Source organism: Telopea speciosissima, chromosome 10 (assembly GCF_018873765.1).
Source record: "Telopea speciosissima isolate NSW1024214 ecotype Mountain lineage chromosome 10, Tspe_v1, whole genome shotgun sequence".
NCBI lineage: Eukaryota > Viridiplantae > Streptophyta > Magnoliopsida > Proteales > Proteaceae > Telopea > Telopea speciosissima.
Window position 1 is genome coordinate 41,485,479 of NC_057925.1, and position 67,175 is coordinate 41,552,653.

The 67,175-nt window shown below is 42.0% G+C and overlaps 1 protein-coding gene and 1 non-coding gene across 2 annotated transcripts; one reads left to right on the top strand and one right to left on the bottom strand.

Moving 5' to 3' along the window:
- Window positions 1-2,031: 2,031 nt before the first annotated feature.
- LOC122642758 (calcium-dependent protein kinase 2-like) lies at window positions 2,032-33,332 on the bottom strand. The gene is made up of 9 exons (XM_043836337.1): window positions 33,274-33,332; window positions 32,391-33,199; window positions 29,429-29,572; window positions 29,141-29,293; window positions 28,469-28,584; window positions 27,714-27,881; window positions 27,496-27,623; window positions 2,435-2,534; window positions 2,032-2,354 (listed from the first exon to the last, which is right to left on the bottom strand). Exons 2-9 carry the CDS (start codon window positions 33,163-33,165, stop codon window positions 2,277-2,279), a joined length of 1,662 nt encoding a protein of 553 aa, XP_043692272.1. The 5' UTR covers window positions 33,166-33,199; window positions 33,274-33,332; the 3' UTR covers window positions 2,032-2,276.
- A 12,706-nt stretch (window positions 33,333-46,038) lies between these two features.
- On the top strand, window positions 46,039-46,111 carry TRNAA-AGC. Its single transcript has one exon. It is a non-coding gene; the product is annotated as a tRNA-Ala (tRNA).
- Window positions 46,112-67,175: the final 21,064 nt, after the last annotated feature.

Below are 67,175 nucleotides of genomic sequence, written 5' to 3' on the forward strand. Positions count from 1 at the left end.
CGAGTTTTTTCCTTATATTGAAGATCGAGTCTTCTCTTATTAGTAATCAAGTTTCGCAATTAATGGAGAACATCTATCATCGTTACCTATCTACTGTTTTTGGATTGCAATTGATGTTATCTATCGTCCAGTGCTTGGGCTGATATTTCTATTGGTTTTATTGGAGTTTCCTCTGTGCTCACTGAAGTCTATAACTACTATTCAAGACTGGTGTTGAGTTTGATTTTCTATTCTTTTTAGTCCAAGCTGGAGCCTTTCTTTTGATATCTGTATATGAGGGGGAGTGTTGAGAAGTGTACCACGATAGGGGGAGTGTCCCTATTGTGGTTGAGTCCATTATGGTTTCCTTTATTGTTTTATGTCTTTAATTGTTAGGAGTTAGGAGTCAGTTTTCTAGTCTAAGTTAGTTACCTATTTTAGATTAGGTTTAGTTTCATTTTCCTTTTATGATTGTAATGGTTTTATTATAAATAAGATACTTGAGGGAGGAAGCAATTGAAGACATACAGCTCCTCCCCTTGCAGCTACTCTTCTCCTCTTCTTTCTTCTCTCTCTTCTCTCTCTTCTCTCTCTTCTTTCTTCTCTCTTTTCTCCTCTCTAAGGTTACTCGTTACAGGTCCTAGGTTTTCTACAGATATACTGCAATAGATGATGCTGAACTTGGGATTCTTGTCAAGCTCCCTTTTTCAGCTACCATCCACCATATTTGGTGGGAAATAAATTTGAGATTACATCAAAATGAGTTAGCTTGAAAGATTGGAAGTAAAGCATGTTTGGTGGGAACTTAACCAACCTGCTGATCATATGGCCAGCTTCCAAATTGATGGTAGAGAAGTCACTATTCATCCATTGGACTTCTCGGCTGAGCTATTGGAGTTAATCAAAGGTGATAAGGAGAGTAAGATTTACTTCCGATGTACTTAGTTTGATGTTTGTGTTTTTTGGCTGGCTTTGTTGTATGGGTTTTGTTACCTCTTTTGCTTAGGGGCTGCCTTTCTGTGCATATTCTTTTCTTGGGGCAAGCAGCACTACTCACCTACTAGCATAACAACAACTCAGCCTTATCCCAACTAAATGGGTCAACTAAATTGGCGGAGAACACCTAGCATAACGTTGATAATGTAAGATTCTAGAATCCATGTAAAAAGGGTTTGACTAGAATTTTTCTCAATGTCGGCTGCCAACTTGATACGCCAACCGTCCTTTTTGCGAACTTGGGACTGGCAGCAAACATTGGCAGAGTTTACTCACCTACTAGCATCTGAACCAAAATTCCCATTGCAGGCCTTAACCAATAGGCCAGAAAGTGGGAAACCCAACCCCACCAAAAGCAATCTCACTATTGCCCATTATCAAACTCAAACTCAAAAGTTTATACTAGTTGTCTCCAGCAGTCTCTTCTCTAAGAACACTAAGAAAAATTGATCCCCACCACACCAATATCCAAAGGTCCCCCAATACAAATTTGTTGATATACTTGAACATAAATAAGTCATTCAATGAAGAGAGGTCTGAAACTAAAAATTAGCATATAAACAAAAGCTTTATGGAGACAGACAAGTTCAAACATTTTTTTGTGGAAAGATCAAAGTGTTTATAGCTTGAACCTTGACCAATGAGATGGGCGTGAAACAAGGTTGGAGACATTTGGAAAGACTCTCCTAGCTCTTTATGTTCAGATCCAATCGCAATCTTTGATAAAGCTTCATATACCTATCTTAAACAAGAGTAACCTGCAAAATGTTTCCATTGTGAGACACTAGAAAGCACATCTAAGAGTCGGAGAAAATCCACCTTGATGGCTTCATAGTGTAAAGAGAAGTGTTTTTTTTTTTTTTTTTATCAAGTACCAAACGAATATGTGAAAAAAGCACAAGAACTCTAAAACTGTTGGAACAAATTTTAACGCTCCTATTAAATCAGAACAAGTAAAAGTTAAATTTACATGAACAAAATCAAATCCAGTGCTAAATTGAAAAGAAAAACCGCCGACAACCACATCTAAGAAGAAAATCTTCCCAAAACTACATATTCTTGAAAGACTATACACCTCCAACTACGAACACTGCAAAAGGCCCTTTGTATTGAAGATCACAACAAATCTGAAGATAGTTTACAAAAGGATCCACTGAATATCAGCAACATATGTTAGACCTCTGATGAGACTGTTCTCCAGGAGCCATTGAGTTGGACTCTCATGGTTTGGTCGACCTGGTCATCAAATTAAATGTAATTTGCAAACTAGTTCAAACATGCAGAGCCGGTCATTGGTGAAACTAGTAAAGCTTCACCGGATGTTGCTGCACTCCACTTCTCATCATTGTACAGAACTCGTCATAGTTGATCCTTCCATCCTGTAGGTTCAATAGAATCAGTACCCATTAATGATTTGAATAGCAGAACAATAGAATTCCAAAATGGTGAAAAAACTTACATTATCTGTGTCCACTTCCTGTATTATTTCCTTGATGCTGGTTTCATCACCCATTCCATACTCCTTCATGGCTGTTTCCAATTCATCTCTCGTGATAAACCTTCAAGGACATCAAACAAAAAAAAAGGGGGGGGGGGGGGGGATCAATAGCTGGAGTGGATTATGGTAATGCTACAATCCCCAAAATTTGGTTGCATGGCATTTTCTACATCTAGCCAAATCATTTGTTGCCTTCAATTTAATAGGTCCAGCGACCGACTACGCATCTCCAAATTTCCACTAAATCATCGTAAGACTGCAACTGTGTCAATACTATACAGGAATACTGAGTACTTGACCCACTTCATCAAGAGATAAAGGCCACACAAGAACCCAAGTAAACCCGATGCGCAACACAACATAAGGTAACCAATATTATCAAGGCAATATCATGGTTCCAATTTTCAGACGAGCAGAAGCATAGCCACAATACACCTAAATGGTATAAATAATAATGTCCAAAGCAGGGGGTTATTCAAGATTCTAACTAATAAAATTACGCGAAAGAGATCGCTCCCTGGTCGCGTGGTCCCTGCACCAGTATGGGGGAGAGCACGCAGGGGCATCAACATGGACGGGATTTTATATCTTAGGAGGGCGGTAATTTCGCGCTTGTGTTTGGGCGCAGGCTCTGCACGACTAGGCAGCTTTCTTTTTCCCTAAAATTATTTAGAAATGTCTGATGATTTCTGTTAAAAAATTATTTATCCACCCGTGTCCCCCTTTGGATAGTCCGCCGTGTTAGAGCTCCTGTATGATATACATATTGTTTCCTCCCTTTCCTACAAGGTCGGCCTTTTAGAGGAAGCGGTTTTTACAATTTCAACTGAATGCCTAGCGCAGTTGGTAGAATTGTGGAGCGTAAAAGCCTACCCTACCAGGCCTTGGGTTCAAGCCTCCTGGTTCTCATCTTCTCTCCCTCCCCAAAAGAATAGGTACCAATCTAAAAAAAAATTTATGATTAGAGAACGATGTTGCATCAAGAAGTAGAGCAGGTAGGATGAAGTGGAGTGATGCATCTGGAGTGTTGTGTAATCTAGGGTGTCAACAAGTGGCCTGCTCCAGTAGGCCCACTCGAACACGACCGTTAAAGCCGGAAAATGGACTGACGTTTAATAAACGGTCGGTAAACGGTTAGCTTTTGCATTAGTAGGTCAGTAAAGGGTTAGCTCTCTCTCTCTCTCTCTCTCTATCTATATATATATATATATATATATATATATATATCATCAAGAAGTAGAGCAGGATGGATGAAGTGGAGTGGTGCATCTGGAGTGTTGTGTAATGTAGGGTCTCTCTCTCTCTCTCTCTCTCTCTCTCTCTCTATATATATATATATATATATATATATATATATATATATATTAATTGATTGGAAAGTTGAAGTTCCTACAAATCTGTGTCGAATCTGAGAAGGGATTGATTTCTTTTTCTCTTTCATTTGGGTTAGGAAATGTGCTGTAATTGTAGGCGACTATTGCTACTGTATTGGCGAGCAACAGTAATTCAGTTCTCAGAAGCTCTCCGAAACTCCAGCTGAAATGGTTTCTTTCAAAATGGTAATAAGCCCCTCAGCTTTGGGGTTCAGGGGATCAATCGGCTTCAAAATGCATCCCATCCCTTTGGGGATCAGGGGACCGATTGCTTTCGGGGTTCAGGGTATCAATTGGCTTTGGGGTTCAGCTTTGGTGGTTCAGGGGATCGATCAGTTTTGATGTTCAGGGTCCTGACTTGGAGATGATGATGACCAAGTGTAACAAGTTCTCCCAGTGAGGGTGGAACACTGGCAAGTGGCAACCGTGTAAAGGACTGAGAAAGCCCGGTTATGACTCACTGTTTATCAGTTGGCCATGGTGCTGGCAATTGTAGACCAACAAGTTATTCAGTTTGTCATGGGCTTAGCAATCTGCTGCACAAGGCCAATTACGGTCCGACCGAAACCAGCCAAAACCAAATGGTTGACACCCCTAGTGTAATCGACATATTCTTTTATAACTTATAAGGAAATTTTATAGGACAGTCATACGACCAACAATGATGTATGGAACTGAATGTTGGGTAATGAAGAAACAACATATAAACAAACTTCATAGACCTGAAATGAGGATGTTGAGATGAATAATGGTAAAAATAGAAAAGAAAAACGTAAAGAATGAACAAATTAGAGCTAATTTAGGAGTTAGCTGAAATGAGGTGGGGATATGGACGCACAAGGGAAACCTTTGAATGCACTAATAAGGAGTGATACGGTTCAGATTAGAGGAACTCAAAGAGCCAGAGGTAGGACTAAAATGAATCTAGGAGAAGTGGTGAGGAATGAACATGGTTAGTATAACAGAGTTAAATATGTGAAACCAGAGAACCGAAGGAGAAAAGAGAGAAGATGGGGAGAAAGGGGAGCTGCTAAGAGACAGAATCCATACTCAGCAGTTCCCCCCAATTCCTTTATTTATATTGAAGTAGTATTACAGAGCAAGGATTCCTCATCCTACTAGGAATCAGATCTAGAAAATAGAGGAACAATTAGGACACTAAACTACGACTAATCCTAATTATAGTAGAAAGCTATTTCTAATTACAATAGGACACTATAATGAACATAGACAGATAGAACAAAACCATCCATCGTAAGTATCTTTAACACTCCCCCTCAAGCTGGAGTATACATATATCAAAAGAAGGCTCCAGCTTGGACCAATAAGAATAGAAAAAAGCAGCACCAGTCTTGAATAGCAATTGTAGATGCAGTGAGCACGGAGAGAGAGAGAGAAGCATCATTTAGGTAGAAATATCAACTCAAGCACACAAATCATTAGCAACATCAATATAATAACCGTCATGTCTAACAAATCTGTTGAGATGTGTTACCCAATATTATAAGGGTACTTTTGGTATTTTATTTATGCTTTATTATTTATGTACTTTTGAACAAGGGTAGAGTTGTAATTTGGGCTGTGACACTGTTCACGTGAACAGTGTCGTGAACAGTGTTTCCTTTTTGTAATCTCTTTTATTATTATTTTTATAAATAGAGAGCTTGATTGATCTCATTGATCATTCAAGCATTCTCAGAATTCAGATTTTGATAACATGGTATCAGAGCAGCTTCTCTGATCTAGGGTTTTCAAAACTCTCCCCTCTCCATCGATTCCTTCTCTTCCCTTGTTTTCATTGACTTCCTCTCTCTCTCTCCTTTCTCTTTGCTTGGTTCTCTCAACCCTTCAAGGGCAGCACTAATGAGGTGATCCAATTATGGTTCGAATGCTGCCCTCCAATCCACCTCAATTTTAATGCCCTAAAAGTTGATCGATAGCTGCTGCAATTATCTCTCTGCGATTTGGACTGCTTCAACCTTTTTTTGGAAATCGATCTCACAACTCTTGGAAGATCGATTACTTCTTTTGGAGCATCATTGGCAGGGCTTCAGACAGCATCTATCATACTTCGATTATTATCAATTGAAGACCTCAAAGCTTCAGCCCCTTTTTTTCCCTTCTTATCGATCTCAACTGTCAGGGTTTTGTAAAACCCTGACACATTATCGATTTGGAATTTTTGGGCTGCTGTTTGGGGAGTTTTTTTGTGGGTTAATTCCCTACTCATACTGCTGCAATCGACCACTGTTTCACACCAATTAGTGCAGTTTTTTCCTGCAGATCAGAATTTTAGAATTCATAATCGATTTCAGCCTAGCAAGGTTTTTTTGAAGATCAGTTTTTTTTGTTCACCTCAAGGTTCGACATCTGTCTAGCTGTCCTATGGGTGACTCAGAGATAACCTCGGCTACTTCTGGAGGAGATCAGACTAGGAATGACTTCCTTCCTTATGCTGCAGCCATCAAGCTTGATGGTACCAACTACCTAATTTGGGCCAGATCATTATCCCTGACTGTGGCTGGTAGGGGACTCACTGGCCATCTTACTGGTACCACCAAACAGCCCACTGAAGAAGGTGCTGCCCGTACTAAATGGGCTGCCAATGATGCAATGGTGATGTCCTTTGTTCTGAACTCCATGACAACTGACCTCTCTAGTCAGTATCTTCTCCTTGACACTGCTACTCAGATATGGACTGCTGTCAAGGGTACTTATGGTCGTTCAGGGAGTGGTGCTCAGGTTTATGAGATCAAGAAAACTCTTCAAAACACTACTCAGAAGGAGATGACAGTCACTAAGTATTATGCTGCCCTCAAGTGCTTATGGCAACAGCTGGATCACTATGCTAGGTTTCAGCCTACTACTGCTGCGGATATTACTGCCTACCACACATATGTAGATCAGTTTCGGGTCTATGACTTTCTGGCTGGACTCAATGATGAGTATGATCCTATTCGGGTGCAGGTTCTTGTACGGGTTCCTTTCCCCACTTTGGAGGAAACTTTTTCCTATGTCCACAGTAAAGAGACAAGGAGGGCTGCTATGATGATTACTCCTAAGGTTGAAAGATCAGCCTTACAGACTGTTGGTTCCACTATTGACACTTCTGCTGATACTGTTGCTGCTAATGCTACTGCTAAAGAGCCTATGAAGTGTGACCATTGCCACAAACCCTATCACACTAAGGCTCAGTGTTGGAAGCTTCATGGGAAGCCTGCTGATTTTGAGAGCAAAAGAGGTCGTGCTAAGTCTAAAAACAAAGCCAATCACACTGAAAGTGTAGCTCTAGCTCCTACTACTGACATCGGTTTCTCCCAGGAAGAACTTCAAGCTCTCCGGCGTCTGTTGACTTCATCTGCTGCCTCTACTACATCTGCTTTGCCAATTCGGGTTCATTCTTTGCCCGTGCGGGTATTTCCTTTGCTGGTCAGCTGTGCATCGGTAGTTTCCACTCCTTGGATTATAGACTCGGAGACTACGTCACATGACGAGTTCCTCAGTATTTTTAACACTTACTTTCCTGCTTCTGGTAAGGACAAAGTTAAGATTGCTGATGGGTCCCTCTCCTCCATATCCGGGAAAGGATCCATTAGTTGTTCCCCTTCTTTGACATTATCTTCTGTGTTGCATATTCCCAAGTTTACCACTAACCTTCTCTTCATTAGTAGTATCACCAAATCTTTGAACTGTAAAGTGACCTTCTTTCCTACTCATTGTGTTTTTCAGGAACTGGACTCGGGGAAGACGATTGGATCGGGTAAAGTGCATGGCGGATTGTACCGCTTGATGGAGATCCTACATCTACGCAGCATTACCTTCTAGGCTTTGTTCCCCAAAGATCGTTCTCTTGAATTACACATATGGCACTCTAGACTAGGACATCCCCCTTTAGGTACCCTATCTACTTTATTTCCAGCATTAAGTACTTCATGTAATAAAGAAGATTTTTTTTTGTGAGCCTTGTGTCTTGGCCAAACAGACACGTTCAAATTATCCAACTTCTAATAAAAGATCATCTTCTTTATTTCATGTTGTTCATTCTGATGTGTGGGGTCCTAGTCGAAAAGTTTCACTTTCGGGTCATCGGTGGTATGTCACCTTTATTGATTGCTATTCCAGGTTCACTTGGGTCTATCTTATGCACAATAAAAATGAGGTTTTTTCTTGTTTTCAGCACTTTCACAAGCTGGTTTAAACTCAATTTAATGCCACTGTTCAGACTTTAAGGAGTGATAATGGGAGAGAGTATATGGAAGGTCAATTCCAAAAATACTTGGCTGCCCATGGCATCCTCCATCAGACCAGTTGTGTGGATACTCCGGCCCAAAATGGTGTGGCTGAGAGGAAGAATCGCCACCTCTTGGAGGTAGCTCGTGCTCTTCTGTTTGCCCGTAATGTCCCTTCCGTTTATTGGGGGGATGCTGTTCTTACTGCAACCTATTTAATTAATAGGCTGCCCAGTCGGGTCCTTAACTCTAGACCCCCTGTTGAGCTATTACTTGGCTCTTCCTCCTTTGTTGTTCCCCCTAAGGTTTTTGGCTGCATTTGCTATGCCAGGGATACAAGGTCCCCGGGCAAACTTGACCCACATAGTCTTCGGTGTATTTTCTTAGGGTACTCTGCCACACAGAAGGGGTACAAGTGCTATCACCCTCCATCCCGCCGGACTTTTGTCAGCATGGATGTCGTGTTTCATGAGAGTATCTCCTACTATGTGTCCCCCACATCTTCAAGGGGTGAGTATTAGCGAAGATGTGTTGACTTTAGACTCTCCACCTCCACTCCAGTTGGTTCATGACGAGGCTAAATCTATTCAGCCTACTATTCAGCCTACTTCGCTCGTTCAGCCTCCTTCTAGTCCTCCTCCTCCTCCCCCTGAGTCAGGGGGAGAGGTTCTTGTACAAGGGGAGCAAACCACACCAGCCCAGACTCTTGTCCAGAGGGCCATTAGTGAATTTCAGGGTATGATTGATGCTAGCAAAATGAAGACCTATGCAAGGAAACATAAGCAGGTTCAATCAATTGTTGCTCCCGTACCCATCCAGTTGCCGAACCTAGATCCAAAACCTGCCTCTCCACCAGGTAATATTTCTTCTCCAGAGTTGCCTATTGCCCTTCGCAAAGGTGTCAAAACTTGCACTCAGCATCCCATATCTCATGTTGTGTCTTTTGACTCCCTTTCCCCATCATTTCGTGCTTTTATTTCTTCTCTTTCTTCTGTTCGTGTTCCTAACAATTGGCAGGAAGCTCTATCAAATGGAAATTGGAAGGCAGCCATGATGGAAGAAATGGAAGCTTTGAAAAAAAATAACACATGGGAGCTTGTGGTTCTTCCACCTGGGAAGAAAACCGTTGGATGTAGGTGGGTGTTTGTGGTGAAACAGAAGGTGGATGGCACTGTGGATAGGTATAAGGCACGACTCGTGGCCAAGGGTTTCACTCAGACATACGGCATTGATTACCAGGAGACCTTTGCACCTGTTGCAAAGCTGAATACAGTTCGTGTGTTGTTATCATGTGCTGTCAACCTTGGTTGGGATTTGCAGCAGCTAGATGTTAAAAATGCCTTCCTAAATGGAGCACTGGAGGAGGAGGTATATATGGACATTCCACCAGGGTTCTCTTGTGACAGAAATTAAGGAAAAGTGTGCCGGCTAAAGCGTGCACTGTATGGGCTGAAACAGTCACCCCGAGCTTGGTTTGGTCGATTCCACAAGGCCATGATTTCTGTGGGCTATAAACAGAGTAATGCTGATCACACACTCTTTATTAAGAGGGTTGGTGAAAAACTCACTGTTCTTATAGTCTACGTGGATGACATAGTGGTTACTGGCAATGATGGTGATGAGATCAGACAGTTGAAGACCTTCCTCGGCCAGGAGTTTGAGATCAAGGATCTAGGGAAGTTAAGATACTTTCTTGGGATTGAAGTGGCCAGATCTTCAAAAGGCATATTTCTCTCCCAAAGAAAGTATGTCCTAGACTTGTTGGCTGAAACAGGTTTGCTAGGCTGCCACCCTTTGGATACTTCTATGGATCCCACTGTTCGTCTCAAGGAAAATGAGGGTGAGCCTGTAGATAAAGGCTATTACCAAAGGCTTGTAGGGAAGCTGATTTACCTTTCACACACTCATCCAGACATTGCTGTTGCTGTGAGTGCTGTGAGTCAATTTATGCATAATCCCTACACTTCACATATGGAGGCTGTTCTTCGCATTCTACACTATTTGAAGTCAGCTCCTGGAAAAGGCATTCTTTTGTCTTCACATGGTCACCTACGGATAGAAGCATACACCGATGCTGATTGGGCTGGTTCTGCAGATCGAAAATCTATTTCTGGGTATTGCTCCTTTGTAGGTGGAAATCTTGTCACTTGGCGTAGCAAGAAGCAAAATGTAGTTGCTCGTTCTAGTGCCGAAGCTGAATTTAGAGCTATGGCACAAGGGATTTGTGAGTTACTTTGGCTTAAAGGTCTACTACAAGATCTGAGTATTCCTATTCGCCTTCCTATGATACTATATTGTGATAACAAGGCTGCAATTAGCATAGCACACAACCCGGTACAGCATGACCGTACCAAGCATGTTGAAGTGGATAGGCATTTCATCAAGGAGAAATTAGAAGATGGACAGATTTGTATTCCCTTTGTGACTTCTTCTGATCTGCTTGCTGATGTCTTCACCGAGGGACTGCCTGGAAAGTTGTTTTATCCTAGCCTAGTCAAGTTGGGTATGTGTGATATCTATGCCCCAACTTGAGGGGGAGTGTTGAGATGTGTTACCCAATATTATAAGGGTACTTTTGGTATTTTATTTATGCTTTATTTATGTACTTTTGAACAAGGGTAGAGTTGTAATTTGGGTTGTGACACTGTTCACGTGAACAGTGTTTCTTTTTTGTAATCTCTTTTATTATTATTATTATAAATAGAGAGCTTGACTGATCTCATTGATCATTCAAGCATTCTCAGAATTCAGGTTTTGATAACAAAATCCAATCAACAATGAGCAAAATAGGTGGTAATGAACACTAACCACAATCCACAATATCAAATCAGGAACAGCAATATCAAAAGCACTTCACAAAGAAGGCTAGTAGTAGGTAGCACCTCACAAAGAAGGCTAGTAGTAGGTAGTATTTTGCTCAAACAAAGGCAAACATTGAGCCCCAAACAGAGGTCTCAAATGAAAAATACAATAATAAATAGGCAGTATAGGTTACTGTGAACCAGATAGGCAGTATAGGTTATTGCGCACTAGATAGGTAGTATAGGTTACTGCAGAACAGACAACACCATGTTGATATAGACCAAATAAACATGAATTGTTGTTGAGGATACGAACATATAAATAATAGTAATCTTCAGATAAAAATAGTCTTGAGCTGATGACTGAGCAGATAAGAGAATAATAATCTTCAATAGCAGACAATAATCTTCAATGTCCCACTCATGTGTAGCATTACATGTGGACAAATAATGACCACCAATAATCAGTATCTCAAAAAATGAGCATCACAAAAAAAAAATCCAATACTAATCAAGAATAACGCTACAACAAGATCCCAATAATCTCCAATTCACCCCTTCACGGTAGAAATAATCTCCACACAAGTAAGATCCCAATAAATAATTTCCAATCTCCCCCCCATGGTAAAAAATAATTGTCGTGCAAGTGCCAATCGTCCAAAAATTTTAAATCCCAAACTGACGGGATCGAGGGCCCCCTAAATCAATAATATGGCAAATATATAAGCCCAATGGCAATTCTGTTATTACTTCATGCAATCTCCAAGTGATGCGGAAATCGGGTCAAAATACCCAATTTCAGAAAGGTAAAACCAGTGATACGAGAGGAAGAGTATGTAAAATATGGATGAGGGAGGATTAGTGATAAAGAAATGGGTAACATTGGAAATCATAGAAATCAATCCCACTTTAAATAGCAACCAACAACACCACTAAGACAAAGAATGAGGAGTAAAGCTGGAAATTAAATAAATAAATAAAAGGAAAAGATGTAACGTGAGAAAAGATATATCTCACGCAACCAGCCACTGCCTTCAAACTTAAACAGTCACGCAACAACAGTCCAAGGAACATCGACTACAAGGAGGGGCGGTGATTGCGGGAGTGGGTTCCTCTACCAGGAAATTCTGCAACCTTCATCTGAAATGAAGGCGATAACAGCGGAGCAAGGGAGATGGGAAGTGAGTTTTGCAGACAGGGAGTGAGGGAGAGGTTGGTGATGTCACTGATGTGGGTCTGATGGTACAGGTTTTAATGGCGTAGCTTTACAGAAAATCGAGGTCCTTTCTTATTAATTTTAAAATTCGGTTAACGGTCTGTAATGGAGTTGGATTTTTGGGATCCTTTAGCGTGTGTGGCCGTGTAAAAACGCTCTTTCTATATCAGCACTTTTCTACCTTAAGATTGGTTTCAACATCATTAGGAGGTTCTTTAAGTCCTCATTGGCTTCAAATCCCAAGTATATGTGTGCTGCATATTGATTATGTTAATTATATACCGTGGGGTATATTCTGTAACTCGATAGTAGGGAGATTCTTTTTAATCAAGATTTATATTTAATGACTACTATGCAAGGTATCGAGTTCTGTTCCTAAGCAGTTCCCCTTTCTCTTCCATCTCTTCTCTTCTCTTCTTACATTCTCTGGCTCTACAAGTTCAATTGTGTTACATGATATCAGAGCATTCCATTAATTAGTTATACATTCTCAGTTCTGGTTTGAAAGTCTTACAATGTTCCTGTTAAGGGTCGCAGCACCCTATGCTGCATACTACTTCAGATTAGGCTCTAGTTGATGACACTGATAATAAACTAGGGTTCCTCTGATACGTGCAAGATAATCTAAAAATAAAATAGAGAAATAATAGGGAGAGAGAGAAGAAATAGGGATTTGGCGTTTGCTTTACAGACAAAACAAGGGCATCTGGCTTGGGTGAGGAAGCCTACCTCATCTCTAAGAGAAATTACGGATTCAAAAGCTGCCTCCTTCCATTTGATCCTACTAACAAATAGGGCGGCTAAAGGCAGCCGTTACACAACTTCTACGGTTTAGTTACCACTTCCATTACAACTCCTCCCACATATTACAAGTTTACAACTCACTCCTTAACTAACCCACCAATTACCAAATAACTAACCAAAATATACCAAAGCAATAATCTAACCTTGATCCACGTAACAAATGTTATGTGCCGGTTCTTGCTTGGGTGTGGTTATTTGTAACTGTGGTTAGTTATTATTAATTATATGTATGTACGGGATTGTGGTTAGTTATTATATGTAGTTATCAAAAGTAGGATGAGTTGTAGGGAGAAATTGTAGGAGTGGGGAAGTGGGTAGTTAGGATAATCCGTGTACTTATTGATGAATGAAGTAGTAAGGGAATGGGGAAAATCTTAATTTAATTCTTGAGTTTATCTTGAGAGAGGATTGGCAACCTCCCAATTGCGCTAGGACGCCCGGTTTCGTCTGTAAAGCCAAATCTCTATTTTCTCTCCTTCTTTTCTCTTATTTTTCTATTTGTTTTCTATTTTCTCTCCACCAAGATCCGCACACTTAACATCCTCTTTTCAACTCTACTATTTCCATTGAGTGAAGATCAATTGCAGTCATCAAATTTGCAGATCAAGGTTGCAGTTCATCCTTGAAGATTGTTTTCTGCTTCTATTATTATTGTTAGATATTAGTATGTAGGCCAATAGTGGCTCTCGGGATTAGCACCTGGCGCTAATACCGAGAGCCTTCTTAGCCTCAAGTTATGTAAGGTGGTCTTTTACTGTCTTGTACATCTCATTCCCTATGAAATCAATTAGACTGCTCACGGTTATGTGAGCTCTTCTTCTCATCTCTCTTCTTCTCTTCCTTTCATTCTCTAACTTCCCAGGTTACATGATATCAGAGATGATCCATTAAATCAGGGCACAACTTGCGAGATTCTCCTTCTCTTTTCTTTTCTACGATTTCTGGTTCTCCTAACCAGAGGTTGCGATCTTCAGAACAGGGGAAATGCCACTCCTTTTTGTCTGTTCTTGGCTGGGGATTGAGTTTTGGTGATGATGCTGTAAATCTGCTTTTATTACAATACCAAAGCAGATTTTCAAAGGACTTTATGATAATTTGGTGAAATAATTGATGGCAGTAGGTTACTAGAATGATATTTACTTTATGTTTTCCAAGTTCAGCTGGATGTTTGCTTAATATTTTTGAAGTTCTATGTGTAGTGTTGATTGCGGCAAGGTACTAGTGTGATTTTGGTGGTGATTCGATTGGTGAGAGGTGTTTTATTTGATCAGTTGAGTAGCAGCAGGTTGCCGATTGTGTGTATGAGTAAATATTTGTTAAGTTTTTACAATTTTTTGTGGAAATTTCAAGAAAGGAGAATATGGGAGATGATGATAGGAAGAATGCAGTAGTTACGGAGGTGGTTTCCTCATCCTCCAATCGAATCATAGAGAAGAAACTTGAGGGTATCACAAACTTCCAGCAATGGAGGAATATTGTGAACCTTGTATTGACAGGTCGTAATCAGCAGGCTCACTTGACGGGAACCAGACCTACTGATGATTCAACTTGAGATACTATTGATGCCCGGATTCTTGGGCAGATGTTGAATTCGATGGAGAACCATATAGTAGATTTGGTTACTCACATTGATACTGTGAAAGAATTATGGGTTTGGGTGTTTTGTATTCTGGCCAAAACAACTTGTCTCGCATATATGAGTTGTCTCAGGACTTCTACCGGACTGAGGGAAAGTGACGGTCAATCACCCAATACTCTGCTGATTTCAAGAGAATGTACGAGGAGTTAAACTCACTTCTTCCTATTACTTCAGATGTGAAACAGATGCAGACCCAAAGAGAGCAGTTGGCTGTTATGGGCTTTTTGGGAGGACTGGGACAGGAGTTTGAGTCAGTTCAATCACAAATTCTTGATAGTGAAATTGTTGCTTCACTCACGAATACCTTTTCTCGAGTTCTTCGAGTGTCCCGTGAGAGTTCTCGTGATGCTACACCTACAGCCGAGAGTTCTGCCCTGGTGTCTCAATCAGTGGCTGGTGTAGGTGGCCGTGGAGATGGTGGACATTGTGGAGATGGCCGTGGACGTGGAGGTGGCCGTGGTGGTGGTCGTAGCACAGGAAGGGACCAAACTCAGCAGGGTGTTGGCCAATCTGGTACTACTTTTGATGGTTCGGGTAATGTAAGAACTTGTCATCATTGTGGCCAACCGGATCACATTCAACGGTTTTGTTGGAAGCTCCATGGGAAACCAGCAACTCAGCAGTTTGCTATTCTGCCACGAGTAGTGATTCAGTCCGTCAGTCTCAACCCTCTGAGGGAAAGGTTGTGGTAATGTCAAAGGAGGAATTTGCACGATACAATCAGTTCCAGGTTTCATAGCCTACTTCTTCCATTGCTACTCTAGTGAGGATAGGTAATGCAACTGCATGTCTTTCTGCTACCTCCCGTCCCTGGATCATTGATTCAGGGGCATCTAATCACATGTTTGGGATGTGAGGTATTTTTTCTTCTTTGTCCCCTTCATCTTCCAGTGTTACTTTAGTCGATGGGTCTTTAGCAAAGGTTAAAGGCACTGGCACTGTTTGTCCTAGTTCATCTCTATCGTTATCCTCTGTTCTCTACCTTCCCAATTTTCCCTTTAATCTTATGCCAGTCAGTAAATTAACCGAAGCTTTTAACTGTTCCGTGACTTTTTATCCTGATTCTTGTATCTTTCAGGATCTTGCTACGAGGAATACATTTGGTAGAGGATAGGAGTCAGGGGGCTGTCTTTGCTTGAAGATGCTTAATCGGTTGCGTGCTCCAGTGTCGCTCCCCCCCCACCAAATACATTGTTGGCTTGGTCATCCATCTTTGGAGAGTCTTAAAAGATTAGACCCTAGTTTTGTGTCTCTGTCTAGCCTTGAATGTGAGCCTTGTCAGTTTGGGAAACTTCATCGTGTGAGTTATCCCCCTAGAGTCAATAAACGGTTTGTTAATCCATTTTCTTTAGTACATTCGGATGTTTGAGATCCTTGCCCAGTTTCTTCCAATTTGGGTTTTAAATATTTTGTTACATTTGTTGATGATTATTCAAGAGATTCATGGATATATTCTTATCCATGCCAACGCATGCCATCAATTCAGCCTTATCCTTGTAGTTATTTTTGGAATGTATGAGTGTACAACATTTGAATTTTGAATTGTACAGTTACATTGTATTAACCTAGGGAATCATATCCCTCAGATTAGGGAGGCAATCTTGCCACCAGATCCTTATCATTTTATGTATAAATACCCTACTATCTCTTGATGGAAAGTAAGCTAATTTAGCCCAAAATATTCATGATACCAAATTAACATGGTATCAGTTTAGGTAGATCCTCCTACATTGGAATTTTGAATTTGGGATTTCAAATTTAGAATTTCAAATTTGGAATTTCAAATCCATTAGGCTCTCCCATATTCGTTCAATCTCAATTTGGAATTTCCAATCCATTAGGCTCTCCCATATTCGTTCAATCTCAACTTAGAATTTCCCAATTCCTTCGGTTCTCCAAGTTTACTTTTGTTTCATTCATCTCTTACAATGGGAGACACCTCCAATGCAACACCCTCAGCCACACCTTCGGTGGTGCCATTATCTCCTACTTCTCCATATTTTTTAAACTCTTCTGATCAAACAGGTTCTTCCTTGGTCAATCCACTTCTTGATGGGGATAATTATCCCACCTGGCATCGCTCAATGCTTATGGCCCTCAAGGCAAAGAATAAGTTGATGTTTCTCGATGGCTCTCTTGCCAAACCCGATTCTTCATCCACCGATTATACCCATTGGGTGCGTTGCAATAGCATGGTGCGCTCATGGATTGTGCATTCCACTGCACCTTCTATTGCTCAAGCATTTTGTGGATCGACTCAGCCACAGACATATGGAAAGACCTACATGAATGATTTTCACAGAAGAATGTTCCACGGATCTTTGAGATTCGCAGAGCTATCTCCAATCAAGTTCAAGGCACCGACTCCATAGCTGCATATTTTACCAAAATCAAGGGATTTCGTGATGAGCTCCTTTCATAACGAGTTCTACCATCTTGTACTTCTTGTGCTATCACCTCTTTGCAGACGTTTTACACAGAAGATTATCTCATGGATTTTTCACAAGGGTTGAACGAATCTTATGCAGCCATTCGTAGCCAACTATTGCTCATGGACCCTTTGCCCTCTGTCAATAAGGCATATTCCTTGCTCCTACAGGAAGAACGCCAATGTTCAATCCCTAATGCCATTTTGCCTACTCCTGCTGCCATGGCTACCACACGTTCCACTTCTTCATCCTCCAAGCCCATCTACCACTGTTCACATTGTGGTAAAGATGGTCATTCCGATTCACGCTGCTTCAAGAAACATGGTTACCCCGATTGGTGGAAAGACCGGACTGGTTCTGAACGATTCAGCCAGACCAATGTTGCAAGGCCGGCTCGATCACCATCTTTAGTGGCTGCTGCTACTATAGATTCCACTACTGATTCGGCTCCCACTCTCACAGCTGCACAGCTTCAACAACTTTTGTCCCTCATTCCGTCGGGTAACCATCCTCTAGTAAACATGGCAGGTAACACAAATGATTTACATTCCTCTTACTACTTGAATATTGGATTCTGGGGCTACCCATCATATTACTTTTGATTCCAGCTTATTTACCACATTTCATGCCCATCATTCTTGCTCACCAATTTCTTTACCAAACGGTTCCCAAGTACCTGTATCTCATATAGGAGCTATTTCATTGACATTTGAAATTGTTTCAGATCATGTTCTGCTTGTCCCATCTTTCCGATATAATCTTCTATCAATTAGCAAATTAACAGCTACTCTGAAATTTCTCATCACCTTTACTTCTGATTCTTGTGTGTTTCAGGAACCGAAAACGAAGAGGACTTTAGCGACGGGTAAAGGCATGGTGGACTTTATATCCTTGAATTTACTCGGGCTAGTCCATTTGTTTCTGCAGTTTCTAAAGGGGCACACTTTGACCTATGGCACTAGCGCTTGGGACACCCTGGCTCATTTTCCCAATCCCATTTGAATAACATTGATTCTAAAATTTCTATTTCAAAGAAGTGCATCTGCACAGTTTGTCCATTACCAAACAATCACGGACTCCATTTTCTTTAAGTTCAATTACTAGTACACTTTGTTTTGATTTAATTCATGTTGACATATGGGGCCCCTATAGAACTAAAACCTTATATGGTGCACATTATTTTCTCACAATTGTTGATGATTTTTCCCAGAGTACTTGGTTGTTTTTAATGATTTAAAAAACTGAGGTTAACCAATTATTACCCAATTTCTTTGCAATGATCAAAACTCAGTTCAATATTTCTATCAAATGCATTAAATCTGATAATGCACTGAAATTTTTCAACACCAATACCCATGCGTTTTTCCAACAATTAGGTGTTATATAACAATCAAGTTGTATCCATACCCCTCAACAAAACGGGGTCGTCGAACAAAAGCACCGGCATCTTCTCAATGTTACTCGGGCTTTGCGTTTTCAATCCAATCTACCATTGGAATTTTGGGGGGAATGTGTCCTTACAGCCACCTATTTAATTAACCGACTTCCCACTCGGGTCCTAAATGGGAAAACACCCTTTGAAATCCTTTACAAGAAGGTACCTCATTTTGACCATTTCCGGGTCTTTAGATGCCTTGTTTTTGGGAGAAATCCTACTGTTCATCATAAATTCGATAAGCGTGCATCCCCAGGTGTTTTTATTGGGTACCCCCATGGCCAAAAAGGCTATCGTGTACTAGATCTCATTACTAAAAAGATATATGTGAGCCATGATGTTATTTTCCATGAAACTATTTTCCCTTATACCTTATTGTCAAATCCCATACCCAATGGCACCCCGTTCTACCACTACCCTAACCCGAAACATTTACTGATCCCCTTTCTCAATCTACACTACCAAACGAGCACCTTGCAACACCATCCAACGACCTTGACACTCCCATAGCCACATTACCAACAGAAACCCTTACTACACCATCCACAGAACTTGATACCCAACCATCATCACCACTACCCGATTCCCTTGCCACACCACCATCACTGGTACAACACCCCAACCCTAACATAAAGCCCCAACGCAATCGGCAATGCCCGGGTTATCTCAAGGATTACAAATGTTCTCTTCCCACATCGCTAATGTCTTCTTCAATTTCAGGTTCAGTAACACCCTACCCCATTAGTTCTTTTCTCCAATATAACCGTTTCAAAAATCCTCATTTGGCCTTTCTTTCATCTATTGTTTCTCAAAGTGAACCTTATAATTTCTCTAAGGCTATGAAATTTGCAGAGTAGCATACAACTGTGCAGGCTGAAATAGATGCTTTGAATACCAACAAAACATGGTCTCTTGTTCCCCTTCCACCAGGGAAGAAACCCATTAGATCAAAATGGGTCTACAAAATCAAACGGAAATTAGATGGCACTATTGAGAGCTATAAAGCGTGCCTTGTGGCAAAGGAATACACACAACTTAAAGGAATTGATTATCATGATACCTTTGCCCCTGTAGCAAAGTTGGTCACTGTCCGTGTTTTACTTGCCCATTGCAACTACTAAAGGGTGGCCTCTACTTCAAATGGATGTTAATAACGCCTTCCTCCATGGCGATCTTGATGAAGAGGTATACATGATGCCCCCCCTAGATATCGTAGAAAGGGAGAGACTCTGGTTTGTCGTCTCCACAAGTCCCTATATAGCCTAAACAGGCGTCTCGCCAATGGTTTTATAAATTCTCAGAATCATTATGTGTTTATGGGTTTGTTCACTCAACGGCAGATCATTCTTTATTCATCTTACGAAGGGATGGGCAAACAATATTTGTTTTATTGTATGTTGATGATATTGTGATCACAGGATCAAGCTCCTCGTTGATCAAACAGGTGCAAAACATGCTACCTCAAAATTTCAAAATCAAGGATCTTGGTACATTGAAATACTTTTTGGGCATTGAAGTTGCTTGATCCAAAAAGAGACTTTTCTTATGTCAGCACAAGTATATGCTTGACATACTTCAAGATAGCGGCTATACAGGTATACAACCTACAAACACCCCTATGGAACTCAATCTCAAGCTCACAGCCGACAGTGGTGACTTATTAGATGATCCTTCAACTTATCGCCGCCTAATGGGCCGTTTGATTTATCTCAGAGTGACACGACCCGATATTGTTCAGGCTGTCAATATTCTTAGTCAATTCATGCATCAACCAAGGAAAACTCATCTTGATGCTGCTCACCGCTTGCTTCGATACTTGAAGACTACTCCAGGGCAAGGCATTTATTTCCAAGCTGAGTTGAACCTTCAGCTACGTGCATACTGTGATTCAGACTGGGCAAGTTGTCCAATGACTCGCCGATCCACCACTGAATATTGTATATTTTTTGGATCCAGCTTAGTCTCTTGGAAGACTAAGAAACAACACACGATTTCTCGTTCTTCAGCTGAAGCCGAATATCGTGCAATGGCCAATGTCACTTGTGAATTAACATGGTTGACATCCCTACTTTAGGACATTGGTCTGCAACATTCTCTTCCTATTCCACTTCATTGTGACAATCAAGCAGCCGTCCACGTTTCAGCAAATCCAGTGTTTCACGAACGAACAAAGCATATCAAAATCGATTGTCACCTTGTTCGAGAAAAATTACAAGCTGGTTTAATACAACCAACAAAGATTGCCACAGGATAACAAATAGCAGATATATTCACAAAGGCCCTTGGTCAAGATCAATTCCGGTTTCTAGCATCCAAGTTGGGTGTTGAAAATCTACACGCTCCAACTTGAGGGGGAGTCTTATCTATGCCAACGCATGCCATCAATTCAGCCTTATCCTTGTAGTTATTTTTGGAATGTATGAGTGTACAACATTTGAATTTTGAATTGTACAGTTACATTGTATTAACCTAGGGAATCATATCCCTCAGATTAAGGAGGCAATCATGCCACCAGATCCTTATCATTTTATGTATAAATACCCTACTATCTCTCAATGGAAAGTAAGCTAATTTAGCCCAAAATATTCATGTTACCAAATTAACATATATTTAATGAAAAATCGTTCAGAGTTATTCTCTATTATTTGTGCCTGTGTTTTTTAAGTTCATAATCAATTTGGGGTGTGTGTGAACATTTTGCATAGTGCCAATGCCAAAGAGTATTATTCTGCCCCTTTTTCTGCATTTATGGTTCAGCGTGGTATTATCCATCAGTCTTCTTCATCTGACACACCCCAACAGAATGGTGTGGACTGAACGGAAGAATAGGCATTTAATGGAGGTTACTTGTTCTCTGCTGTTTGAGATGCAAGTTTCTAAGTTTTTCTGGGTTGATGCTATTTTGACAGAATGTTATCTTATTAATCGCATGCCATCTTCCATCTTAAAGGGTGGCATTCCTCATTCGTTGTTGTTTCCTACTAAACCACTATTTCGCTTACCACCTCGCATATTTGGATGTGTTTGTTTTGTTCGTAATCATCGAATAGGTCTGTTCAAGCTAGATCCTAAGGCAATTAAATGCATCTTTCTTGATCACTCTTGTACTCAAAAGGGTTATCGATGTTATTCTCCTGTTGCACAAATATTTTGTCACAGGTGATGTGTCTTTCTTTGAATCCACTCCATATCATGCTGAACCAGTCGATGCAACCGAGTTAGATGATGATTTTCCCATTTAGATTCTTCAGTCTCCATTGTCATAGGGTTTTGCTCCAGCTGCTCCTTGTCAACGCCCTCCTGTTACCCAGGTTTACAGCCGCCAACCGAAGGTCACTGCTGCCCCTACTGTACTTGCGGACTCTATCACATCTTCCACCGCAAGTCCTCATGAAAATCGTCCTCCAGCTAACCCAGTTGTTTTTTACCTTGATCTTCCTATTGCTAGGCGAAAAGGTACTCGTTGCTGTACTCAACATTCTATTTCTAATTATGTTTCATATTCTGGTTTGTCCTCCCGTTTCCATTCTTTTTTGTCTACTGTTGATGTCCATCCCTTACCTAAGTCTGTGACTACAGCATTATCTAGCCCCGCTTGGAGGACAGCTATGGAAGAAGAGTTGTCGACCTTAGATGTGAATCAGACTTGGGAACTTGTTCCGCTGGCCCCAGGGAAGACTGCTATTGGTTGCAGATGGGTATATGTTGTGAAGGTTAACCCCGCTGGCTCTCTTGCTCGTTTGAAAGCACGACTAGTGGCGAAGGGGTATGCACAGGTGTATGGTGTTAATTATTTGGATACCTTTTCTCCGATTTCCAAGCTTGCTTCTGTGCATATTCTGATCTCTCTTGTTGATACTGGTCATTGGCCCTTGTTTCAGTTGGATTTCAAAAATGCCTTCTTGCATGATACTTTGCAAAAAGAGGTGTATATGGAACAACCTCCGAGGTTTGTTGCTCAGGGGGAGTCTGGTCTGGTTTGTAGATTGAAAAAGTCCTTATATGGACTAAAACAGTTTCCTCGAGTGTGGTTTGGGCGTTTTACTGAAGTTGTTCTGGAGTTTGGTTTGTCTAGATGTGGTGGTAATCATTCTTTCTTCTATAGGCAATCAACTGTAGGGAGGATTTTTATGATAATTTATGTTGATGGTATTATCATTAATGGTGATGATTCAGCAAGTACTGTGGATTTGAAGTCATATCTACAGCAAAAATTTCAAACTAAAGATTTGGGCAAGTTGAAGTACTTTCTGGGAATTGAAGCAGTTCAATCAGAAGGGAGTGTTTCTTTCGCAGAGGAATTGTGTTTTGGACTTATTTACTGAAACGGGCATGCTTGGGTCTAAGCCTATTGACTCTCTTATGGATCACAATGTGAAACTTACTGCTAAAGGGGGAGATGTTCTTGATTATCCGGAGAGGTATAGAAGACTGGTGGGTAAGTTGAACTATTTAACAGTTACCTAACCAGATATTGCTTTTCCTGTTAGCGTGATGAGCCAATTTCTTTCTTCTCCTCGGACTTCTCATTGGGATGTAGTTATTCGTATCTATGATATCTTAAAAAGGCTCCAAGTAGAGGAGTGGTTTATCGAGATCATGGTCACAACCGAGTTGAAGGATTTTCGGATGCTGATTGGGCAGGATCTCCAACTGATAGGAGATCGACTACAAGGTACTACACATTTGTTGGAGGAAACCTTGTTTCTTGGAAAAGCAAGAAACAGAGTATAGTAGCCCACTCTAGTGTTGAATCAGAATATAGAGCTATGGCACACTTGACATGTGAGTTGATGTGGATACAACAATTGTTATCTGAGTTGGGTTTTAAAATTTCAGTTCCCATGCAACTATGGTGTGATAATCAGGTAGCAATTCATATTGCTTCCAATCCTGTATTTCATGAGAGGACAAAGCATATTGAGGTGGACTGTCATTTTGTTCATGAGAACTGAGAAGATGCAGAATAGGTTAATTCTTTCAAGTCATGTTAGAACCGGAGAGCAGCTGGCAGATGTGTTTACGAAGCATTTGGGTAGTGGGTGGATTGATTATATTTGTAACAAGCTGGGCATGATAGATATATATGCTCCAGCTTGAGGGGGAGTGTTAGATATTAGTATGTGGGCCGATAGTGGCTCTCAGGATTAGCGTCTGGCTCTAATACTGAGAGCCTTCTTAGTCTCAAGTTATGTACGGGGGTCTTTTACTGTTTTGCCCCTAACTCTATATTTATCTTGTACATCTCATTCTCTATGAAATCAATTAGACTGCTCACGGTTATGTGAGTTCTTCTTCTCTTCCTTTCATTCTCTAATTTCGCAGGTTACAATTATTTCTGATCCAAGCAGTGGATCCCTATTAAACTTTGAAGGTGGATTGTTAATACTTGAAGGCCATCTCGATAAAAGGTTTGAGTCTGGCCAGACTCTTCGATCTCATCCAAGTACAGTTCTTCTCACTCCATGTGATACCCTGTTTAGGGTAAGGTTTCAGACTTTTACAAATTAAATTCCTCACAATCGACTCAGCACATTATTGTGAAATTTTGGGATCTTATTCCCCTTCCAAATACATTTTTCCATCCATTTTTTTAGTTCAATCTGACCTGTTGAGATTTTGAGTTTTAAACCGTATTTCTGGTCTTTTTTGAGTGCCGGTTATGATTCAACTAATGCTGCTACTATTTTTCTGCAGTGTTTTTTATCAATTGCTCTAATGGCTGATCCTAAACCACTAACGGACAATGTCCAAGTCCAGATTACTACTATTAAACTCTTCGGTGTTTCCAACTACCTCTTATGGCCCAGGCAAGGTACTAAAACTCGGAACTCGGTACCAACTCGGTCCCTTGAAAAACCGAGTCGAGTCGAGATCTCGCCGAGTTGGTGCATTTTTTTTTCTTCGACTCGAAGCCTCAACTCGGTGGATTTTAGACCTAGTTTGGGTTTGAAACTTGGTATTCAGCCTATTTTAGGCCATTTAAACACAATGGCACTATCAGATTTTGCAAAAACAAAGTCCAAATAGGAGTTATGTACCGGTCAAACTTAATTTGGTGTGCACGAATACTGTCAAAATTGCTCTGAATGAAAATATTTTCTTAGACATCTAAACAAATGAATATTTTACCGCACTTTTGGTTTTTAGCAATGTTTTACCATATTAAGATTTATGGAATTTTTAGATTTGAGAAAAAACCCAGCATTAGAAAGTTGAAAATTGCACCTACCGCCGAAAATCCAGTTTTTGTTCTTGAACTGGGGGGTTGACTTTTTTTCCTTTTGGAATTTGATTTTTTAACTATTTTTATTGGATTCAAATAGGGGGGTATTTGCATTTGTCGTAGTTCCTGGCCTAAATAAGTGTCTGTATACCAAGATTTTCCACCAAGATCTCGAGATCTAGCACTCATATAAAGGAGTTTGGGTCGAGATTCTCGAGATCTCGAGAACTCGGCGAGATCTCGGTCGAGTTGTTGTACTTTTGCAACTCATATGCCAACTCGTCTCGGTTTCTCAAAAAACCAGGAAACTCGCCGAGATCTCGCGAGCTCTCGAACTATGGGCCCAGGCAGTACAGGCATACATACTTGCCAAAGGAAAACTGAAGTACATTACTGATGATCCTCCTACTACTAATCCAAAAGATCCTACCACATTCACAGCTTATGATGAGTGGATGCGTGAGAACTCTACTATCAAAATATGGTTATGGAATAGTATTGAACCTGCTATTGCAGTATTGCATCCAATGTGATGTTTTATACTCTTGCTAAAGATGCCTGGGAACATAGTTATCAAGGCATCGCCATGGCGTCCAAGCTCCTTGGTCGCCTTGGACTCCTTGGGCGCCATGGCAGACGCCTTGCCGCCATGGTGGTGTCGCCTTGATTTTTTTACCCTCTAAAACGCCATGGCCGCCTTCCCGCCTTGATAGCTATGCCTGAGAAGGACCTTATCAAGTGTCGATGGGTATATACTATTAAAGTACAATCCTAATGGATCTATTGAGCGACTTCAGACAAAATTGGTTGCTAAAGGATATAGTCAAACTTATGATGTGGATTATTTTGAAACCTTCATGCCTGTCACCCGTTTAAATTTTGTTCACGTGCTTATCTCTCTAGCTGTCAACTGAGATTGGCCCTTGTATTAGATGGATATTAAAAATGTTTTTCTCATTGGTGATCTTCAAGAGGAGGTTTATATGGAGCAACCTCCAGGGTATGTTGCTCAGGGGGAGAATTCCGCCAAAGTGTGCAAACTTCATAAGGCCATCTATGGATTGAAACAATCTTCAAGAGCATGGTTTGATAATTCGGTTCCATAGTCACTCATTGTGGGTTCTCACAGTGTTATTTTGATCATTCAGTCTTTGTTTGTCACCATAATTCAAAATTGGTTGTGTTGGTTGCTTATGTGAATGATATTATTATATCAGGCAACGATGTGTCTGGTATTGCCCAAGTTAAAACCTGTCTTCATCAACATTTTCAGATGAAAGACTTAGGTTCTCTCAAGTGATTTCTAGGTATTGAGGTTTTGTGGAGCAAGAAAAGAATTAGTCTATCACAAAGAAAATATGTGCTAGACCTTTTTGTCTGAGACTGGAATGCTTGCTTCTAAACCGGTTGATACTCCCATGGATCCTCATCAAAAGTTTGGTTTAGTGAGAGTGAAGATTTTGAAGATATGCACTGGTATAGAAGATGGGTTGGAAAACTTATTTATCTCATTGTTACGCGACCAAATATATCTTTTGTTGTTGGGGTCATCAGTTAATTTATGCAATCACCAAAGAAGATTCACTAGGATGCGGATTGTCGTATATTACGAAACCTAAAAGGAGCTCCAGGTAAAGGGCTTATTTATCGACCTAATCGGAGCATTGATCTGGTTGGGTTTTCTGATGTTAATTGGGCTGGTGATAGGCGATCTGCTACTAGTTATTGTACCTTTGTGGGTGGTAATTTAGTCACCTGGAAAAACAAGAAACAAACTTCTGTGACTAGATCTAGTGCTGAGGCTGAGTATCGGACAATGACTCATACCACAGCTGAGTTAATGTGGTTAAAATCATTGTTTCAAGAGTTGGGGTTTCCAATTACTCAAACTATGAACATGTTTTGTGATAATCAAATTGTTATTAATATTGCAAGCAATCTAGTGTTTCATGATAGGACCAAGCATATTGAAGTTGATTGTCATTTTGTGAGAGACGATATGAAAAAGTTGATTTCTACTCCATTTGTTTCGTCTAGTAATCAGCTCGGTGATATGTTTACCAAACCACTGTTTGGTCCTACTTTTCGAAAAGGTTGTTCTAAGCTGGGCCTGGGTGATTTGTATCCTCCAGCTTGAGGGGGAGTGTTAATTATGTACCATGGAGTATATTGTGTAACTCGATAGTAGGGAGATTCCCACTAATCAAGATTTATATTTAATGTTCCTATTATGATTACGATTAGTCATTAAGTAGGTTTCCTAGTTATGTCATTGTTTATTTCTAATTCTGATTCCTAGTAGGATTAGGAATCTATCTATGTACTCCTTATTATAAATAAAGTCTTTGGGGGGAACTGCAAGGTATCGAGTTCTGTTCCTAAGCAGTTCCCCTTTACCTCCCATCTCTTCTCTTCTCTTCTCTTCTTACATTCTCTGGTTCTACAAGTTCAATTGTGATAAAGATTATGTATGTATTTTTTGTCCTGGATTTTTAAATAAAAAATGTTTAAGAATTTTTACCATTTGCATATTTCCAAGTTCTGTTCCTAAGAATTTTGACCATATGCATTTTTCTGAATTTAAATTTTGACCATATGCATTTTTCTGAATTTTTTAAAGTATTATTTAACTCTAGACCCGTTTAACACCTGTACATATCCATATCTGTTTTTTGCCGTCCCCATATTTACTAATCATAGCAACAAGTATGACTGAATAAAAATTAACTGGCGAAAAGGATCCATATAGTTGACTCCATTTAGTTGGGATAAGGCTGAGAGAGAGAAGAGAAGAAAAATCTGAAAGAAAAGAAAAAGAACATAAGGAATAGAACATTCTTATTTTGGGAGGTTGGGGAGAAAGTACTGACCCACTATTATCTTTATCGAAATACTGAAACGCTTTGTATAGATGCTCATCCCGTTCTAGCCTGTGTCTATGCATTGTAGCGGTGATGAATTCAAGGTAGTCGATTGTACCATTTCCATCAACATCAGTCTGAAATGTAGAGGACATTAGTCAAGGAATGATGGCTGAGATAAAGAAGATAACCAAAGTGATGGGAGCTGAAGATTTATTTTATCTTACAGCTTCCATTAGTTGCCGAACTTCAGCTTCCGATAGCTTTGATCCAAGTCGAGCCAACCCTGCCTTCAATTCTTCGTAAGTGATTGTACCACTGTTGTCCGTGTCCATGTTCGCAAACATTTCCTTCAGCCCTTTAATTTCTTCTTCAGAAAGATTTTCCGCAATCACCTAGAAAAGGTTCTAAGTCATCAAGATTTCAGAAATAATTTCAAATTCAGACCATTTTGTTAATGAGTAATGCATATTTATATCATTCAAAAACCTATGAAACATATTCTGGAACATATGTCTCTTTGCCAACTTGGTATCTCAGAAAAACCTGGACGTATGATGATCCAAATATCTCGTAGTGCAAAAGGATAACTTTTTATACACAAATCAGTGTATGGGACATTGAACTGGAACAAAAGGACGGGAAAATGCAACAAAGCATCCTCCTTCACTGTGCCATACATTTGGAGTTTATACCCACAGCTTTTATAAGCTTCAAAAGAAAATAATAGATTTATAATATGATCATGCAATCATGTTAATTTCCACCCAAGAGATCTCATTTGCAGGATCATCAGAGATGCATGCTACATGCTTGTCAGAGCAAAGAGGGTGTCTGCTATTAAAATCCTTTTGATTCAGAATAGACAAAAATGCTCTAATGCCCATGCAACCAAGTGTCACATGAAGTTAGTCTTGCCTCTTCCTCTTCCTTTATTGTTTTTTTGTAAATGGAATTCCCTGAACATAGATTAATAACTAACCTTCAGTGCAAGCTTCTTGAGCTTGTTCATCGCCCTGAATTGCTTCATCCTAGAGAGAACTGCACTGTCTATTGGTTTGTCTGATGCTTCGCCATCTTCTCTCAGCCATGAGTGCTCTGGATCATTATTTTATTGAAATGGATTAGGACATGAGCATCATAGTTCTATGTAAAATTAACTGCAATGTTACCCACAGAATGTGAATGTATCATGCCAAACTGGCTTATGAATCTAAGGATTTGCTGACACATTAAGTTGTTGCGATAATCACACTTCCTTGAACTGTCAGAGAGCAGGTGGGCTTTTTCCTTGTATTATTTTTTTGCTTGCAGCCATATTTTTATAGTATATAATATATAAGGTTTTTGGGAAGCAATATAAACCTTACAGAATTTAACTTACAATAAGTAATGCCACTAAAAATATGATACCTATACTTAAATCAAAAATAACTTTGATAAAGTAGATTTTATAGTCCAGTTTAGCAGTTGACAAATTACAATGCCTTTTAAGGTGCTTAAATAACAATAACTGCTAAGATGTATAACTCCTGATAAAACCTAATTAATATCCTGACAAACATTCATACCAAGAATATCAACTAAAAATAAAATAAATTAATAGTCCCCATAATAAGATAAAACAATAAAGTTAATCAAGAGAGGAAAATACCAAGAATTTGTGCTGAAGAAATCCGCTTTTTTGGATCTTGTGTTAGCATCTTTCTGACCAGATCTTTGGCACTGCTTGATATTGATGGCCAAGGGTCACTTAGAAAGTCTATATCTCCTTTTAATATCTCATCAAATATTCCCTTCTCCGTTTCTGCAATATTCAAGCATTACAGCTAAATAAATCCAACACATTCCAATTTCCACCCGAAAATAAAAAGGATCCTCTATACTACAAGAGAGAGTGCTAATGTTTTAGCATGAAGAAGAGATCGTTTCATTACTTTACCAGCCCAGAAAGGAGGAACACCACTGAGTAGAATATATAAGATAACTCCTGCGCTCCAAATATCGATTTCCTTCCCATAGTTACGCCGTAGGACTTCAGGAGCAACATAGTAAGCACTCCCAACCATGTCTCGGTACATCTTGCCTAGCACATTCATAGGAGGTCCTTCAACGTCAAACTTATGCAATTGGAGAGAAATAGTTATTGCTTTAAAGAAACATTTAGGAAAACCACACAAATCCATAAGATAGGGAGGGCAGATTGGCAGAACCAAATAGAAGACAAAGATTAGTGAGAATTAATATGCCAAACAACCTTTTTTATCAAGGACACTACCTTACAATGGATTTAAAACACAAGTACACTTCATCATTGGCAAAAGAAGGGGAAAATTGAACAATTAAACTCCTTTAGTAAATTGAAAACAAATTATCATGCAGAGGAACATTGGTCAACATAACTAAAGTTCAAAAATAGCTCTTTTTGTGGTGAACAATAGACCTTCAAATTACAAATCCTTTGGGTTTGTCCTAGGGGAGACAACCTAGGGATTACGGAAGGCCATCTAAGGGGTTAGCATTCTTCCAGGAAACTGTTATGACAGACTCAGCAGAACATAGAGAAGCATTGGTTATCAAAGGATGATGTGGAGAAAGGTAATCATATACTAGTACCATTTCTACCTTTTTGTCAGCAGTTACTCTGTTGTTTTGGAGATGCTCATGGGTCTAAAACAAGGGGGTCTTACTCCCTTTGCAAAAAACAAAAACCTACAGAAGAAGTCGGAGAGGAATTTATAGTTACTTTTTATGTCTTTCTTCTCAGATCATTCCCTAGTCCATTTTACTTTTTCTCTGATTGTGAGAACTCTATTAAATTCAATCCTGCCTACAATTTGAGTACCAGTAACTTGAGTACTTGGAGTAGATTCCAACAAAGATCTGTGAATGGTGACAAACTGCTGGAGGCTGTAATATATTTTACAGATGGTATTTTCCCCCACACCTTCTTCCAGTTGATTAAGGTCAGCGAGCTTCAAGAAGTTTTCAGTCTATAAGTGCTAAACTTTTCTACACTTCATTGTTTTCGGTTAGTTTTTAGTAGAAAAATAGGATACTTCATTTTAATTCCTCGAAATCCAATTGGCCTGATTCGGTGATATATATACAATCTTTTTCTTTTTATTACAATACTTCCAGACCCAAGCTCTGACTTTAATCGAGAGTATACAGCAATATTAGTATATTACATCAAATTGAATCCTTACATCAATCTTAAGATAGATACACCACAAAACTGAGAAAGAAAAAGGTGGCAACAGCACATGGATTCTATATCGAACCATTGCTGGCAATAACAGGTCGAGATTTAAAAATAAAAATAAATCAAATAAATATAATTCATAAGAGTGTTGCACCTTATCGCCCACAATTACATGGAATAGCAGAAAGAAGAACAATGCTTTAAAGACCTGTAAATCATTTCTACTTTCTAGCTTTATTATGAATTTATGAAGGGAGTTCTCAGCCTTTCTTCTTCTTCTTTTTCTTTCTTTTTTTTTTTTTTGTGGGGGGGGGGGGGGGAGGAGGGGAGGGGGTTGGACTCGAGTCCAGCTCAAGTTCACGTACATGAGCGGCTCCCAGCTGTTCAGATGGAATCCACTTTGTGGGACCTACATGGATGGATTCCATCTGAACAGCTGGGAGCAGTTCTCGTACGCTCACATACGTGAACGTGAGCCCAACTCGTTGGACTTGACCTGTTAAGTTTTATTCAAAGTGCTAAATTTACTATGGAAGATTAGGGAACCTTCTTACAAGCATCTTAATGAGAAGAGTGTGTAGTTAAATCATCTATAACTAGTCCTTGAGGAATTAAATTAGGAGTTTGTATATAGTGCGCTCCCAGGGTATTCCAAAATCAGCAGTGCTTATAGCTATTATGAAATCGAGTTATAGTAATTCTCACGTCAGCCAATGACAGCACTAGCAGATGCTGACTTCTTCCAAAATGTTAAATCTTTTCAACTCAAGTTCAAACATCTGTGGTTAACTCTAGTCGCCCTTATGATGAACTTGAAGAAGCACGGAGACCTCAAAGGGAGGACAGAAGAGAGAGAAAATGCACAAGTACAGCCAATACTTTATATTTTTAATTCTATTCCATGTATATCAAAACTTACCCTTCATCTTTCTCTGAAACTATGCTTCCTTGCATGTGCATTTACAAAAATTACCCTAAACAGTGGAATAGGTTCCATTATATCAGTATATAACACCTGGTAGTGATTGTAGGCAACTGAATTTCTAGATGAAAATTTAAGGAGTGACAGGACTTTCTTTCATTCATCTGCTTATTAAAACACCTTTAACCTATACAATGAAACTTCATTAACTCAAATGAATTCAATTTAGTCTTTCTCCCAACTAAGTGGGGTTGGCCACACAATTCCTGTTCCTCCAGATAACTCCATCCAAGGCCGTAGATTTTCCACAATATGACCATAAAGTGAGCACTCCTTACTTCCACACATTATTCTTGCTCCACCTTGTCCTTTTAGCGCCTTCAACTTGCTAGGTCGCACGCCTCAGCCGAGAAGCCATTGCTCTTGGATGAACATTACTGAACCATCTGAGTCAACTATTCCTCATCTATCGCCAAGATGGAATGTGTGATGCAATCCTTGTGCCACTCATCCGTCAACTTGTTCTTTGTCAAATAATTTGGACAGTTATATTATAATATTAACAAATTTGGTTCTTGGATAATTTGATGGGAAAACACAATCCCCTGAAGAAATTCTGTGATGAAATGATGAAGTCAAAACAGCCAGCATAGTTCAGAGGTCTTTTCTTCAATATATGGCTAACTAAGAGGTCTTGTTTTGACACAATTTCAAGAGACTAAGACAAAACTATACCAAACAGAATGAAAAACAGAAGAAGAAGATGAAGGAACTCACCTCCCTCAATAAAGACAGATAACCCAAAGTCGGTGGCCTTCAGCATGGCTCCTTCGTCCTTGCTGGAAAGCAAGAAATTCTCAGGCTTGAGATCTCGATGCATCACACCCATGAAATGGCAGATGTGGACAACATTGACAATGGACCTGAATATGGAGGCAGCTGCCCTCTCAGAGTAGTGCCCTTTCGCAATAATCCGATCAAAGAGCTCTCCACCGGCGCAGAGCTCCATGACAAGGTGAACTGATTGCAAATCCTCAAAAGCACCGCGAAATTCCACAATGTTAGGCTGCCCAGTTACATGTTGCAGGATCTGAATCTCCCTTTTAATGTCTTCCTTATCATTCTTAGTGACAAGTTTCCTCTTTAATATGGACTTGCAGGCATAAGTGTGGCCAGTCGAGTTCTCTGTGCAGAGGTAGGTCACCCCAAATTGACCCCTACCCAGTTCGTTGCCAAGAGTATAATACGACTTCACGTCCTCCAATGGCTTTCCTAGAATGGTATCTGGCTTGTGAACAACTGCATGAGGAGAAGGCTGCTTTAAAGGGGAAGGAGCAGGCGGCTGTACCGGTGCCGGCCGCTTTACAGGTACCGGGTGGGTTTGCTGGTCAGGAGCTTCGGACTGCTGAACCATAGGTTGCTGAGTTCTCTGTTGATGCCTTGCCGCAAATCCTCCACCGCCACCGACGCCTTCGTTTCCTATTGGTCTGTACCGATTAGCATTTGGTTTAGTTGTTTCCTGAACCTTGCCCTTGCTGAAACAGAGACCCATGGCTAAGTAAAGCCCGAATTTACGATTTCAAGAGCGAAGAAAGGATCAAAACTAAGGACTTGAGAGATTATTTTTGAAGGATTCGTGTACTCTGAATGCTGCAAAGAGAACCCAGATCAGATTCCAGAGCTGAAATTGATATTGTAGGCGAAAAAGAAATGGGATGAGGGTGGCGGCCGTCAGAGAGATCTTAGAAAAAAACCAATTTGGGCTTCTGATATCGGGACCAGATTTCAGGTACTGAAGTTGATTTTAAAGGAGAGATCAGGGCTGGCACATGAGCACATCGGAGACTTAGAACAAACTTAAAAACAAAAAGGAAAAAATTAATGGGAAAGTAATTGAAACTACAAGTCAGGCTTTATTTTAGAACAGGGAAGAAGAGGTAAGGGGGAGAGAGAGAGAGGTGGAGAAGAGGCGTAAGGATTGGAGAAAAGAAAGAGGTATGAATCAACAGAGGCCGACAAAGAAAAAGTGGTTTGATGAATAATCTCTTATTAGACTTTCTTTCAGTTGTGTCTTCCCAGGTGTCGTTTTTCAAAGTAATAAACGATAAGGATATCCGTACTCTGTAGATTATGGTGAAAAGAAGGAAGAGCCTTCCCTTCCCTTCCTTCGCTTCTCGTCCTGTAGCTTTTCTTGCCAACTGCAACCTTCCTTCTACTGCTAATCTGCTATTGCAGACTTGCAGAGTTGAAGTACACAAATGTCACAATGCACCAAACCCGTTAATATAGTCAAGCCTTAAAGCTTTAAGCCTTAAGGCTATAATTAAAACTTTCTGCAAAAGCACAAACAAACGGATAAGTTTTAAACATTTAAACCTCAAGGAGTAGCGCACTTCGCATGTTACATGGTTCTAAGTATCGGTATCGTATTGTCCGTATTGGACGATACATATCGGTTTTGCTAGTCACCAATATCAATAGTTTGTTACCGTGCCGATGCCATATCGGTAGTATAGTACGGATAAGGGCTAAAATGGTCAGAAAACTTATTTTTTAAGGAGATTCAGGGTTAATTTTTTCTAATACAATCGTTCAAGGCCGATATCATATCGGTATTGTATCGATTTTGCAGATTACCGATATTCATTCCTATATCATGCACTAAAACCATGGTTCACCCACCATGGTTCACAAACCTTTCACCTATAGAGGACGGTCCAATAAAAAAACAAGAAAATGACATGATTTCAACTCACGTTTGGGTTAGCTAAAAGAAATTTAAACATTTAAATTATAAAAGGTAAAAGGGTTTTGTACAGGGTTGTGTTGGATGGAGATGAAGGGTCGTGTACTATACATGATCAATCGATCATGCCCATTCAATAGTTAAAAGCACGATCGTCACCATGCTCGATCGTGTACAAAAACTCTCCTCGTTAAAAAAACATTTCATGTAAATTATGAATGAGACTATTTCATACTTTATTAAGGGATATTTACAATTACCATCCCAAAAACTATCATATCTACTATTACCCTCCCAAAAACTTTCAAACAACTACTATCCTCCCCTGTTGCATACTAATGACTAAGCGACCCCCACGGTTACAAACCCGTAACAGAGGGGGTTAGTAATGATACTGTGCCGTTGTCACGAAATATGTAGGACCAAAATGCCCTTCATCCAAAGTGAAATATAACAATCTTCAAAGGTTCCTCTTCACTTCCTCTTCACCTCACCTGTTGCAGCAAACCGGAGGAAGAAGAACTTCGTCGGCGGTGCTACAGCACCCATCCCCTCTTCTCATTGCGAGAGAGAAGTCGACGAAGACGAATCCTTATTGTCTTTTTTTTTTTTCCTTCGTCTGATGGCAGAGTGAGGACTAGAGAAGATGGAGGGGAAGATCCAACACCGATGACCAGTTCCTCTTCGACGAATCGACAGAGAGCTTCGCCGACGTCTTTCAGTGACCCAAAGTACGCAACGTGACTAGAAGCGAGGGCGTAGCAGTGATCGACGGTAGCTTTGATGTATTCTTTCCTCTTTTTGCAAAGAGTCACCAGAGGCAAATCATCTACTTTGGACCCTCCACAGCCCATATCAAATCTAAAAAACCTAACCTTACCTCTTCTCCTATTAACATCTCCATGCCTGAACGCACAAATGCAACACAGTAGTAGAAAACATGATGAGAATAAGGTAGCAGAGGACACCCAATCCGAAGAAGATCTCCATTACACACAGAAGGAAACTGAAAATAATACCAAAATAAATAAACAGAAACCCTAATAAAGAGAGAGTGTGATAGTCTATATGTGAGAGTGAAGAACAATAAATCTGAACCAAAATTGGAAAAACAGGGGATTAAAAATAGAAGATTTTATGGAAAGAACGGATTAATTGAAAATCTGACCTTTGATATCTTTGAGCTCCGCTCGTTTTTGTCCATGCGACAGACAAACAGACAATAGAGCGAATTTTGGATGAATCCGAAACTGATAAATCTGACCTCTGAGTTGAGAATTGAAATGAAATTTTCGTTTCTGAAGTCGAATTTTTTATTGGATTTTTAAAATTTTTTACTATATTTCCTTCCCTCTTGATATGTCATTGGGTTTCGTGTTCTATAGAGAAATCAGAGAGAGAGAGAGAGAGAGAAAGAGGAGCAGACGTACGTAGAGCAGAGAGCTCGAAGAATCCGTCATTCGAAACGGATGTCGACGACCAGAAAGTCGGATGAGAAGAGGGGATGGGTGCTGCACCGCCGCCAACGAAGTTCTTCTTCCTCCGGTTTGCTACAACAGGTGAAGTGAAGAGGAAGTGAAGAGGAACCTTTGAAGATTGTTATATTTCACTTTGGATGAAGGGCATTTTGGTCCTACATATTCCTTGACAATGGCACAGTATCACTACTAACCCCCTCCGTTACGAGTTTGTAACGGTGGGGGTCACTTAGTCATTAAGTATGCAACAGGGGAGGGTAGCAGTTGTTTGAAAGTTTTTTTTGGAGGGGGGTAATAGTAGATATGAAAGTTTTTGGGATGATAATTGTAAAAATCCCTTTTATTAATTATATTAAAACATCTAATTACATCTCCTTTTTGTTGTTTGGAAATGTAGTTACATCTCCTGGATATGTGACTAAACTGTCCTATAAAGTTTATAGGTAAGATACATATCATGCAATCTTTTATAGCAATATTTACCAAAAAAAATAGTGTGTTTATCTAAAAAAGAAAAATCTAGATATTTGTAGCAAAAGAGGGAACACATACTATTGTCAACAAACCAGATGATTGCTAGCAAACTAGTTACTAAAATCTTCAATATCGGTCCAAATGTCTAGTTCTTTTGTATTTTTGTTCTTATTTGATGTGTTAGTAATTGATCTATATCATATTAAGGGAAAATTTTCTCACAACGCCATTATTAAGAGTGACAACAATAGGCATGGTTTCGTATAAGTGGGGGCTTATTTTTCCTAGAAAGAGAATGTTAATGTGAGATCCATTGGTCAAATGTGAGAGGCTGTGGAAAAAATCCCTACACCACCGTCAAAGGATATTTTTCCCATTATATGAAATTATTTCCTTCGCAAATGAAGATTTAAGTTTTTAAAAGAGTGTCACTTTTTTTTTTACTCAAAAATGGTATAAGGCGTGTTTATAACGGATTCCAAATTGTTTGATGTTTTTTTCTCAAATCTTTCGAATCAACACAAAAAACGTGTTGGCAACATGTAACGGATATGAGCTGCCATGGTCATCTTACATAGTATGTGACATGGCATGATCAGGGATATATTGCAGTTTCCTAATGTAATATATTCTATTATTGTACCTACCATTTTAATCTTGTATCCATCACTTATTTAAGAATAATATACCTCACCCCAAGCAGTAAGAAGATTTGGGGTTTTTCAGCCGTGGAGTTGGCTTCACAATGAAGACCGAACCACGTTAATTCCTGTCTCCATGTGTGTGTGTGTGTGATCTGAACATGGTATCAGAGCGGAGGTGATCTTGAGGATTTCAGGCTTTCTCGATGGTACCTGGATTATACGCATATTCATGGTGTTGTGCTCTCTGAATTTCAGATAAGTTCTCCATTCCTTTTGCTTATTATTTGAAGACTGTTTTCATCATGTCAACTGAAAAATCGACCTCTCATGAAGCCCATAATCGGCTTACCTCTATTTTATTGAATGAACGAAATTTTCTGCCATGGTCTCGAGCAGTCACCGTGGTGCTTGCAGGGCATTCTAAGGCTGGTCATATTAATGGCACCTCAACAGCCCCTGCTGCCGATGATGCCAAGTACAAAGAATGGGTTGCCAATGACAATCAAGTTATGTCTTGGCTTTTTAATTCCATGGAACCCTAGATATATGAGATCTTCGCCTATTCTGAAACGGCTAAGGCTCTCTGGGATTCGTTGATAAGTATGTATGGACAGGCCAATAATTCATCTAGAATTTTTGAACTACAACAAGAGATTGCTCATGCCGAGCAAAAATCTAACCAGTCCTTTTCAGAGCACCTTGGAAATATTAAGAAGAAGTGGGACGAGTTACGCCAATATCGTCCTCCTGCAAAAACTGTGAAAGAATATATTCAAAGAGAAGAACAGGATCGTGTTTTTCAGTTATTGGCCAGTATTCATCCTGAATATGAATATCTGAAACGTCAAATCCTTATGGGATCTGACCTCCCTTCATTCACAAGTGTTTGTGCTACCATACAAAGAGAAGAGACCAGGAGGCGTGTTATGCGTTCTGAGTCAAAAACCACTGTAGAGATGATTGAAAATTCTGCCCACGCTGCCACTAGCACTGGAAGTCGCTCATCTTTTGGTCGTGGCCGTGGGAAAGGGTGTGGGTCTTGCCCACCTTATCATTGTGACCATTGCAATAGAGATGGTCACTCTAGGGAGAGATGCTGGATTTTATATCCCAACCTGAGGCCACCTAAAGACAAATCTAATGCAAAAAATTCTGATGATAAAATTGCTGCCCAAGCTGGGTCGTCGGATCTGCAGGGGTCCCTTGAAAAACTTACACAACAACTGCAACAATTTCTTTAGTCAAGTGGTACTGCTCGATCCATTTCAAATTCCAACAAATCATCTGACACTAGCAACTTGGCTCGTACCTCTGGTAATCCTCTTGCTCTCTCAGCTTTATCTTCAAAACATATTATAGTGGATTCGGGTGCAACAGATAATATGTGCTGCACATCTGAAATTTTATTCAATATTGACTCTGGGAGTTCACATCTTCCCATTACAGTGGCAAATGGTGCAGCCGTGCCTGTTCAAGGGCATGGGAGACTTAATATTTTCTCAAATAAAATTGATGCTTTATATGTGACCACTCTAGCAACTAATTTATTATCTGTTTTCAAGGTTACTAAGCATTTGAATTGTACTGTGATATTTTTCAAAAATAAGGTAATCTTTCAGGACAATACAACGGGGAAGAAGATTGGTGAAGGCCGTGTGCAGAATGGTCTCTATGTTTTGGATCCCTCAAGTACTGTGTTGGCTTCTGTTCAGAATAAAATTGGGATATCCCAGCTTTGGCACTGGCGTATGGGTCACCCATCAGATTGGGTCTTGCATTCTCTGAACTCATCTTTAAGTTTTGATTCCAGCAGTTGTGATGTTTGTCATTATTCCAAACAGCATAGATTTCCATTTCCAAATAGTACTCATGTTTCTAGCAAATTGTTTGAACTGGTTCATTCAGATGTGTGGGGTAGTGCCCCAGTTGATTCTAGAGATGGGTTTAAATTTTTTATTGTTTTTGTTGATGATAAATCCCATGCTACATGGATATATTTATTGACATCTAAGAGTGAAGTGCTGTAGGTTTTTCGGGATTTTTGTAATATGGTTTACAACCAATTTGACACTCGCATTAAAATTTTGCGAACTGATAATGGTACTGAGTACAAAAACACCCCCTTTAGATTATTTCTTAATAGTATGGGGATTGTACATCAGACATCCTGTGTTGGCACTCCTCAGCAAAATGGGATTGCTGAGCGAAAAAATAGACATCTCCTCGAGATGACTCGATCCTTATTGTTTCATGGAAATCTTCCAAAAAATTATTGGTCAGATGCGGTCCTTACTAGTTGCTATCTAATCAATCGACTTCCCAGTCAAGTTTTACAGTTTAAATCACCCATGGGGGTGCTCCATCACAGACCTACTAATGTCTCTCATCTTCGGGTTTTTGGATGTGTGGTTTATGTGCACTCACAGGATGGCAATAAGCTTGATCCCAGGGCACGTAGGTGTGTCTTCGTGGGGTATTCAGCTGTCCAAAAAGGATATAAATGCTATGATCCTTCGACCAGGAAGCTCTATGTCTCTCGTGACATTTCCTTTACTGAAGCACAAATGTTCTTTCCTGGCAGAGATCAAATTCAGGGGGAGACTATTGACTATAGCGATCTCAATGTTGAATTTGCTCCCTTACCAATGGTGGCTGACCGTCCTGGTCTTGACAATAATAGTGAGACTGCAAATACTAATGAAAATTTATTACCAAATGCAGGTATTACTCCCACTATTGAACAACAAGAAGTGGTTGCCGCTCCTCCAGCTCCTCCTGAAATCGTTCCTCGAAGGTCTACTCGGGTTTCACAACCCTCGGTTAGACTTCGTGATTTCTCAACTTATCATGTGGCCAAGTTTTCGATACAATCTTACATTAGTTATGATCATGTTTCTTCTCAATTTCTGGCCTTTCTCACTGCTATTGAAGAAAACCAAGAACCAACTACTTTCTCTGAAGCCAGAAATTATCCCATATGGCTGAAGGCCATGGATGATGAACTTAAAGCCCTTGAGAAAAATCACACCTGGGATATTGTTCAGTGAAAAGTGCCCTGTGGGATGCCGTTGGGTCTACAAGACCAAATACAAGAGTGATGGCACCATTGAGAGGCACAAGGCAAGACTTGTCGCCAAAGGTTACATCCAAACTTATGGGGTAGATTACAAAGAAACGTTCGCTCCTGTTGTTAAAATGAACACAGTGAGAGTATTAATGTCTGTGGTTGTTAACTGTGGATGGCCACTATTTCAAATGGATGTTAAGAATGCTTTTCTCCAAGGGGACTTGGAGGAAGAGGTGTATATGGAGGTGCCACCTAGTCACCCATTAGAAAAACAAGATGGAACTGTGTGCAAACTCAAAAAGGCGATATATGGGTTAAAACAATCCCCAAGGGCATGGTATGAGAAGCTAAGCACAACTCTTATAAACTTTGGATTCAAAAGGGGAGCATATGATTTTTCAATGTTTGTTAAACGTGCTACTGCTGGCACTATGGTTGTTCTGGTATATGTGGATGACATAGTCATCACAGGAGATAAACATCAGGAGGTAAGTGCTCTCAAGCAATATTTGAACAAAACTTTTGACATTAAAGATCTTGGTAAACTCAGATATTTTATTGGAATTGAGGTTGCAAGTTCTAATAAGGGATTATTCATTTCACAAAGAAAATATATTCTTGACTTGTTGAAAGAAACAGGGAAGACAGGTGCGAAACCCGTTGCCTCTCCTATGGATTACATCAACAAATTTATTGATAAAGCTACTCCTTTACAAGACAGCAGTCATTTTCAAAGGCTGGTAGGACGGTTAATTTATTTTACCATCACAAGACCTGACATTCCATATGCCGTGAGTTATGTAAGTCAGTTTATGCATAACCCTACTGAGGGGCACATGGAGCTAGTTCATTGCATTCTGCGATACTTGAAAGCATCCCCAAGAAGGGGTATTTTAATGAGGAAGAATGGGAATACTGAAATTGAAGGTTATGCCGATGCCGATTGGACTGGTAATCCAACCGATAGGAGATCCACTACAGGCTTTTGTACATTTGTGGGAGGAAATATTATTACTTGAAAAAGTAAAAAACAGAACGTTGTTGCTCGCTCTAGTGCAAAAGCAGAGTACAGGGCGATGGCGTCGGCTACCAATGAATTGATATGGATCCAAGCATTGCTACAAGAATTGGGTTTTGAGTCGTCTAACCGTCCCATGAAGTTATTTTGTGACAATCAAGCTGCCACTCACATTGCGTCCAATCCGGTCTTCCATGAGAGGACTAAACACATAAAGGTTGACTACCATTTCGTTCATGAAAAGGTTCAAGACGGGACGATAGAAACACCATATGTTCTGAGTGAGAATCAACTTGCAGATGTTTTTACTAAAGCTCTATCCAAGGGACCATTTCAAGAAATCTTAGTCAAGTTGACCTCCAATGATATCTTCGCTCCAACTTGACGGGGAGTGTAACGGATATGAGCTTCCATGGTCATCTTACATAGTATGTGACGTGGCATGATCAGGGATATATTGCAGTTTCCTAATGTAATATATTCTATTATTGTACCTACCATATTAATCTTGTATCCATCACTTATTTAAGAATAATATACCTCACCCCAAGCAATAAAAAGATTTGGGATTTTTCAGCCGTGGAGTAGGCTTCACAATGAAGACCGAACCACGTTAATTCCTGTCTCCATGTGTGTGTGTGTGATCTGAACACAACAAAAAAATAATAATTAAATAAAAATGAATAATTATGGTCACAAAGGTCTGTCATTTTTCCAAATATCACAAAGCATCTATTCTATCAGGGGATGATCAGGGGACAAATGATAGATCCATTCCAAGTTTCCAACTATTCGATAGAGGGGATATGATCTAGATTAGTCACGTGTCAAATTTCAGAGTCTAATCCAACCAAATACCCCTTTTTGTTTTGGAGCACATCTTGTCTATGTACGTGCATTTGTATCAATATTTTAAACATTACTTTGCATTGTCCCAATTCTGAATAGGAATATATGAACATATGATTTAAATTAAAAAACAAAAGAGAAAGTTTTACTCCACCCACGGAGTAGTGTTCACCCACCTATCTAGGGTTATTATTACTATGCTCCACTATTATACGAATTCCATAAAATACTCTCCACTGTTCTCGATTCCCATCCCAAGACTTAGAAACCCATAGGTAAGGGATTCTCCATTCCATCGTGAGTATGGGAAAACAACCTCCTTTAAAAAATATATATAAAAATAGATGATTCAAATTCGTCTTGTGCTTTTTAGAATATCAATCTCCATTGTTATATGGATAATTATTTTTTTTTTAAAAAAAGGAGTTTTGCCTGACCCTTTTCGCAGTGTCAACGGGCTCGTACGTTTTGGTTGGGCTTTTTTATGGGAGTGAATGACTTAGATGGAAGTGCAGTGCATAAAACAAAATAAAATAGATAGCAATTAAATCAGGTACAAAATGAAGATCCAAAACTTTGGTGAATCTGCGAATATTACAACTTGTTACATAGGCCAAAGTTGGTTTAGGCCGACCTTCCATTTTAGTCTTGTGGCAGAATAATGTGACAATTCTGACTATTAAATTAATAAATCTATGGTTGGATTAACCACATGTTAAATTTCATGACCTATTTTAATTAAGGGCATGAGATCGTTGCTTGGTCGTGTAGCCCTTGCATCAGTGCATGGGCCAATGAGAGCATGAGCAGGGGCATCAACATTGATGGATTTTTTTATTTTTACAGTGTGCAGGATGATAAATTCACGTGTTCTTGTGTTTGGACATAAGAACCACGCAACCAAGCAACGTTCTTTTTTGCTTCAATCAAATACTCTTTCGTATAATGGGAAGCATCCTTTCTATTTTTTATTTGTCCAAATATGCCCATGCATCCTCTTGTTTTCAAGCTTTGTATTACCTATCACCTTGCAAACTCTATTTGGATTAAAACTCGACACCTAGGGTAGGGACCTTGTTATATACTTATATACTTGTCTATAGAATTTGGCTCATCAAATCTTTCATCTGACAAAAATTTGAGCCACCATAACAAACTTATCATGACAAATTTGCATTTCCCAATAAAATATTTCCACAAAAAGAAAGATTCCTTTTATTGGAGTAGGAGAAAGTTTTCTTTCACCCACAAATCTAAAGTCTTTATTACTCTTCCTCCACCCTTCTATTTGTTGAAGATCCAAAATGTCCTTCATTATCTGGATCTTTGTCCCTTCGAGTTCCCTGCCTAGCCCAGTTCATCCAGTGCCTCTAATAAAGAAGAGGCACAATGATCACCCTACCCCTACCCGAGTGGGGTTTACCCCCCTCCCCCACCCCTATTATAGGCATCGGGGAACTGGTCGAGTAGGGAATTGGAGGTGATAATTTTCCTTCATTATCCTCGACATCCATTCAAGCACAATGATGATCATCCATGAAGGAATTCCACTTTGTCGTGGCTTAAGGAAAACTGTGTCTTATTGGAGTATATAATTTGCTTATGTCATCATTCCCCTATACATATTATAATAGGAAATTAAATTACTCCTACTTTTCATTGAATAAACTAATTCCTACTTATACTTAAATACGATTCAAGCAATTAAATCTCACTTCCCTTTGTTAACCTTCACATTCCCATTCTGGTCGCAAATAATTAAAAGTGCCTAAATGCCCCTTTTCCTCCGTGGGGTTTGAGGTCTACTAATACTATTACAATATTGAAGATTGATATTACAAACTAAAATCAGTCAAATAATGGATGTGCTGCCTGTGAATGGGGTTAGGTTTATACTTGCCAGCTTTAACGACCATTATTATGTCTTGTTTTAGTAGTGATACCCATGAGCATAGTTTGAGTAATTTTCTTTTGAGAGAGAGACGCAAAAGTGGAAAAAAACCAAAAAATGGAATTCTCAAAAGTGGAATTTTAATTTTCTTCACCGTGAGTGACGCATCAGCTGGAAGCAACCAATAGAAGGCGGCCACGATTATTCCCCCTCCCTTCCCCTTAAAAAAACAAAAAAACAGAGAAGAAGGCCACGAACCAATCTATGAAGTTAATTTTTTAAGAAAAAAATTTGGTCAAACGCACACATCAGCTCAAAAGGGATCGAGATCCTCTCCAGCGCACATCGTGTGGCTGGGGGGTTTCGATCCACACCACCACACACATCCCGGTGCAATGGCGTGTGGATCGAGGCCTCCCCAGTCAAACGATATGCGTTGGACATCATCCCGCACAGGCGAGGATCTCAATTCGCTCAAAAGGGTGTTGTGCCCTAAAACCCATCCAATATTTGCTTCGCTGGGTTCCCTATGACCTTTCCAATCAAGGTTCAAGATAACATAATTGAATCTCTAGAAAATGGAATGGGAAGAGAAAACAAAGATTCTTTAAAATGTATGAATTTTTATATGTTTGTTTTTGGAAAACAGAATACTAATTGATGTTGTGCCTCGGCGTGTACTTACCCCCAAGCACAAACGCATGCAAAATGACTGATGCATCCCTTGATCTTTTCTACCTTTCTAGGGGGATGTGTCAATCATGTCGTGTGCGACTGTGCTTAATTGATGCCAAGGCACAATACCGGTTAACGTTCTTTCTCTCATGTTTTTTATTCAACAAATTTGGGGGTCCTACTACCAAAGGATGTTTTATTGATTTTCTAGTGCATTATTGTTCTTACTATCGATTGTGATTCTGATTTCTTAATCAATGGTTCCAGTACTTATAAAAAGTATAAGCACCCAAGACCACATAGTTTCGTATCTCCAATTTTTTAATCGCATATAAAAGGTGAGAAATAACTTATTCGCACATGAATGCAAGGAGGATAGTCCATGGTTTAAAAAAAACAGTACAAAGATCAAGATCGGTGGCCATATCGGGTCAAATCGGATGATTTATCCTCAATTTCTATTTGAAAAAAATCTTTTTTATGCAGATTTATCTTCATTTGAAACCGTTCCACTTAAGGCTGCAACAGGGTCAGGTTAGGGTAGGCATTTTCAAACCCCAATCCAATCTTGAGTCCCCTTAGTTGGGCCCAGGCCCGACCCAGCCCTAACTCAAGGCCAGAAAAATCCGACTCTAACCCTCCCTTAGTGTCGGGCTGGGCTGACCCTAATTGGCACTGGCTATGGGGGGGATGGGAGATGCATGGGTTGGCGAAGCTGAGAAAGGGAGATGAATGGGCTGGTCAAGCTAGGAAAAGGAGTAAGAAAAGAAAGAAGAAAGAAGAGAGAAGAGAGAAGAGAGAAGAGAAAGAAGAAAGAAGAGGAAGAACAAGAAGAAGAACAAGAAGAAGAAGAAAAAACAAGAAGAAGATAGGGTCGGGTTGGCCCAGATCAGGCTCAGCCCGAGACCGCAACCTTAACCCGACCCAATCCTGACTCGCCCTCAGGGCCAAGGTATCTCAACCAAGGCCCTGTTTGGGATCAGGGTAGGCTAGGGCTGGCTCGGACCAAACTTGCACCTCTAGTTCCACTTATCAAATATGGCTAATACCAATACCAATCCAACGATATATCCACTCAAATATTATTTTTGGGAGGTAGTTTTCTATCCAGGAGTGTGGCCTACACTAACACTCCCATGTGTCTATCTCTCTCCTCCTCTAAACATGGGGGTAAAGATGTTTTTTCATATAAAGAGGAAAGAGATAGATTCATGGGAGTGATTGCGCAGGCCATTCTCCCTGACATTTTTTTTTTTCATTTTTCTTTTGAAAAAAAATATCCTATGATTAAATGAGCTTGAAATCAAGACCCGGAATTGGGTTGAAGAGGTCCCACCATTCTCACCAACCCAACGAAAGGACGCGATCACATCCAAGGAAAAATAATTGAAGTGAGTTCATTTAATGCAACATAATTAATTGACCGACAAGAGTAACAGGTAGACTCTGCCCTACACGTTAATGGATAATGCTAGCATGGTCGTTTTCAAATGTTTTTGAGATAATGCCCACTGCAAGGGAGCTCCTCCATTTTAGTCTATTTGCATAGATGAATTAGTAATAATTTATATAAATAGATACTAGGGGATGTAGCTCAGATGGTAGAGCGCTCGCTTAGCATGCGAGAGGTACGGGGATCGATACCCCGCATCTCCATTTAATATTTGGCGAAAAATTGTTTTAATCTTTGTTTGTCTTAGGCGATGCTTTGCAATTTTTTTCATCTTTCCTTTGGGGTTTAATATATTTATGGGAAATAGAGAGCGAACTGGTTATGTAGTGCACACTCTCAGTGCCTCCATCTTTTCAAGGGGTGTGGTGGTCATTATGCTCACCTTGGTCCTTTTCGACACAGGGGCGGTGTGTGCTGCCGACTGCATGGTGTTTTTTCTCCCTATATTTATTTATTCATTCAAAAAAGAAAACTTAATCCCCCGTGTATTTGGGCGGCTCCTCTTGTACTCTTATTAGCTTGACGTGAGAGATTCCATCTCATGCCGGTAGCGTATCGAACCCTGCCCAAAACTTAACTAGGTCTCTTCAACTGATCTTAGCTTTCCCTCCTGGTTTGTACATCTCTTAGTGGTGTAGAAAACCTCTTCCATGTTTTGGAGAAAGTTTTCCTTCACCCACGATAAAAGGTACCCACACATCCATCATCACAATTACAATTCCCTCTCCCCATTTGTTGGAGGTCCAAAATGCCCATCACTATTGGGGACACCCATCTGAGCACAATGATGACCATCAGTGAAAGAATTTTTTCTTTAGTTTAGCTTTTAAAAAAAATAAATCCCCATGTTCCACAAAATATCCTTCGATAACCCCCTGCGCACATCTGAACCCGCCGTGGCTGAAGGAAAACTTGATCATTTATCATATATCGGTAGAGAAAGTTTCAGGACAAAGCAGAAGAGGGGAGGGTGAGGAAGAATAATCAACATGATCAATACCAAATCTTCACCATGCATTGATACAGTCAAGTCTAGAAATATAGTTGGAAGCGTAGTAGCAAACATTACAAAGGAACACTTAACTCCGAGAAACAAAAAAGCAGTACCTAATGGAATAAGACTACCATTGATAGGTCACTAATCCTCACTCACATAACAAGATTGCAAGACAAAAGTTGTAACAGATTTGATATTGTTGCGTCAAGAAATCGTCGAGCGGTCCTGCGAGTGCCGTCACCTGCAAGTGGACCAAAGGGGTCAACAGAGAGAACCGGTGTGGTTCCGGCCTAGGGCTCTCCGATGCCAAAGTTAGATCTCCTGGCGCAAACAGATGAATAGTGATTATTCAGTATGAGTTTAGATCTCCTATGGGGTTGTGTACCTTTGCCTTTTATAGTAGCATATGGCGGTGTGGAGAGTCCCCGTTTGATTGGCGATTGTGCCGTTGAGTGGATAGAGGCCCTGGGTAACGGGGCTCTATCCTGATTGGCCATCTCCCCAGCGGGGGGAGTGTCCTGGTGGCATCGGGATCCTTGGTGGATAGATATCCGCGTGTGGTGATAACGTCCTTGGTGCTTGAATCCGTCTGGATGACGTGACCTCTAAGGGTCTAGAGTCCTGGTAGTGACATGAGTCTTAGCGATACGATCGGGGTCGTAGATGGGTGGCCCCCACCTCAGGTGCCCATGATGTTGCGCTGGGTGAGGCGCGCCACTGAGTGAGGAGGCCGCGCTGGGTGAGGCGTGAGGAGGCCGCGCTGGGTGAGGCCGCGCCCTGGTGAGGAGGCGCGCCGGTGAGGCCGCCCCGGTGAGGAGGCCACGCTGGGTGAGGCCGCGCCTAGGTGAGGCCGTGAGGAGGCGCGCGGGTGAGGCCGCGCTGGGTGAGGTGCCGTGAGGAGGCCGGGCCGGGTGAGGCCGCGCCCGGATGTGTGGCCGCGCCGAGTAGTGGCCGCCCCGAATGGTCTTGGGACTCGGTTCGTTCCCCTTGGCTATGGGGCGGGTCGTCTATGACACGTGGCGGTCGTTGATTGGCCCTGTGAATATTGGATGTATCATTTGCCCCCCACTCTCTTGGGATAGGATGTCCAAGAGAGTAGGTGTCTTTGCATAGTGAGGGGTCCGCTACGAATAAACTTTCCTGTGGGGTTTGCCCGTAAATCCACTAATGAGGTAGGAGAGGTTGGGGGTTCAAACCTTACCTCCTACACTTTTTCTTTTTGTTTTTTGTGGGTATATGTTCCTTCCTCTCCCTTCTTCTTTCACTTCTCATTTCTCTTTCTTACTTTTTGTCTTCCCTTTTGCTCTCCTTTAATTCTCCCTTTTTGTCTTTTGTCCTCTTTTTGGTGCCCACCATGTGTTTGTTTTTGGGTCACCTCCACTAGTATCCACTTTGCTTGATTTTGGGGTCCTTGTGCTTGGGTTGTGTTCTCTTGGTGCCTTGGTTTGCTTGGAAAGCTTGAGTGGTGCTTGGCTTGAGTGCCTTGCCTCTTGTGACCTCTATTCCTTGGTTGTGCCTAGTGGTGTGGCTACGTCATCGCCGTGTGCTTGTCCTTCCGGCGCGATCACCTTTTTTCTGAGGTACATCGATTCTAGCCCCCCTTTTTTTTTTTTTTTTTTTTTTTTGTGTGGGGTGTCTTCTCGAGGCCACGCTTGCGGGGTGTGGCCGCGGTGAGGCCGCGCCCTCTTGTCGTGCGGCCCACGGTGAGGCCGCGCCCCTTGGTGTGGCAGCGCGCCCCGCCGAGTGGCCGCGGGAGGCCGCGCCCGCATGGGTGTGGCCGCCGCGTAGTGTGGGCGCGCCGCAGCGGGTGTGGCGCGCCCGCGGTGAGGCCGCGCTGCTGCGGGTGTGGCCGCCTGGCGGTCTTCGGGTGGCCATGCCTGGGTGTGGTCACGCCTTGCCGTGATGCCGCGCCTATGGTGACCGCGGCGTGGGCGTGATGGACCCTCGCTCTTCTTCCCTATTCCTCCTCTTGTATGTGATGGATCTGCTGTTTATATTTTGCAGGTGACCTTCCTTTCCTTTTTCTTGCCAGCTTCAAGGAGATTGCTTTCTCGAGTAAGTAGTTCGTTCCCCTCTTGTCCTTCATGTCGTTCCCGGGTGACCTTGGCCCTGCTTGATCGGGGTTGGATCTTCGAGGAGCGTTCCCCTGGATCGCTTCTTACGTGGGTACTCCGCCCTCTATACCCTCCCCTAGTGATGCGATGGACGAGTGGGACCTTCTAGTGTCTCCGGTCCCCGTAGGGATGATCAGCCCTGCGGGCGGCATCCTCATTGCCGGTCCTGGCGATAGGTTAGGCCCTGTTGCTAGCATCTTGTCACCCTCGACTTGGTTTCCCTCCGTGAGGAGTTTCATATTCCGCCGAGGTCATGTTGCGTGCTCCTGGGCCTAGCGAGTATGCCTTCTCTCATCGTGCGGGGGAGATCTGCCTCTACCGTTCATTTTTCCTCCAGGGCCTTCGCCTTCCTATCCCTCGCTTTGTCGAGTTGGTGTTAGAGCATTGGCACCTCACCACCTGGGCGGTGTTGCCCAACTCTTAAGGGTGATCTTGGGTTTCTATGTCTTCTTTGCCACTTTGGCGTGCGCCACTTGTTCCCCTGTTCTCCCACTTTTATCTGTTGAAGAAGGGGAACCATGGATGTTATCACTTTGCTCGCCGCGTGCTCAAGGGGCCCTATGCCTCTGTGGAGCTTCTCACGGGGATCACTAGCAACGTGAAGTATTGGAGGGATCGCTTCTTTTTTGCCACGGTCCCCTGATGCCCACTACGGACCGTTAGGGAAGTTATTGACCTCAAGAGGGTCAATCGGGGCTTGAGTGAGTGATTTTGAGGGTGACTCCCTCAAGGCGTGCCTGGGTCGCGATCCGTTCCACGTCCAGGAGTTGGACTCGGAGGCCTTCTGTCTCTCTGGAAGGCGAGTCTGGTAAGAGCATTGTCTTTTGTACTTGATTGGCATGTTGGTATTTGAATGTATTTGTCATCTGATTGGTTGGCCGATCTATGAAGTGGATACGCGTCCGGACTTCAGTTTGCTTCGCGGCAATCTGCGGAGGAAGGCCGCTTCTCAGGGTGGTCCATCTGCTGGAGTGACCGATGTTAGTGGTGCTTCTGCGCTGTGGTTGTTGGAGCGAAGCGGAAGGGTGGACCAGGACATGCCCGCGTGACGAGCTCTGGCGTGCGGGTCCTCCTTCCCCGTACTTCTCCTGGTGACGGTGGCGTTCCAGGCTCTGTGCCTCTGCCTCCCTCGGTTGTTCCTTCGATTCTTACATTGCCCCTTTCCAAGGGAAGGGTGTGAGTTCTTCGGGCGGTCCACGCCCGATCTTCCCCACCTGGGTGAGTCCCCTGGTGATCACCTTGGGCGTCTTGAGGGCTCGACCTTGGCTGAGGCCGGCGTATCGCGGGAGTGGGTGGATAGGGGCAGACTCCCTACCGCGAGGATGGCCTTGCAGAGGCTTAGCGATGCTTGTTTGGCCCAGACCCTCTACCATGACATGGCTTCGGTGAGTTATTCCTTTACTGTCTCCTCATGTCCATTGCTCCATTTATTTTTACACTATTTTATCTCTTGCCATGTTGATTGTAGGTCCATCACCGTATTCTTTGAGGCGGTGCTTCGATTGGAGGGTCACGCTTCTCGTGAGGTGCGGATACGAGCGCACCTGCGTGACGTGGAGAGGGAGCTCAGGGTCGGTCGATGCCGTGAGAGGGCCGAGGCTGACGCGCAGAGGGTGTCGGGGAGCTCGTTGTGGCGTCCGGGAAGCTCCTAGAGGTGTCGAGGAGCTGCGTGTGACCTGGTGCGGCCGAGAGCTCGGCTAGGGTTCCGCTTTGGAGGAGGAGCTTCATTCATTGAGGGGAAGGCATGAGGTGGAGTGGCATCTGCGGTGAGCGAGTGTGGCTGAGTTCCAGGCATCCTCTGCGTTCTCGACATTTGTATCGGCGCGATTCAGCCCGCCTATGAGGGAGGGGTCGGGACTTAGCCGCTTGTGTCCTGGAGGTGACCCCTGACTATGACTTCTCTGTCTTGGGGTTCTCTGAGTTTGCTGCGGTGCTTCCGGGTGTAGCTGTGGTGGAGTGCGCTCCGGTGTCAGAGGTGGAGGCTGCCCTGCCTGAGGGGGGTGCTGCTGCGCGTCCTCCTGAGGCGGACATGATGTCTCCAGCTGGGTCGGAGGTGACCCACCACTCTGTGATCCCTTGACCTTACGGTCGTCCCGATCCTGTAAACGTCTCAACCTTTTTCCTTTTTTGAACTTGAGTTGTAACTACTATGACTTTTCTATGTGATCGCTTTTGCTTTTCTTTGCTTACCTTGCTCTCTTGGTGATTATTTGCGCGTTGATGCTCTCGACCCTTGATAGTCCTCGGATTTTGGTAGTGACGTCGTGCCTTGGTGATCCTCGACCTTGGTGTTGGCATGTCGCCTTAGGCATGAAGCCTCAATGTTGGCATGTTGCCTTAGGCTTGAAGCCTCGGTGTTGGCATGTCGCCTTAGGCACGAAGCCTCGGTGTTGGCATATCGCCTTAGGCACAAAGCCTCAGTGTTGGCATGTCGCCTTAGGCATGAAGCCTCAATATTGGCATGTCGCCTTAGGCACGAAGCCTCAGTGTTGGCATATCGCCTTAGGCATGAAGCCTCGATGTTGGCATATCGCCTTAGGCACGAAGCCTCAGTGTTGGCATATCGCCTTAGGCACGAAGCCTCGATGTTGGCATATCGCCTTAGGCACGAAGCCTCGATGTTGGCATATCGCCTTAGGCACGAAGCCTCAGTGTTGGCATGTCGCCTTAGGCACGAAGCCTCGATGTTGGCATATCGCCTTAGGCACGAAGCCTCGATGTTGGCATATCGCCTTAGGCACGAAGCCTCAGTGTTGGCATGTTGCCTTAGGCACGAAGCCTCAGTGTTGGCATATCGCCTTAGGCACGAAGCCTCGATGTTGGCATATCGCCTTAGGCACGAAGCCTCAGTGTTGGCATGTTGCCTTAGGCACGAAGCCTCAGTGTTGGCATATCGCCTTAGGCACTAAGCCTCAGTGTTGGCGTCTCGCCTTAGGCCTGAAGCCTCGATGTTGGCATGTTGCCTTAATGTAGTGGCCGTGATTCGATTGAGTGGTAGGAGAAGACAAGTATTCTTGCAACATTTCTTTATTTTGACTGAAATTCACATTGTCTTTGATGTCGTCTCTCGCTACTCCTCTCGCATCTCATTATCACTACCACTCTTGCTATGCTTCTCTTGGTAGTACTTCTTGAGATGTTCGAGTTCGTGCACGGTCTACCTTCTTGCCCCTGGAGTCTTCAAGCGGTAAGTCCTGGCGATATCGCTTGGAGACTATGTAGGGTCCTTCCCGGTTGGGTGACGACTTCCCCCTATCGTGGCTGCGATGCACTTGCCCTCCGTAGTACTAAATCTCCCTGGTGGAATAGCCTTTCCTTGACCTGGCGTTATAGTACGCACGTTTTGGTAGGCGGCGTTCCTTAGTAGTGCTCTTTCGCGGACCTCATCTATAAAGTCTAGGTTCGCCGCGATCCGTCGACATAAGTGCGCTCATTGAAGTGCGAGAACCCTATGGGACATAGCGCAGACCTCTACCGGCGCCAATGCTTGATGCCATATGCTAGGCGGAATGGGCTCTCTCTGTGGGCGTCCGCCTTGTAGTTCGGTATGCCCACGGGACGCTTGGTAGCTCTTCTACCCACTTGCCTTTGGCTCCTTCTAGCCTTTTCTTGACTCCTTCCGGTGCGTTACGTTGGTGACCTCCACGACCATTGGCACGTGGGTATGCTACGACACAGGCCGATAGTCGATGTTGTAGCTGGAGAATGCTTGGAATTTAGGGTTGTTGAATTGTTTTCCATTGTCTCGGGCGAGGATCCGTGGTACCCGAACCTGTAGATGACGTCGTCGCGGACGAACTTCTCCATCTCTGTCTCTGTTATCTTGGCCAAGGGTTTAGCTTCAACCCACTTGGTGAAGTAGTCGATCGCGACGACCAGGTACTTTCTGTTTCCTGGTGCTGCGGTGAAGTTGCCCAAGATGTCTAGTCCCCACATGGCAAAAGGTATGGGGTTGAGGATTGATGTCAGCTTGGTGGCGGGTAGATGGGGTACTGGGGCGAACAACTAACATTGCTCGCACTTCTTGGCATATTGGATGGCCTCCTCTTGCATTCGTGGCCAGTATAGTCCCTGGCGGAGGATTTTGTAGGCTAGGGCTCGTCCCCCCATGTGGCTTCCACATATCCCCTCATGGACTTCGGCTAGGGCGTACTCTGCCCCCTTGGGTCCTAGGCACCGGAGTAGTGGTGCTTGTTGCCCCCCTTGTACAGTACCCCGTCTAGGACGGTGTACTTTGCAGCTCTCATCCTGATCTTCCTTGCTTCGGCCTTGTCTTCTGGTAAGACATCATTCTGGAGGTAGTTGAGTAGAGGGTCCATCCAGCTAGGTCCCTCCGTGATCTCGTTAACCTGCTTTTCCTTATACGTTGGCTCATGCAGGATCTCCACATAGACTGCGCTAGCCAAATTTCGGAGTTCCTCATTGGCTAGCCTGGATAGGGCATCAGCGGCGGCGTTCTCCTCCCTGGGAACTCGAACCATCTCAAACTTCTCGAAACCCTCGATTAATGCTTGAGCGCGTGCTAGGTATGATGCCATCCTCTCATCTTTTGCCTCATACTCTCCATTCACTTGATTCACCACAGTGGGAGTCGCTCCGGGTGGATAGGTGTGTGACTTGGATGGCTTTGGCCACCCGGAGTCCAGCTAGTAATGCCTCGTACTCTGCTTCATTATTGGATGCTTGGAAGGTGAACCGAAGAGCATATTGGATACGAAATCCCTCGGGGCTGGTTAATATGAGCCGGCGCCGCTTCTGCCGCATTGCTCGACCCGTCCACGAACATGTCCCACGATCCGTGATCCTTCTCTTCGGGCTCCCCTGTTTGTGACTCGATCTCAGGCGGGTACATTCCGCAATGAAATCTGCAAGAGCCTGGCCTTTGATGGCTGTCCTTGGTTGGAGCTTGATGTCATGCTCACTTAACTCCACCGCCCATGCTATCAATCGTCAGGAGGCGTCCGGCTTGTGCAATATCTTCTTCAAGGGTAGGTCTGTGAGAATTTGTGATGGTATGGGCTTGGAAGTATGGTCGTAGCTTCTGGCTGCCATTACCAATGCATAGGCTACCTTCTCGATACTAGTGTACCTGGTCTCTGCATCGATCGGGACATGGCGACGTAGTAGATGGGCCTCTGGACTTTGTCTTCTTCCTTGGCGATCTTGCGCTGACCGCGATAGGGGTGGCGGCCGAGGTAGAGCTGCAACTCTTCGTTAGGTTCCGGTCGCCCAAGCGGGTGGGCTCTCTAGGTACTCCTTCAATTCTCCGAACGCCTTTTGGCACTCTTCCGTCCATGTGAAGTCCTTAGGGCTTCGGAGGTTCTTCAATGTTTTGAAGAATGGTAAGCACTTATCACTGATCGTGACACGAACCTGGAAAGGGCGGCGACCCTTCCATTCAACCTCTGCACTTCACGACCATTCGAGGAGGTGCCATCTCTTGGATGGCCTTGATCTTGGATGGGTTAGCTTCTATTCCACGGTGAGACCATGAACCCAGGAATTTTCCCGATGTTACACCAAGGCGCACTTTGCAGGGTTTAGCTTCATCTGGTTCCTCCTCAGTACTGTGAATGCTTCCTCTAGGTCGGTCGGGTGTTGGTTGGTGTGGACGCTTTTTACGAGCATGTCATCCACATATACCTCCATGTTGCGCCCGATCTGCTCCTCGAACATCTTGTTGACCATTCTCTGGTAGGTGGCCCCTGCATTCTTTAACCCGAACGGCATGACGTTGTAGCAGTAGTTCTCTTTGTCCATCCGGAATGCGGTGTAAGACTCATCCTCCTCATACATGAGGATCTGGTTGTATCCGGAGTAGGCGTCCATGAAACTCAGCATCTCATGGCCGGCGGTGGCGTCGATCAGTAGGTCGATCCGGGGCAGTGGATACTCATCTTTTGGGCATGCCTTGTTCAAGTCGGTGTAGTCGACACACATCCTCCACTTCCCACTTGGCTTTGGTACCATGACCACGTTGGCGAGCCAGGTTGGGAACTTCTCCTTTCTGATGAACCCTGATCGGCTTAACTTCTCGACCTCCTCCTTGATTCTTGCTTGTCGGTCGAGGGCGAGTTACGCCGCCTGTGAACGGGCTTCTGGTTGGGTCGACATGTAGTCGATGTTCCACTATGGAACGTGGTATTCCTGGCATGTCGGAGGTCGACCATGCGAAGACATCCATGTTCGCTTGGAGGAGGTGTCCAAGCCCTTCTTTGTTCCTTGCTTAGCAGCTAGCCGACCTGAACGACCTTGGAGGGGTCATCTGGCGAGGGCCATGGGATGAGGTCTTCCACTGGCCTTCCCCTTCTCTCTGTCAGTTCATCTCTCCGGTCCTGATCATGCTCTCTAGGCGAGTGCCATTCCACGTGTGTTGCCATTATTCTTTTTCATGAAGGTGGCGTAGCACTCCCTTGCTTTCTTCGATCTCCTCGGACTTCGCCTACCCCATTCTCGGTGGGGAACTTCATCTTCAGGTGAAGTGGTGATATGACTCCTCTAAGGGCTGTCGGTGATGGTCGCCCTAAGAGGCCGTTGAAGGACACCACGGACTTGACTACCATGAAATTTACCATGTTGGTTACTTGTTGAGGTGTACCCGAAGGTGACGGGTAGCTCTATGGTACCTCGATGGAGGCGGTGGCACTGAGAATCCATGGAGATAAGTGGGCTCGGTTTGAGCTGGTCGTCCCGAACCCGAGCGTCGATAGGCGTCCAAGGAGAGTACGTCAACGACGCCCCTGTGTCTATCGGTACCACGTGTGCGTCGATTGGCTACCTCCACTGTACTACCAAGGCATCTTCATGCGGGAAGTTTAGTCCTTCTAGGTCTTCATCCGAGAAGGAGATCACCGCCTCGTCTTGGCTATCTTCTTTGGGCTTCTCTGCCACTCCCACGAACCTGGCATGGGCTTTAGCTTTTACGGTGGACTCTTGCCCTGGTCCTCCAAGTATGGTGAGGATAGGAGGTCCCTTGGTGCCACTAGGTTACGTGGCATCTCTCCGCTCTTACGGCGGTCTCTCTCTCGATCTGTTCTTCTTTCTTCTCATCTCGGCTCCACTCTGTCTCCTTCGCGACCTCTATCTCCTTGGCACGAGCGGTTGTCACGTCTCCCCTTCACATACTTGTTCAAGCTTCTGCTTTTACCAGTTGTTCTATCTCTCTCTTCAATTGATAGCACTCCTCTGTGTCGTGCCCATTCTCTTTGTGGAAGAGACAATATTTGTTAGGGTTTCGCTTCTCTCGGCGCTGCTAGCATGGGTCGCGGCCAATGGAGTAGGTCACGGTCTGGATCTGCATGAGTATCGGGACTGGTGGTGTTCGATGGTGTGAACTCGGGGGTGCTTGCCCTCTCACTTCTCTCGCGCGGCGGTCTGTCCTCCTAGATGGGCGGTCGCTCTTCTCTTGTCGGCGCTCTGTCCTCGACCTCTTACTCTCGTTGCGGTCATCAGTGCGACCTCTTGTTGTCTGTGGCTTGGCCTCGATTATTTTTGTTCTAGCTTGTAGTACCTCGGCCATATTTGCAAACTCGTTGCACCGCTCCAGGAGTTCTTTCATAGTCTGGTCTCGTGGCGTGCGAGGTCCTTGATCAAGTCAGGTCCCTAATACCTCCTGCTAGGGCTGCATCTTGTGTCGGTCATCCAAGTCTCGAACCTCCGGGGACTCCTTGGTGAAACAGTAACGTATTCCCTAAGAGATTCCCCAGGGTGCTGTACCACGTTTAGTAGATTGACGGTGGTCTTCTTACGCTTGACGCTGCTTTGGAAACGGGTGACGAGCTGTTCACATAGCTCGCAAGCGAGCATATAGATCTCGGTCGTAGCACTGGAGAACCATGATGTGGCTGCTCCCTTAAGGGACGCAGGGAATGCCCGACAAGATACCACGTCCGACCCCATACAGCGTCATCATGCCATTAAAGTAGTTGATGTGGTCATTAGGGTCGGTGGTACCCTTGTAGAGTTCAAAGGTGGGTAGTCGAACACGGAAGGTAGTGTGGTGACATGATCTCTGCCGAGAATGGGTGTTGTCCAGGTATGGAATGTGTCTCGCCTTTGGTGCTGCTTCTTCAACCCTTCCGACTTCTCATCCGGTCGCGGAGTCTTTGATCGAGCTCCTCGTCCCTTGTCGCCCCCACGCCTAGCGGACGTTCGGCTGCGCCCCGTTCACGCTCTCTCTGGATGTCCCCTCCCGCCTTGAGTGTTGGCGGGATGGTGAATGGTCATGCCGTGATGAACCTGTCGTGAAGGTGAGGGGCTTTCTTCTCTGTAGGTCCGGCCGTCGTGGTATGTGACTTTCTTCCGGTCGTCAGTCAAACACGGACCTCCGGACCGATCTCTGCGGGCTAGACACCCTCGCCTTGGGTGTTGGCGTCCTCCCACGTTCGACCGTGGCGAGAGGTCTCTTGTTCTCCTGGGATCTTGGGAAGGCTCCCCGCTGCGAGTGGGGTTGCTGTCGCGCAAGTCTCTCGATCTCGCGCCCCGGGAGATGATCTCCTAGGGTTTGGCTCTTGTAGAGGTATGGACTCCACCCTTCTCTTTGGTGAAGTCCTCGACGGTGAGATGTCGCACGCTGCGTCGGGTATTCTCGAAAGAGTCGTTGTTCATCGAGGATCTGTCGTTGCAGGTCGTTGATCTGACCCACAGTGGCTGGAGCATTGGGGTCAGGTGTCACCTCCACCACCACATCGTTGGCCTTGTCATTGTTGGGCTCGGCGATCACGGGCGGTCATTAAGGGGGATCTCCTCCTCCCGGAGGGACATGGTCTGGTCGTTGGCTCTGCGGCGAGAGCACTTTGGGGGTGGTGATCCATTCCTTGCTCCGTTGTTGGTGGTGGTAGTCTTCCTTCGTGCCATTGAATGAGTATGGAAGCGAGCTAGTAGTGTAATGGCTAGCGTTGTTCCCACAGCGGCGCCAATCATTGCGTCAAGAAATCATCGAGCGGTCTGCGAGTGCCGTCACACTGCAAGTGGACCAAAGGGGTCAACAGAGAGAACCGGTGTGGTTCCGGCCTAGGGCTCTCCGATGCCAAAGTTAGATCTCCTGGCGCAAACAGATGAATAGTGATTATTCAGTATGAGTTTAGATCTCCTATGGGGTTGTGTACCTTTGCCTTTTATAGTAGCATATGGCGGTGTGGAGAGTCCCTGTTTGATTGACGATTGTGCCGTTGAGTGGATAGAGGCCCTGGGTAACGGGGCTCTATCCTGATTGGCCATCTCCTCGCGGGGGGGAGTGTCCTGGTGGCATCAGGATCCTTGGTGGATAGATATCCGCGTGTGGTGATAACGTCCTTGGTGCTTGAATCCGTCGGATGACGTGACCTCTAAGGGTCTAGAGTCTGGTAGTGACATGAGTCTTAGCGATACGATCGGGGTCGTAGATGGGTGGCCCCCACCTCAGGTGCCCATGATGCTGCGCCTGGGTGAGGCCGCGCCCTGGTGAGGAGGCCGCGCCTGGGTGAGGCTGTGAGGAGGCCGCGCCTGGGTGAGGCAGCGCCTAGGTGAGGCCTTGAGGAGGCCGCGCCTGGGTAAGGCCGCGCCTGGGTGAGGCCGCGCCTGGGTGAGGCTGTGAGGAGGCCGCGCCCTGGTGAGGAGGCCGCGCCTGGGTGAGGCGGCGCCCGGATGTGTGGCCGCGCCCGAGTAGTGGCCGCCCCCGAATGGTGCTGGGACTCCGGTTCGTTCCCCTTGGCTATGGGGCGGGTCGTCTATGACACGTGGCGGTCGTTGATTGGCCCTGTGAATATTGGATGTATCAGATATAATGTCCAAAACTCAAAACCTGGCTTGTGGATTAAAACCAAGCCTGGTTATAGCCTTATAGGTAAGTCTATAATAGGGGTATAAGTGTCAAATAGATGGAAGGAATCCAACAGTTGGATGAGGTTGAACAGGTGCTCCTTTATAATAGAAACTACAGTTCAGTTACTCAAATAAGCACCTTACATTGGTCAAAATATCCCCTTAAGGTTTTTTTTTGATGAAATATCCCCTTAAGGTAGAAGAAGAAGAAGAAGAAAGTTATAATTTGGATCTCTAACCCAAACCTCAATAAGTTTCCTACCAGTCAAACCAGCTTCTCATTAGGTAGTTTGCTGTCTCTCACAGTCACTGGTGTCTCACAGAACATTGCAGCAAGGAAAAACCAACATATGTTGTTCAAAATTGTGGTTGGGGCTATGTCCTTCTCTTTATTTAGAATAAAAGAAACAAACAAAATAGGAAAACCCCATGTGTAGAGAAGGAGAGTATGTACAACCTAAGCTTCCTTCAAAAAATAGAAACCACCTAGAAGACTAATAACATAGAAACAAAATACTAGGTAGTAGGGGTTGTATGGCAACGTTCAGAAGAAGGATAGTGATCCTCTGCTGCCAGCAGCAGTGCGGCCTCACACAGGCAAAGGTGAAATGACTGCCTCACCCACTGCCAATTACCTTGCCTAGGTGGGGTCCATGCCCTGCCTGTGTGAGACCGGACGGCTACCCGACAGCAGAGGATCCAAATTGTCAAAAGAAACAGTTCTGGTGTTTCTTTTTTGTTTTTTTAAACAAATTTGGAGCAGAACATGTATGTGACATTCGATCTGTTTTTGAATTTTCTTTTTTAATGAATCAAGTAAAAAAACATTTGTTGGTAATTGGAGAAACACATTTGAAGCTGTTCATAAAGAACAAAAACATCAGTGTGTAACAAAAAATGCCCAATAATAATCAAGACTCTTGACCCTCAAGCTCGAAAACTCTAGAGGTCTCTGTGCTATCTCAACTTTCTTCCTCAAGCTAGCAAAGAAGAAGCTCTCCACCCACTCGATCACCACTGCTTCACCGCCGCCAGCGACTGCAACAACCCACAGGTAACCTTATATTTCTCCTCCCTTTTTGTTCTACAGAGTAATTGATTTGTTGTTTTCAAAAACCTTTTGATTTATTGTTTTCAAAAACCCTTTTCCTTCTCTTGGTACTTTGTTGTTTTTTTCTTCACTGATTTCTCTGGTGAGCGAATCTCTACAAGTTTGGCAACTAAAAAGCAAAAAAATCCTCTGGCACTTGTCATGACTGAGGGAATTCCTCTAATCTCTCTCTGGTTTCCCTCTTTCCCAGCAAGGAAGGCAACGTTTGATAAACTTTCTGTTGTAGAAGGTTATAGGATTTCCTTCTTGTATAAAAATACCTCCAAAACCAATGTCAGAAGCGTCTATGGCAACCTCTATTTTGTTATAAAAGAAAATTTATTAAACTTAAAAAAAAATAAGCTACATTATTTTTCATACAATTAAAGAAAATGTTAAAAGTTCTAGCTTTATTTGCTATGTTATGGGTTGGTTGGATGAGAGTCATATTTTGCTTAGTAATAGTTACAAATTGAAAAAAAATAATAATTAATATAAAAAAGAAAATGAAAGAGCTTCCATGGCTACGGATAGGTTTCAATGTCTCTTAACTAGTTCGATAGTTCCAATGAGTCAGTCCAAATCATAGCTTTCTACATCCCACAAATAAGATCTCTGCTCAATGATGATTTCAGAGCCTCCATTCGTGATCACCACTAGAAGATGTTAACTTGAACTATGAAATGGATTGATGCTTTGGGTTATGAGTTATCTGAGTTTGTGGCGAAAAAATAGTTTTGTAGTATGAAGCACGATTAATCTTTCTTGATGAAGGAATAGGAAGAATGGATCAACACACACATACACAGAGATTGTGTGTGTGTGAGAGAGAGAGAGAGAGAGAGTAACGGTTTGAAGAGTGAACAAAGAAGCAGAGAGTGACGACGTGTCCTTTTTATAAGCATATGGGGTAAGGGTATTCAAGACTAGTCCTATTTCTACTTGAACTCGAGAAACCAAAATGGAAGGGTGACAAGTTATGAAAAGGGGGAAAAAGAAATGAAAATATTCATAACCAACTCCAAAATGATTAAGATGAAATGACTGATATACCCTTGCAGGCATATGACTTTGAGTCGACCGCTTAGGCAGGTAGATGAAAATTAAGTTGTTTAACCGTAACTTGTTCGATAGTTCAAGGTTTCAATGGCAATCTTAAACATGGAATCAAAATCAGCTAACTGGAGTACAAAAGCCTTTGTCCTCCACCATTTAATAAGGTAAAATGCTTTGGTCACCATAGAAGTTCATTCAAACTTTTATTTCTTTGTCTTCATGCACACAATAATAAGTGCAATGACGGTTTTGAAACCCTTTACACATCACTTATAAAAATAATCCAAGCCATAAAAAATTCGTAAGTCTAAATGTTTTAGGGATAGGCCATTACATTACCCATTATATAACCCATGTAGTCCATAAAATAAAGTTCATGTCATAAAGAAGAAAAACATCAATTGTCCGTATCCAATGGTGCTTGTATTTATGAAGTTGAACCATATGTGAAAGGAGTATTTGAGATATTGCGTAGCTGATCACTTAGAGTGCCACCACACACTTAAATTTGAATACTATCAGAGTCTAGTGCAGAAATTCAAAGTTCTCCATTAAACCATTTTGCATCATCTTCCATTCTTCCACCCTCCTCATCTTCAACTTCAACTCCATTATCATCTTCATTTATTGGAATTTCAACCAATTTATCTAAAATAACTGATTCCTTACTAAATTTCTCAATTTCTTTTGATTTGGCTTTCATAAGGGTATTCATCCTTATATAAACCAAATCTTCCAACATGGCAGGAGATAGTTTGTTTCTTTTCTTGGTTTGCACTGCTTCAAAAGCATTTTAATTTCTCTCACATGATGATGAACTACAAGGTTAACTCGTAATCCGAATACTAATTTTAGAAGTAATGGAACGCAACTTTCATGCATAGACCATCATACACCTACATTAAAAAAAAAAAAGATTAAAAAGAAATAATGGAGAATAAATTGAGTACCAAATTTATAAAAATTAAAAAAAAATGAAATAAAAATGTAACATAGAATAACAAAAGATTCATCAAACTTTTTTACTTACGTGAATGACAATCAATCATTGTCAATGAGAGGTCATAAAATAGCTTCTCATCCTTATCCAAATATTTTGTTAATTCCTAGCTAAATTGTCTCCTCATCTGGAGGAATCATACTCTTTATGATATAGATCATTGCCCTTTGCACATTACTTTGGTTGTATGAAATCTTTCCCTCATGCATAAAGCAAAGATTGAGAAAAAGCAACAACAACTTGCATATATAGGATGCAATATGTTTGCCTCTTTTCTATTATCAAACAATTGTAATAACCTCTCATACTTTAATGAATCTTTGTTGCAATGTTGTATAATAGTATTTTTTGCCCTTTCCATTGCCTCATATAAAAAAGAATTTGTAGCTTTATCACTATCAGCCAAGCGAATGATTATAACAAGAATCTCTAAAATTGTTCACACATCCCTCTTATTAAGCCAAAACTATGTATTCGGAATTATTTGAGTGACCATTACACCCAATGCAGACCTGGAATGTCTGTTCACCCTCCACTCTGTCAATGCCATCACTCTTAAGAAACCCTCAACTTCAAGAATGAACTTGAGCATCAAAAAATTAGAAGCAAACGTTGTCTTGCAAGGTTTTCTTAACTCTTTATTCTCTATGCTTTCCGTCATTAATGCTAAAATTGTTTCATGCTATACATAAAATTAATAATCAACTTTGACTTTTCAAATACCTCTTTGACCCATGGGATTTGTGAAACAATGTCTTTAAATCGTAACTGCACTCAATGGGCAGCAACCTTATCCTATGAATATGAGGATATTTCTCCATTATTAAAGATATCGCAACTCCATAGTTAGAAGCATTATCTGAGATAAGTTGAACAACTTTCTCCGGCCTAATTTCTTCAATTATAGGTTCAAGTGTGTCTCTAAGAAACAACCCAGTCTTGGATACACCAAAACATTTAAAAGAATTGAAAAAAACAGCCCCCTTAGGTGAATATACAAAAACATCAATGAATGTACGCTCTTTCATATCAGTCCACATATCAGACATTATGGTACATCCTAAAAGAGACCATGACTCCTTAACTGTTGAAACATATTCTTAAAAGTTCTTCCTTATTACAAAATATGCATTTGAGGTGGTCCTTTAATGTGTCTACATACTTCCATAATCCATCATTTTGTCTAACCATATTTTCATAGTGTCCTAATAAATAAATGAATATATAAGAAAATGAACATTCTATAATATCAAACCACATATATAAATGATAAAAACAACAAGATGTAGAATAGAAAACAAAAAAAAAAACTCAAAACAATACATCAATCTCCAACAATATGACAATCCAACAATTAATGCAAGGCAAAAGTTAAAACAATTGATGTTAAACAATTTCAACAATATAATAAATGAACAATATCCACAGAGTGTTCTATTCTATATGATTCATAGATTAGTTTTTAATCTCTACAGTTAAAACAATTTCAGTAATAGAATTGAAGTAGTTGATGTTTAATCTATAGATGATTCATAGATTAGGTTTTAATCTCTACAGAGAGGTTCTCCTATGGTGGTTGTCCATGGTATAAGAATGTGTAAAACTAAGTAGACAAAGAGAACTAAAAACCATTTTATTTTAGGGAATCATGTATACTAAAATTTGACTAAACAAAGAGAACTCAAGAATCGATATAACAGATATAAAACCCATCATTTCATTCTTTATCAAAATATGCAATAACTTTCCAATGGAACTCAATACTTGTAGAAAAGGTTATCAATGCTAACTTCTATTTGTAAAGACTTCGAGGCAATGAAACTATTAAATGTAAAACAAGGGAACCACTTCAGAATTGGATCAGATTGCATAAATGCTACCTGGTTTTGGACTCTGGATTTAATTAATGTAGTTTTAAAAGGTCATTTAATTAATCAAGCAAGTTTTGTGGTTTTCTATCGTCCATGGCTTGGATATTGGGTACCATAAGATAGAGAAAATAGAAGGAAAAAAAGATGAGTGGGTTTGGTGGGATATCCAGAATTATTACAACAATAGTAAATGTCATTTTTTCTTCTGACAATGGAGGAAAGGGTCATTGAGAGAGAGAGAGAGAGAGAGAGTGCACGTGTGTAAGTAGTGGAAGGCTTGTTTTCATGCATAATCCTAGGTGGTGCAAAAAATCATGGTTCAAGATCAAAATCCACAACAATCTTGAATCTAAAAAATAAAATACAAGAAAATAGAGACAAATCAATGTATATGTTGGCGTTCTCTGAGAAAAAATTTACAGAGCGGGATAAAGAAGAGAGAGATTCACCGTTGTTTGTATATGTTAGCCGAACAGAGAAGAAGAAGAGGAAATAAGTGTGTCTAGTAACTCCAGTCCACCTGGTGGAATATCGTTTTTCAGTCACTGCAAAGCTGGCCGAATGGAGACAGAGAAGAAGAAGAGGAACAGAGTGCGTCGGCACTACTCTGTCGTTGTGATAGTCTTCCAAGACTATATTTCCACCGTTGCACCAAATCGGAGACAGAAAAGCAACGGAGCAGGGTATTGAAGTTTGGCTGATGACTCGCCAAATGGAGAGTGGAGACAGAGAAGGGACAACAACTAGGGTTTTAGGGTTCTTGCGAGGAGAGAAGAAACACTGGGAAATTGGGAAGCGGGAAGGAGTCGAAGGGTGAGGGTTTGAAACATTTTTTTCATTTTTTTAATAATATAAAATCTTAAATGAAATCTATCATGCGTTTAATACGTGTGTTATATGCGGATAATACAGTGTCCTATAAAAAGTACATTTTTATCGTATTGATGCATATATACGGATAAATTAATATGGAGTTTTTTTAATAAAATGTTTGGATAAGTATATTATACATAAATAATACGCGTATTTATTAACGAGGATCATGACTCACATGAATGTGTTAGGCGTTGGTGAGTCTGAATGACACGACTTTCCACTCAGATAAGCCATCTTTTTTTTTAAATGTTTTCTTCTCTTGTCGTCGGAATAAATACCGATATGGTGGTACCTGCTTTTGAGATAAATCTTAAAAAAAATCTTATTTCCAATCAATGAAACATATCATCAAGTCGAAGAATCAGAAATCTGTGCTTCATAGTGATTTTATTAATTGCTTGACTTTCGATACTAATGCTCTCCTGAACTAGGAAGCCTTTTTTCAACAACTCATCTATTTGTTGTTTCAACTTCGAATGTTCAATAGGGTGACACAATAAGCGGGTAGATTGGGAAGCACTGACCCATGCACTAAGTCGATGACATGTTGGATATCTCATATCAAGGGCAACTCCTATAAGCACAAGATCTGCAAAACCAAAAAATGACACTTGAATGGGTTTGGGAACATTAAGTCTCAGATGAGGGAATAAGTTCTTTAGTGGCTAGGACCAAAATGAGGCTAGTCTCTCTGTTAATATTTATAAACTCTCATTGAGGAAGTGCTAGTAGTTTGGTTCCACTCAACTCTCCTTTTTTCAACTTCTTTGTTTAATTTTCCATTGGTTACCTGTTGGTATGCTTTTTTAATCGTGTCTTCTCTATTGGAATATTGACATAGTTAATACAATCTGTTCTCCTTTTAAAAGTGAAGATGCAGTGGTTCTTCTTTCCTTTGACTAGAACATCAATATCATACTCCACGGTTTCCCAAGCATTATATTTATCAACTTCATAAGGATGACACCATGCCACACTTCTTTATAGTGAGAGACTCATTCACACAACTACCGTTTTCCACAATGATTTATGTTATATTTAGTATGCTGGCCATTCTGATATAAAAGATACAATGTCGCTTTTAATCTTTAGTTTCTGTGATCAAGATACAGGTGACTACATTCACTTCATAAGTCTCCACATCCTCATCACCATCATTAGTAGGTTATTCCTCAATCTCTTCCTCAAGGTGAAGTCTATCATAAAATTTTAGTCTCTGGATTGGCATCAACAACTACCACAATAGCATTAGTAGACTTTGGTCATTAAGGACAACACTTGACAAACAATTTGATATTTGTTTCATCATCTCAAGCAATTATGTAAGGAACATGTATAGTAAGCCACGAAATTCAGTATATTCAGATTCAGAACCGAACAACCAACCAAACTGGCATTTAAAATAAGAATCTGAAGCATCAACAACAGGATAGAGTGGAGAGAAGAGATTCATAACAACTTTAGGATTCAATATATAATTTGGGACATTGGAGCCACCATCAAACATGGCTCTGATATGAAAATAATAGAGTAGGACTACCTTTTTAGTAGGTTAGCAATCCTAGTTCACTCACATAATAGGATCATAGGACACAACTTGTAATAGATTTAATATAATCCAAAACATTTTTGAACTAGCACCATTACTGGGGGTGAATCAGTGATGCACGGTCTCTTAAAAATTTTTAACTTTTAGGGGAATGTCCAAAGTTGAGCAGATGCAAATTCACACAACCATCACGAAGCACAAACCATAAAAAACCATCCATAATACAAAATATAGTGGTTTGTCAGTGTGGCTACGTCTTTTTTTTTTTTTCTTATTTTTTTTTATAGCTGCACCATCTAGTACATTTATTATTATTCACTAACGGCGGTACAACCATTCTTTCAAGGGGGGTTACAATCCATTCTCTTTCTTCTTTCAGGGGAAGCTTGGGGGTACATCCATTCATTCTATCTACTTTCACTAAGGGGGAAGCTTGGGGGTACGGGGAAGCTATCTAAAACCTAGAAATCGATAAAGGCTCGCCCGCCTTGCAATGACAGTTGCTCCTGCTACTTGCAGGAGGTTGTAAAAAACCATCAAGGCATCAATCACTGGTGCAAGAGCATCATGTAACTCAAGTTTAGTCTTTGGGGGTAGGAGGATTATGGGCACTCCAACATTGGGAAGGTTACCAGTATTGTTCCTGAGATAAGCAATTCAAGAATTGGGGCCAACGTTTGAATTAAGGATTCTTATAGATGCGTTGAAGTCCTGATTGTCAAATCGATTGTTTATACCATTCAGGTGTGCCTGAATGGTGGCCAACTACTCGGTCACGATGTTGAGCTGATTAGTCATAGTGTTTAGCTGATTGTTGACGACGTTAAACCGATTGTCCACATGGTCATGGAACCTTGTGGTATCAGGAATGATTTGTGGCAGCCTTGCCGCCACCATCTGGTACCCTAACGCA

Coding starts and splice junctions, on each gene's coding strand:
- LOC122642758 (XM_043836337.1), bottom strand. CDS start 33,165: ATGGGTCTCTGTTTCAGCAAGGGCAAGGTTCAGGAAACAACTAAACCA. Junction 29,573..32,390: donor ATCTGTCTTTATTGAGGGAG/GTGAGTTCCTTC, acceptor TGAATGTGCTAG/GCAAGATGTACCGAGACATG. Junction 27,624..27,713: donor TTCGGCAACTAATGGAAGCT/GTAAGATAAAAT, acceptor TCTACATTTCAG/ACTGATGTTGATGGAAATGG.